Source organism: Lates calcarifer, linkage group LG11 (assembly GCF_001640805.2).
Source record: "Lates calcarifer isolate ASB-BC8 linkage group LG11, TLL_Latcal_v3, whole genome shotgun sequence".
Taxonomy (NCBI): Eukaryota; Metazoa; Chordata; class Actinopteri; family Centropomidae; genus Lates; species Lates calcarifer.
This window is the reverse complement of record NC_066843.1, coordinates 19,483,763-19,555,851: the sequence shown is the minus strand read 5'-3', so window position 1 is coordinate 19,555,851 and position 72,089 is coordinate 19,483,763. Positions and strand designations below refer to the sequence as shown.

Here is a 72,089-nt window from a genome sequence, read left to right as displayed (position 1 = left end):
AAGAACAAACCATGTCCAAAATCCCAACACACACACACACACACACACACATATACACAAACACACACAAATGCACATGTTCTACTTGTCAGGACACTTTGTCTAAGAACAATTCAGCTTTAATCTACAGCCTTATCTTTACAAGGTCCTCTGTTAAACACAAGAAATGGTAACATCAGTTATCAGTTATCTGTGATCACACAGACACACTTTGTACAACTGCACTGTGCATGGCAGCATGCATTGTGGTTACGTGAACACAAACTGCACCACTCTGCATTTGACATCAGATATACCATGTCCAGCCACTTCAGAGGAGCCTGAGGGGGATTCCACTGGGGGGTTGGGGGGGAATACAGTATTTCTGCCTGACTCTGCAGAGAAGAGCCTAAAGGTCAAAGGATGAGGGGACATGCAGCAGTGTGTGTTTGTCTATGTATGTGTGTAAGAGGCAGGAGTTGTTACACAACACAGCAATCAGCAATCTTATATTAAAGTGATGAAATTTAAAAAACTTTTTCCCCTTTTTTCTTACAACAATGCAGATATATATATGACAAATACATCTAAATGCCATTAGAATTCCTCAGAAACATTTTATATATATACATGTTTGCAGTTTCAGCCCTTACTTAGGTGGGATCAAAGGTCACTCTCCCAGTTTTAGGGATGTCAAAGGTCTAAGAGGTCACAGTTCAGCTAGTATGATTTCTATATGTTTCTATATGTTTCTCTATGACACTACATGTTAGTCTGTCAAGATTTAAATCATGGATTAAGGGAGTGGTGAGGTTACAAGACTACCTGTTGCTGTGAGTTTCAACAGTCTCAGTTAGTCTCAATAGATCCTCTGACAGACAGTGTTAACAGTACATAACAAATGCCAAATGTAACAGATGTCTTTTTTTTCACTAGTCCCTAACAGACATGCAGATGTGTACTCAGTTAATCATCCATCCGCTCCTTGCCTATATTCTTATACCACAGGGCGTGGGCGGTGGGGCTGGAGCCAATCCCAGCTGACATCAGGCGAGAGGCGGGCTACACTGTGGACAGGTTGTCAGTCTATCACAGGGGCAACATCTAAAGACAAACAACCATTCACACACACATTCACACCTATAGGCAATTTTAGAGTCACCAGTTTTAGACTGTGGGAGGAAGTCCATGTTGGCAAGGGGAGGACATGCAAACTTCACAGAGGAGGACCTGGCCAAACTAAGGTTTGAACCCAGAACCATCTTACTGTGAAGCAACAATGTTAACAACTGCACCACTGTGCCGCCTTAATGGATAAATGTACAAACTCAGAATCTAAACGCTGAAAATGGCGGCAGTAAGTCATCAAACAACCTATGCATAAACCTGGAATCTTTTGGAGCAGCTTACCCATTTGTTAAAGATCAAAAAATACAACCCCTACCATCATATCAGAAGCTGAAACACTGTTGCAGCAGTGGTTAGGAGATATAGGAAGAGCCATACTTCCAATAACAGAACGCACAGTGGCACCATCCAAAAAACGACACCATGCACAAATATCTATTTACACAACCTTGCACTGAAAAACAGACAGACTTAAGATCTAGCACAGGGGATTACCTGTGGAAATTTGTGTTTCAGAGCCCTGTTGGCAGCACATTCTTTGGTCAGATGAAACCAAAATAAAGTTGCAGTCCAACATGTTGGGCGTTGACCTAGCTTGGACTACCACAGTGACTGCATAGTGCCATGAAACATGGAGGAGGGAGTGAGCTGATATGAGGCTGTATTTAGTTGAGCTGACATTTATGTGTTTCTCTTCAGTGTTTTTCTGTAGCTCTCTACAGTTTTTCTGTCAAACCATCAATCTGCCTAATATATTACATTTGTTGTCTCTAGTGTAAATTTGTTAAAAAGTTTACAATAGATCCAGAATTACCAAGCCATTTAACTAAGTGTAATCATCTGTCAGGTCGTTCACAAAAAATGACTAAACTAAACCTATACTGAAATGCAAAACTGTCTCCTTAAGTACAGCAAATGAGCTATGTGTCTGTTCAGAAAACTTGAATGGACTGCAGTTTGCATAATTAAAATGACTTTTACAGCTAAAAGACCCTGTAGCCAAGACTGTTTGGCAGGAACAGCTGAATCAGGTCATCTTGTTTCATGTTGGCATATTCAGTCAGATTAGTGGGTGACTTTCACCAGTTTAATAAGCTGAAATTCCTAAATCACTAACACATATGTTGGTCATTTGCTAGAGGAAATATTCAGATCATGTATTACTTCAGTAAAAGTACAAATATCACAATTTAAAATTACTCTGTAATAAGTACAAACCCTGCTAACAAAATCCTGTTTACTGTGAGTGAAGGTACAGTAGAAGCTAAATGTACTTAAAGTTAAGAGGTTCTTGTGCTTTTTTTGTTTGTTTGTTTTTGTCATTTTGTTATGTTGTAGTCTCATGCTAAAATAAATAAATAATAATGCTAAAATCATTTTTCCCTCATCAATCTACACTCAGTATGATATACTAACAAAGCTCAAAGTTTTTGCCTTGTCATTATGAGGTATAACGTTACATGATGTGAACTGTATATTACATTATTTGATTGTTATTACTGATGAGATGAAGCTGGTTTCAACTACCTTTTGTACAATTAAGTAGTTCATTCCAGTGCTTCTAAGGCAAACTGTCAAGCTGCTTCCAAAGGTCAAAGGATAAATCTAAGGGCTCATGATATGCTTACTGGGGTAGAAAAACACTCCCTCTAAACATATTTATATATGTATATTTATACTTTAGATTTTTAAGAACATACAATTATACACAGTTATATAGACATACAATTATATCTGTTTGGACCTTGAACAATTATTCAAATACACCATCTCTTTGATGAAACAGCTGAGAACTTACAGATGTCTGAGACATCACAAGCAAAAAACACTGAGAATCACTGGTTTAATTTTATTCAGTGTTTCTACGAAAAATCTTAGTCTGAAAAGTAACTATACTGTTGCCCATAAAGTTGGAATACTTTTTTCACACATTCCTTTTTTATTCCTATTTATACACATCAGTAATCACCTTTGACCAGGTGCAATGATTACATACCCAGTCCCAGTTACCAATTTTGTTTTGAGAAGATATACACTTTATCTATCAAGAATAAATCACATTGTCACAATCATTTCATGAGAAGAGGTAAATTTTACATTTTATACATACATACATTTTATTCCAACTTTATGGGCAACAGTGTAGTAGTGTAAACTATAAAATAAATGTAGAGGAGCAAAGATTTTTGAAAGGTTTTTCAAGATTTTCCTTTGGAATGTATAAGACCTGACATGACATCTGACAGAGACAGACTGAATCCAGACAGACTAAAATAGAGGAGAGGAACAGTTCTGAGAGTACAACATTTGAATTTTAGAATTTTCAGTTTTAGAGTTTTAATCCTACAATCACACCTTACTGCACTCTAACATGTCAGTAGAAAAGGTGCAGTGTATTAGTCATTCCCTGTGATGTTTAGCTGAGCGTGTCTCATTAGCTGTCTTTGAAAAGAGAACAGATCTCGTTTGTGTTACAGCAGCAGGAATGAAAAATGATATACAGCATAACAGCACCATCATGTGGCCTTATATTAGCAGCTACCACAGCTTTACTGAGTCACCTGTGGAAAACAGAGATGTTATTATGTTCTTGTAAACAGCATGTTTAGACATATTCTATTAGTACATACAGAAACATTGTAAATTACAGGACGTGGATGGAAGTTTTTAAAACTGTGTAACACTAGACTAGACAAAAGCAGTTTTATATTTTATGACTATCTATCATTTTAGCTTTGTCCTTGTTGAACACCATGGACATACTCACACGCAGCACCATTAGATAATCTGAGCTACATCAACCTGACTGCATCAAGAGATTAAGATTAAAAGGGATTAAGATTTGTGAGTCAACGTCATGCAGATTTCACATTGTGAACCTTAATCACAGCGTACAGTGATGCAGCACCCAGTCTCAGTTTAGCTCTGGCACATTATGACCCGGCCCAGAGGTCGGTGGTGTACAGTAGCTTTTCATCAATTGTTTTTATGTATTTGTATTGTTTTTTTTATTGGAAGAAAATGAAGTATATGAAAAGAAACCCCTCAGAAAATAAAAAATCTTTTTCCTTCCAAGGTATTCCCATGCTCACTCGATACACATTAGGACAACTTCAGGCAACGTCTAACATCTATTATATCTAACCAACCCTCTAACATCCAAATCCTTAACATTAGTTACAGATACATTATTTTAGACAGAAAAGAAACAAGAACAATAAGTATATACACTGATCAGTCACAACATTAAAACCACTGATGGATGAAATCAATAACATTGATCATCTTGTTACAATACAGTGTTCTACTGGGAAACACATACCACCCACCTAAACATTATCACAGACCAAGCACACACCCCCATGGCAACAACACTCCCCAATGGCAGGGGCCTCACCCAGCAGAACAGTGCTTCCACCACACCACAAAAACTTCTCAAAAATGTCCTGAGGAAAATGATGAAGAGTGCAAGGTGTTGACCTGGCCTCCAAACTTCCCAGATCCTAATCTGATTCAGCATCTGTGGGCTGGGCTGGAACAGGTCCGATCCATGGAGACCCCACAACCCACAGGATACTGGATCAGATTAGGATCTGGGGAATTTAGGTGGGTGGTATGTGTCAAAGTAGCATTCAGATGAATGTCAGGACCCAAGGTTTCCAAGCGGTAACAAGATGATCAGTGTTATTCACTTCACCTGTCAGTAGTTTTAATGTTGCTGTACATATATATATATATATATATATATATATATATATATATACAGAATATACAGTATAACTAGTGGAGTGTGTTGCAGTGTTTTAACTGAGCTTCATTCTTCATTACTGACCTTGTAAATGTAAGTCATAACACATAAAACAATATAATCACTGATAGCTACTGCTGCCAGATATTACTGAATAGATACACTGACTTTATGACTGCTCTCTACTTGTGCTGCCACAATGGCTGCCATTTAAAACAGGTTACATAGTCTCACTTTAATGATGTCTGTCAGTTGTTACAGAACTGTAGAGGTTTGAACACTTGAGACTGAATTTCAAGATCTGTAATAAAAAAAACCAAAACGATCAGTTCATTTGTGCTGAAATTCAAAGGTCATTTGTTAAAAAATCGACTCTAAAACATTCAGAAGTTGAAAAATTGAACCCATTTGTGTCCTTTGAATGATCAAGTCATGCAGTTGTTAAACATTGCTTAAGTAAGTATACGCTTTATACCCTCATTAGTAATTCTTAATGATTAGTATCATGACATGATCTATCAGGAGGAGTATAAATACAATGGTAGACAAAACTCTTTGTGCCCTTATCTTACAGTGTTACCAATATTTCAGTACCATTCCCCATGTGTGCTCTTTTAATATCCGTATATTCATTTCGGTTCTTACTGACCTGGATCTAACCTGGACCATGTTGTATTTAGTGGGATCTCGCTGTATCGCTGTGTTGTTGCAGCCAATCACATAATGTGGAACTTTGTTGTAGTAAAAAAAAAAAAAAAAAAAAAAAAAAAGGGCGGGGGCGAGAGGGAGGGGAGGGGAGGGGAGGGGAAAGCGGAACCCGGATGCTGATGCTGACCGATGAAGAGAGAATCAGGAGGAGGAGTGCGAGAGGTGGGGAAACAGAGAAAGAGAAACGTAACGGAGTGGAGGAGCGATGGGCACTCCTGTGGATGCGGGCAACTTCTGACGACCTGAGAGATTATTGTCTCCGAGGCGAAGTTTTTTTTTCCAGTGTCTTCTTTTTAAGTTGTTGTTATTTGTGCGCTCAGCAACAGCCTGGCGCCAGCTGAGGGAGGAGATGCGGTGATATCATGAGCATAGCCGACCAGGGGCAGAGAGACAGAGAGACAGAGAGGAAGAGAGAGAGTGAGGGAGAGGGAGGGAGGAAGAGGGAGCACAGGGAGGAGAGGCGGGGAGTCGGCTACCACCAAGCCAGCTGAAGATGCTTGTTGTTTCTAGAAACAGGATTAATCACCGGGCCGAGCGCTGATCTTCCTCCGGCACACCGAGCGCACCTCTCCCGCCCCCCTCCCGCTGCAGCTGTCCTGACCGAGGGCGCGTTTCGCCTGTCTGGCCCGGTCTGCCCGAAGCTGTTTGCCGTTTTGATGCTCTCCCCCCTCTTCCTCTATTTCCTGATGCAGGGCCGGGGAGGGGGTGAGCCAAAGTGTGCACCGGATATTGGAAAACCCATTCTTCTTGCTGATGCTGTTGTGATAATAGATTATTATCTGGACAACGCCGCATATGCACAGAAAGGCAGATCCTGACCAAACGGGGCCCGGCTTGAGGAAAAAATAACACAGGGGAATGTATGAGCTTGGGAGAATTCTGAAAACACTTTTGGACGGTAGCAGTAGCGAGGAGGGGGGTCCCTGATATCGATCAGAGAATGGATTCAATCAGGGCATTCTGACTTGGGATATTTGAGACTCTGCTCTTACAGAAATCAATCCGTGGCAAATGTAGCCTTCCTGTCCAGGTCTGAAGGAGAATTTTCTTTTCTGCTCCACTTTTGGCCAGCTGCATAAGCTATATAGGATCAATCAGCTTTAAACTACTGTTATTTATAGCAGGGGTGGGTTTTGATGTGACACAATTGTGGACATCTCCCATCACTGGCACCGGTCAAACCTCACGCGCCCCTCTCTTGCTAATCTTTTCTACCTTCCCTCTGAATGATGCTGCTGTAGTAAAAGAGGCACGAGCCGATTCTGGAAAAATACTTTATTCTAGGCCTTATAGCAACGGACCAGACCGCATGACAAACAAGTGCATGGGAGTAGCCTGCAGGGCCCGGCTTTAGATCACGACCAGTCCTCCGCACCTCCTCTCCGCCGCCGTACAGCCGCCTGTGATGTGCGTTACGGCATTACGCACGGAGCAGGACCGAGCGCTATCTTGATCTGCCTTATATCAGGAATAGAATTTCATCTCGGGAAGGATGAGCAGCAAGGAGCTGACGGTGGGCCAGTCCAGCCAGTACGTGGGGCCGTACAGGCTGGAGAAGACCCTCGGGAAGGGACAGACAGGTAGGAACCTCCTAGATTACCTCGGGTCTTGCTGCAAGTCAAACAGGACGTCTGCGAGGTGCATCAGCTGATCCCAGGGTGTTACACCCAGATTCATAATCACTTTAAAATTCCTGTGAAAGTCAGAGCTCATGGTTTAATCCTCATTCTTTGTGTATGTCCTCTTATCTTCAGTGGTTTTATTCTGCTGTAACCTTCTTAAAGAGTCTCCTGAAATTCATTACAGGGATTTTTTTTTTGTTTGGAGGGAGAGGACATCACAGCAGGCCTCTCAACAAATATTCCGATCAGTCTTTTTTCTTTGAGCTGAGTTTGGTCAGTGTTTTTGACAATGTCAGTAAAGCCTTTTGAATTATTTATGACATCCCTTCCTTCCAGTTTTCACACTGCATGATGATTTCTGATATTCAAACATTTGCTTCCTCTCTCTCTCTCTCTCTCTCTCTGCCTCTGCAGGACTGGTGAAGTTGGGTGTCCACTGTATAACAGGGCAGAAGGTGGCCATTAAGATTGTCAACAGAGAGAAACTCTCCGAATCAGTCCTAATGAAGGTCCAGCACTTTACACTTGATTTACCGATTTTTGCATCTTTTCTATCTGTCTGCGTGCTGTATCTACTGTGCCTGTGACTGTAATTATGGCGGCTACAAAGCATAAATCATGTAAGCTCGCACTCTCCAACCTACAGAAATAGAGTCTTTATTTTTGTCAAGAAAAGCCCGTCAGTGTGTTGTAACTTGGAGCTGCTGAGTGTGTGGGCACTGCTTCTGTATGTTGAACAATAGAGATGATTTCAGTCTGCTAATTAAGCCCTCTGATGAAAGCTACTGCAGCTGAAACACACTGGGCTGAAGTAAAATTGAGATAGCTTTTAGCTTTTTTGGTTTCTAACGTGGCTGATTACTTGAAGCCGTGCAGTCTGCCTTTTTAAAATGCAGCAAGCTGTGCAGGGATAAAGGGCAGTGCTGTGGTATCATATGTTTTAGTATATACAAATATCTCAGTATTTTGTCCAGTCCCATCAAAACCTGGGCTCAGAGCTTCTGGTGTGGGTAGCTTAAACCACAAACTGTTCCAGCCATGTTTTCATGTGCGTTTTTGTCCATGTAGATAAAATTTAGGTTTCTTTCTTTGACCAGATAACAGATAAAAGTGGCAAGTGCAAAAATACCCAGCCACTACCCTGCCACTGGTCTCCTGTCATTTACAGTAGTGCTCATTTGTACTGCTTTGGAAAGTTGCCCATTACCCACTGCCAGCTTACGCATACTTAACCACAAGGAACTGAACTAGGCTAGCTTTTTAATGTTGGGACTCCAAATGTGGCTCTGCATTATTTTTTTTATTTTTTATTTTTTTGCTACATGATCCCACAGATATCTACAACATAATAAATCAGATAAATGTATATCTGTCATAACTTTAAACCAGCATTATTTTTTTTTTTTTTATTGGGTTTTTTTCTATTGCTAATTGTTGTTGTTTTGGGTTTTTTTTTTTTGGCCACCTGGGGGCAGCACAACAAACTTTGAATACGACATTAGCGTAATGTCACCTTTTAAAGTTAATAGACATAAAATAACACCTTAGCTTGGTGTTAGTCTTTGCTTAGCATACAGTTGCCCATTTATACATCAAGCACACAAAGCAACATTAGCATTCATTTGGGGATGGTTTTCTGGCCACCTAGAAAATTTCAGTCTGACAACGTCTGACATTTGATGCCAGGCAGGTAGTGTACACTGGGCTTATCAGAGCTTTTTCACTGAAATCACTTGGAAACCATGTTGACGTGAGTGGTGATACTAAGGAGGCAGTAAAGTTGTAGGCAGTGAAACTAAAAAGATGCTCAAATTTGCAGCAAGGGAAACTGCAGAGTTACTGATAGTTTTCTGTTGGTAGTACAATTCTATTCAGTTCATTGTTTAAATAAATATGGATTAGTGCAACCTTACGTTTAGTAGCCAAAGGTTGCAACATGACCTGCACTTAAACTTTATTTCTTGCACTTAAGCTTGTTTCTGTCTTGAAGTTAACTCTAAAATCATTTAACACGGTCTCCGTCTGCTCCACATTTTATCTAACTCTGCCTTCATGCTTCCTCCCTCTCTCTGTCTTACATCATATTTACCTTACTCCTCCTTCTTACATTTCCATAATTTTAACCACCGTGCTCCTCTTTTCGCTCTCCCTCTCTCTTAACCTCTCTCCACATCTCTCCCTCCCTCTGTCTATCCAGGTGGAGAGAGAAATAGCTATTCTTAAACTAATAGAGCACCCTCACGTTCTGAAGCTGCATGATGTCTATGAGAATAACAAATACCTGTGAGTATCTCTTTATCTTTCTCCTTTCCGCTGCCTTTTTTTCAGTCTTCCCTTTCTGCCTCTGGATCTCTGCCAGAGCAGAAACAACCTTGAATGTGAAAGGGAAAAAAGGTTCTGTAAGACAGAACTGAGATAAATAACCATATGACATTAAAGATATACAAGGTTATGAGTGTGTGTTTAAATGTGTATGAGTTTATAGACAGGGTGTCAGTGAATTATCAGCATGAATGTGCATAGCAGGTTTTTTTTCTGTTACCAAGGATCCGTGCTTTTCCTCACCTGTTTTTTTTCTGTCTGACCTCTCTGTCCTTCTGTCTTTCAGGTACCTGGTGTTGGAGCATGTGTCTGGTGGAGAGTTATTTGACTACCTGGTGAAGAAGGGCAGACTGACCCCCAAGGAGGCCAGGAAGTTCTTCAGACAAATCATCTCCGCCCTCGACTTCTGCCACAGTCACTCCATATGGTGTGTGAGAAAGCTATAGGACACTTTCCCTCTCTAAGATCCTCAGATTCTCTGCTACCATTTAATGTCATCAGTGTTTATATTGAGAAAGAGTTTAGTCAGTCACACTAAGACTTTGAAAGCTTCTTCAGTACAGTACAGGTACCAATACAGCTATATAAAAATATCCCAGTACAGGTAAAAGTTCTGCATTTAAAATCCAGCACAAATAAAAGTACAGTTGTATTATCAACATGTTCTACTTACAGTCAAAAGTAATTGTAAAAATAAAAATATTGGATAATTTTACATATTTTTGACTTGAATTTTACTGTTTAAATTTCAACTAATAGACATCTGAGATGTGACAAGGGGTCCAGACTAGACAATGCTTTATTTAAGGGGCAACAAACCAAAGAAGTTCCACTGGTTTAATTTTTAACAATGCATTAGCATCATTAGCAAGTCTTATTTTATTTAATGTAAAATCTACAAGTACAATATTTCCCTCTAAAATATAGTGTAGTAGAAGTATAGTAGAAGAGTAAAATACCTTAAAACTGTACTAAAGTACAACATTTGAGTACATGTACATAACTACTGGGGTTTAGTATAATTTTATGTATATTCAAAGACAGTCTGAGGGTTAACCCTCAGACTGTCTTTCCACATCTCATGTTTGTCTGTTGGGGCTATAAAATTCTTTTACCCTGAAGAGCACACATGCTGTTCATTCACTGTTCATCAGTAATCATATAAACACATAAAAATGAAATTATCACCAAACATTTTCAGATCAGAGTTTCCCCCGACACCTGCATGATTCTGCAGTATTTAACCAAGTTTTCCCTTAGAACCATGACACACACAGCTGTTTCCTGTTCAATATCACTATGCTTTAATAAACAATACATGTCCATTTTGGTATGAATGTTTACATGTCATGTCGAAGTCAACCAGATGTACCCAAATAATAAATAAGCCTAGTTTAGCTTTAGTTGTGTTTATGGTCTGGAAAAAAGTCTAAAATACTTTCACTGAGCATGTTTGTGCATGTGTGTGTGTGTAGTCACAGAGACCTGAAGCCAGAGAATCTTCTCCTGGACGAGAAGAATAACATCAGGATAGCTGACTTTGGCATGGCCTCGCTACAAGTCGGAGACAGCCTGCTGGAAACCAGTTGTGGGTGAGTACAAGGTTCAGTGGGTCTTTTGGGTTGAAACTTGCTCGTACCTATATGTGTGATACACTATTAACATTGTGTGTACGACATTAGGAACATCCTTGCAATGTCCTATTGTACTTCTTTTTACATAATCAATGGCTTTGTTCATGAGAAGCTTAAATATTTTAAAACCGTCTGCCCATCAGCAGGAACATGGATTTAACAGATAAAATTAGTAAGGGATTGTAGCGCTCACCTGGATTCACCTATTCAGTCTACTCCATGGATAAAATAGCAGGTGCTCTTGTTTTTTGTACACTGAGGATAGAGCATCTTTTACATAAATCAGTGCTCTATGCACACATGAATTCGGTGCTTCCTGTATCTGTGTGTATGTTAGTATCAGGTTAAATCATTTAATAATTTTCCTCCTCTTCCTTTACAGATCCCCACATTATGCTTGCCCAGAGGTCATCAGGGTGAGTTACTTCTCATTCTGTGTGTATGTGTGTGTGTGTGTGTGTGTGTGTGTGTATGTTTGTATTCCTAATGCTACCCTGTCCTTGTGTTTATGTATCAGGGGGAGAAGTATGATGGTCGCAGGGCAGATGTTTGGAGTTGTGGAGTCATCCTCTTTGCTCTTCTTGTGGTAAGATCATTGTTTTATTCTGTTCTATTCTGTATTTCGGTATTTAGTTCCTTGTCTTTTTCTCTTTTCATTTTGATTCCCACCATTCATGTCATGTAGAACATGCGGGCCTCACAACACATGACCTCACACTTCTGATTGACAGGTGTTAGCAGTAATATGCCAACAAGTGGAGTAATGCACCTGCACAAAACATGGCAGAAAAAGATTGTTTGTGCACATGGATGCAAAAAACACATTCATGAAATTTTAAACATAGACAAACTGCAGTTTGGTGAGAAACATAACACAAAAACATAGGTATCTTTGTCAAAAGAAAACTCGACAGGGTAACTTTAAAGGAATAGTTTGACAAAGGAAACAAAATCTGCCTACCGGCAAAAGCGCACTTAACACTCAACGCTTAACAGGTTATTCAGATTATTATCTATACTATATTCCACTACTGCAAATAGATCCCCATACATGCTATGCACTGGTCCACACTGTTGAATTATTCCCTTAACTATACTGGATGTGAGAGGTTTTATTGAACACAGAAAACATACAGTATACAGTCCTATACTCATTTCCATGTCTCATTATTTTCCTTCCGTGTCTCTCCATCTTTTCCTATCACTTCACAGGGTGCCTTGCCCTTTGACCATGACAACCTGCGGCAGCTTCTAGAAAAAGTGAAGAGCGGAGTGTTCCACATGCCCCACTTTATACCTCCTGACTGCCAAGCTTTGCTTAAGGGAATGATAGAAGTCAACCCTGACAAGAGACTCACGGTGAGGAGGGGAAGATCATGGGGAGGGAGGAGTGAGAGGGACAGGGGAGAGTGAAAAAACAGTAGCTACTGCTGTTGCACTTTGAATGTTGGTGTTTGTTACTCCTCATTTCTGTGAACAGCTGGCTGTAGTGATAGTGATTGTATATTTAACTGTAGCAAAGTGTTTAAGATTACCCAGCCAAAGCATAATTTTGGAGTCAAAGAGCAAGTGGTTCTTTCTGGTGGAATGTTTTTGCACCATCATCGATGGTATCAATAATAGAGCTCTACTGTTTAAGCCAATGAGATTCATGTCTCTACAATTAATAGTGTCAATACAATGAAGTGCACTGATGAGATATGGTGTGTTCAGTATACAGTCATGGGGGACATTGGCAAAAATCAATGTCTAGCAAAAATCTTTAATGTCTTTAATGTTTCATCACATGTCAGTACCTGGGAGAAGTAACATGACTCAGCAAGTCAAACACTTAAGTCTCACTAAAGTCTATTTATTGCATTTGTATGTTTGTGTACATCTCACAGAGGACACAGAAAAGCAGCCAGCATATCCATAATTGTGGCTATGATAAACCTAACTTACCATTTGCTAAACACCATCCACTGAGCAGCTACTGTCCAGTCATAGCATAGCAGCAGGTCTGTAAAACTTCAGATCTCTCCACATGTTGAAGTGGTGTACATGGGGCTATAGTAAGACCGAAACTCATACATATAAAGTTTAGAAGGTGCTATCTCTTTTTTTTTTAAGCCTTTACAAAACTAAAAAAAAAAACACAAGAGAAAATATGTAACAAATAGATTAAACAGAGAGTGTATCTGCCATAAAGTAGCTGCAAATGTTAGCATGTCTGCCTATAGTAGTAAAGTAGTAAACAAGCATTACTTTAAGGGTCAAGAAACCTGGAAGAACAAACATTAGTCTGTAAGGTTACAGATGAAAAGCCCAGTTCACATTAGCATGCCCATGGTCTTGAGCTGAAGTCTGTTAACCCCTTGAATAGTGTTTCCCATTGTGCTGGCTCTGGACATTAGCAGCTCTCTACTGCTCTTTATTGGATTTCAGGAAGTTTTCACTCCAGCAACCCCAACTAACTTGGCCCAAGATAGCATTATGTTCACATTAGTGAGTCAACATCCTGAAAGCTTTTCTCTTGTATTGTTAAAAGTGAAAATATACTCTTCAAATAGTATATATAAGTATATAAGCTAAGCAGTCACAGGTTGGTTGCCATCTAGAAATGAGAGTTTTGCCTTTGTATGCCTCTGTTTGAAATAAAGGACTGATTGTTTTCTGAAATGATAGAGAATTCTGAGAGGTAAATGTGCCTTTGTTGTCACTGAAAAGCTTGAGAGGCGTAGCAGCAGGACTAAGGAAGGTGAGGCTTAGCAAATGGTCGTTGCTGCTCACAGTGCACCACATCGGTTTCTACAGCACATGAAGCATGGCTTTGTTTCAAGGTGTGACAGAAATCAATCCTGACATAAGACCCTACAGAGGGAGGACAAAGGAAAGAAAATGTGAAATGTAATGTCAAGAATAGGGCACAAGGATGGGCTTAAAGGCAGGAGTTGGGTCAGCCGTGACAGTTCTGCCCTGAGCTTTTATTTCCGTCCTCAAAGGCATGGAAACCAAGATGTAAGGAGGATGAAAGATAACACTATATGCATCTAGGTACCACATGAATGTATGGATCAAGCTGCTTCATCAGTGGCTAAAAAGACAGACAGGTGGAGGCACTGAGGGTGACTGACAGGGACGTCTCTTCCTTTTCACCTAAATGCCAACTTTCCATACTGAAAGCACGGCTTGTGAAGAGACTGATAGTTCAGAGAGAGAGATAGAGGGGAGGGTGTGAATGAATGAATAAATGAATGACTGAATGAAAGGACTGCTAGGAGAAATTCCAATGCATTCCGATTATAAAGGGAAGCTGGGAGAAAGCGGGCATGTGGGGTGGAAATGAATTCATGGTTATGAGGCAGAAGGGACAGAGACAAGTGTGATGATGTGGTTAGCATGGTGCTGTACAATAAAGAGAAGAAAGAAAAAGTCTGGTCAGTTAGTCATCAGTCACTAAAACAGAGCAGATTTAATCAAAGCTGTGGGTTTGTCTGATGAGCTGTTGATTAATGGAGCCTGAAACCAGGTCAGACTGTCTCTCTCTGTCTCTGCCTGTCTGTTATTCGCCTCCATGGAAACCACCCACCATGCAAGGAGACAGATTTCAGTATATCTGTAGTTAGCAGTCCGACATCTTCAGTTTTGCTCTTTTTGGTCATAGTTGTATCAGTTAGGAAACAGGAATTTTGGAGTGTCTCCTCTGTGCAGCATACAGTACGAGTTAACAAATGCAGAGCTCTGACAGCATGCAGCTGCAAGCTAGTTTCCTCTCTGCAGATGTACTAATATAGTGTTCATGGCAGGCCCACTTCTGACTTTTTACATGCTTGCAGAACTGCAGCTGCTTCATTACTCCACCCCCAAGAGATACTGTGCTGTGATGCGATGGGTACCACTGTACGCACTCCTAGAGAGTATGTAATGTACAAGGGGACTTAGGACTTCTGTAGGAAAACTATAGGGTCATGAAAAGTAGAAAGAAAGGTCTACTGCTAGTGGTTCTGTGAGGCTGTATTCACACCAATGCTTTGAGGCAAAGGCTAATGTCAGCATGTGACCATGCTCGCAGTGACATTGGTAACATGCTGACGTGAAGTAGGTATTATGAATACCATGTTCACCATCTTGGTCAGCACACTAGCATTTGTGAATTAGCATGTAAAATACAGGTGAGGGTGAAAGGAATGTGATAATTATTGAAGGTATTTGGTCATAAACCAAAGTATTGGACAAGTTAAAACTTTGACCTTTGATTCACACATTCTGAAATTCATTTGTTACTTTTCACTGGGAAAAAGAGCAGCTACATTTAGCATTATGTGTGTAGCTGTAATGCTAACTCACTATCTTTAGCCCTCCATATTGAAAAAATTATGTTTGAGTCAGGACTGTTTTTTCACACTGAACTTAGTGTTCACTTGTATAGTAGTTGTACAGTGTTCAATTGTAGAGTAGATGCTACATCTTTGTTGATGCATCATTGCAGAGTTAAAACTGGGGAGACATGTTTTGATATCAAGCAGTGCATTAATGTCCTGTCTTTTTTTTTTTTTGATTACAGCTAGAAGCAATACAGAAACACGCCTGGTACCAGTAAGTTCCAGTCATTTTTATTACTTTTTTCTTACTTTGTCTGCATTTCTCTGTTCCTTTCTTCACCCAACCCAACAACATGCAGCTTGTTATTTTTCATATTCATGCCAAAATGATCCAGCTACCTACATTGATAGTTCCAAAGCAAGAGTAAAAATCTTTATTTCCTTGTTAATTTCAGCCAAGTGGTCCCCTGTTATAACAAACTCTACACCAGACTAACATTACAGTAATCCTAATATATAAGCTATAATACTTATGATAATGATCTTGAAAATATGGTACAGAAGTTACACAGCAGTACTAGGCTACCTGATCCATCTCTCTATCACACCCATGTGTGAAGAAAGCCTTTATGAGTTACTTTCAGCCAACATCATCAAACCAACATCCATTGTTATTCTTCCTTTGCTGGGAATTTCACTTTAACTTCTCCCTCAGTGGATATTAAAGCTGTGTAGTGTTGGATCACATTGGCTCTAAATGCTTGATGTAAACTTTGAGATGTTTCTAATGATTCTTACTAAATACACTAACGTTCTCCACTCAGGGGTGGTCGTAATGAGCCTTGCCCAGAGCAGCCGCCTCCTCGTCGTGTGTGTTTGAAGAGGATCCTGTCCTTAACAGAGCTGGACCCTGACGTGCTGGAAAGCATGTACTCTTTAGGGTGCTTCAGAGACCGAGTCAAACTCACACAGGACCTTACAAGTGAGGAGTGAGTAAATATAACCCATCAAACCTTTCCCCTTTAAATGTTGATAAGAAAATATGCTGTGATATAGGGCAATGAGACTTCAGTCATCAATGTAGCAGATTTATAAATCTGATATAGATTTCCTAAATGGAAGACTGTACCCACTTTATATAGACAAAACAGGCATGTCAAGTCTCACTAAGGCCGTTATAGTTTGCAAATACACGTGTGCTTATATGCATGCTGAAAAAAAACTAGGACATAATTGTGTGTATGTTTAATTCATTTCTTTCTCTCATTTTTTTTTGTCTTGTTGTGACCAGTCAATTACTTACATCATTAATCTGCCTGGGATGGCAACAAGAAGAGCAACAATATCAACAATGCCTCTTTTATTACTCCCTCTCTTTCCACCCATCCCTTAGCTGTGACTCACCATTCACAATGCAACAGCAGTTGTAGTACATCTTGTTCAACAGACAAGCTAGCAGATGTGAAGCATCTAGATTAAGACTACACTGATAATGTTTTATTATCAATGACGTGTATGTGAAGATATTGCTCGTAGTGATGACCACAGAGATTTATGCCAACTCTGTAGTTCCCTCTGCTTCTATGAAGAGTTTTAGCATCCTCAGCTTATTATTTTGTTTTTCAGCGCGCAGCTTTACTGTTTTGACTGTGCCTCACCACTTTCATCAACCCCTTCACCAGCTGCAGCAGGCAGCTGTTTTCTCTTTCATCCCATCCCACTGTATGTTACCTGTCCAGCACCAAACATCAGACAGACAAGTCTCATTCTTATCCAGTTTACAAACCATGAGTGGACATCTTGTCCTGCACCTTAGCTTGTTGTTGAACAAGCCAACAAACAAAGATTCACTGGGGAGAAGTGCACTGCTAACATCACTTTGAAGGCTAGTTAGCTAATTAGCTGCTCAGCTGCAGCACATTAAACAGCATGTTAACTTATCTGCAAATGTCACTTGGGCCTGGTTAGATGCTCGGGTGCTCATTACTCTTTAGAATAACTGCTAAGAACAAACAGTCTGACCGTGGCTTATAGTTACAGCACAAGTTTGTTTGCTTTGTCAATTACCTACAATATAACAGTCAACTGTCAGTCAAACACTACTCCTGCTGGCTAAGATGGAAATTAGCATTTGTGATATTTACCATACATACAGTAATTGTCAGGAAACCTGAAAAGCCTCTTTTTCGTGCCTTCAAAACTTGATTGATTTCTGTGTCTCTGTGCATCTCTTTGTGCAGGGAGAACCAGGAGAAGATGATCTACTACCTCCTGTTGGATAGGAAGGAGCGATACCCCAGCTTGTGAGGATGAGGATCTGCCACCCAGAAATGACATTGGTGGGAGCAGACAAAAGCTTTATTATGAAAACAAATGTCTTTATTATGAAAACAAATGAAAACAAATTGTAAAACTGTGCTTTTACAATTTAAAATTTCACCAAGAATTCTTGAAAACATTTTTAAGATGTAAAAATTTTTCCTTTTCCCATTTTCCATTCTTTTTTTAAACTAATATTTCTCTCCTTCAAGACCCACCCAGGAAGCGCGTGGACTCGCCCATGTTGACGCGTCACGGCCGCTGTCGTCCAGAGAGGAAGAGCCTGGAAGTCCTCAGTGTCACAGAACAGGGGTCTCCCACCCCACCTCGCAGGGCCCTGGACACTAATGCACACAGCCAGAGGTATGAACCAACACTGATGTATCATGACATTGTTAAGCTCACTGAAATTGTTGACAGTAGCCAAATTGACATCATGATTACACATCAGACTAATTATCTGAACCTTAAGATTAGAAACTAACAAACCATCTTTTGATTGTTGCACCCCCATTCACCTTTATGGCTCTTGTTGCTTGTCGCTGTCTCCGAAAGGTCTCGTTCAGTCAGTGGAGCGTCCACAGGTCTGTCCTCCAGTCCTGTCATCAGTCCCAGGGTGAGAACTTTGCTCTACTCTATTTTACACTGCTTTGTTCAACTGTACTTCACTACATTATGATTCCAAACTCAGAGCTCTTCTTTCCTCTACTCTGGTCTTCTTTAAATTCATTTACCTGCGTGCACCACAGTGAAGGAAGCATTTCAGTCACATTCAGTCACGCCAGAAACTGTTGTATTAATGCCATATTTAATGTGATCATGGATACTTTTATAACACTGATGGTTAAGAACTATTTGTTGCCTCTGACCTTGCTGCATCATGTTACATTACATTAACTAATTTGCCAATTTCCACTAAATTTTCAGTGTAGGAAGTAAGTACCAAGTACTAAATCTGTAAGGCAGAGTGCATGGAAATAAATTAAAGAAGTTTATAGTAAGTGCTAATGCTGATGTTAGGGTGTTAAAGTGTCAAGAGAGGAGGTGATCTCGGAAGAGATGAGGATGCCTTCTCTGCTCTGATAGCATGTGGTAGCTCATTCCACCATCTGGGAACCACAAATGAGAATACCTTGTGTGCAGGGGTGGCAGTGCCAGATGACTATCCTTGGAGGAATGTAGTGGCTGTATGAGTTCAAGTGGATGGATGCAGACTCAGAAGTTGCTTTGTAGCCAAGCATTAGTGATTTGAATTTGTTTTGGGTGACCATGAGCAGGCAGTGGAGGACAGTGAGCAGCAGAATGACATGTGCCCTTTTAGGCTGATCAGAGACCAGACGTACTTCCACATTTTGGACCATTAGAGGTGTGAGATAACTATGGCTTGTACTAAGAGTTGGGTGGGGTACTGACACAGGCAAGCTCAGATTTTTCTTGTGTTGTATAGTGTGAAGTGGCATGACCGGGAGACAGATGCATCACGGTCAGAGAAGGATAGCTGGTCATCAAACATGAAAGCCAGGTTTCTCGCAACCTTGGTTGGGGTGAGAGATGAATAGGCAGCTTTGATATTGTGATGGAGAGATTGATTGGCTGAGATGACTATGAGTTTAGCTGAAGGTCGTATTCCTTCAGTCACATGGATATTACTGAGAGACGAGCCAAGATCTGTGCTGTCTATGTAGCAGTGATGTGAGAAGCCACGCTAGCTAATAATTGGACCCAAAGACATGGTGTATTTTGCAAAAAGAAGGGGCCTCTGTACTAATCCTTGGGGTGGGAATGGGATGTTTGCCCTTGCAATGATCAACTGAAGGAGTGAGACAGGATTCAAACCAAGAAGGTGCTTTGCCTGAGATGCCCATATTGGGCAGGACACATAGCAGGATGCAGTGGTTCACTGTGTTTAAAGCTTCTGATAGGTCCAGCAAGATAAGAACCAAGGACTTAGCTGCAGCTCAGGCTGCCCTTAGGGTTTCTGTCATAGACACAGCTGTTTCAGTGGAGTGGCTGCTCTTAAAGCCAGACTGATGTGGATCAAGGAGGGCATTCTGTGAGAAGATTTCTTAGTCATGTATCCATAAGTACAATAAAGTAGGGTTGGGTCGTTTTCTCCAAAGACTCCAAAGCAAATGAAAATTTTAACGGCCTACACACCTGCACTACAGTTAACCTTCCATATGTCACAAGAGGTTTTGATGCTGATGATGCCTGCTTCCTCATGATAATCTGACCCATTTTAATCCCCCTGTGACACAGCAATTCTGTCCCAGTCTTAGAAATGTGATGTTCTGTACCTAAGGTCTCATAATCTGACAAAATGATTACACTTGTGAGAGTGGGGATTAGCACAAAGGGCTGAATTATTGTGCACATTCTTCTCTGTTCATTCAATTTTAGCATCTGTCGTTTAAAACTACATCTAATATTAACTTTTCAGCAACAAGGTGAACAGTGTTTCACATATATGTTTCATATATTGTACGGTATGGTGTACTTGCATTCTGTTTCACAAATTTTAATGATGATAAGGAGCACAGTATCTTCTTTTGCAGTTTATTAAGGGGACACTAAGTTACACCTGATTTTACCGTCACTGCTTTTACATGGTTTGATGCAAATATAGAATTCTGTAGATATTATTGTTCTTTTTGTTTGTTTTTTTTTTAAGTTAAATATAAAATAGTTAAATGGCTTATTCACTTTCTTGCTTGAGTTTGATGGGAAGATTGATACCACTCTGTACTGTAAATATGAAGCTACCCCCAGCAGCTGGTTAGCTTAGCCAAGCTCAAAGACAGGAAACAGTTTGCTTGGCTCTGTTCAAAGGTAACAAAATCTGCTTACCTGTATCTCTGAGGTTCACTAATTAACACATTATATCTTGTTTGTTTAATCAATGCACTGAAAGTATTGAAATGACACATTGTGGTTTTATGGTTTTTATGTGGCACAGATTAAACAAACAAGACATAACTTGATCATTAATAATTTGTGAATTTTAGAATTGCTGATAGGTAGATTTAGTTTGGACAAAGGCAGGCTAGCTTTCTCCCTCTGTCCTCACCACCTACAGTATAAGCTAACCAGCTGCTGCTGGTGGCTTCATATATACAGTACAAACAAGAGAGTGCTGTCAATCTTCTCATACCTCTCAGCAAGAAGCCAATTAGAGAATTTGCAAAAATGTCTAAGTTTTCCTTTAACAAAAAAGTTTTCCTTTAACAAAAAAAAAAAAAGTAATTAAAAAGGCCCTGGGCTTGCATTAGGACTGTAAAACTGAAACATATAACTTGCACTATTTTTTACACATACATGGGGTTGACATATTTATTGCAAAATATAATAAATGCTTCTTAATTCTTCCATCTGCGTGGATGAGAGGCCTCCACACTGTCTGCACATGGAGCACACAGACACACACACACACACGCACATGCACATGCATACAAACACTTGTCTTCTTTGTAATATAACCAAATGATAAGGTTGGTTAAAGGGTGCATTGATCCTACTAACAGGTATTATGTGTGTGTATCCAAAGCCTGGTGTATCTTATTTCTCTGTGCCACAGAGCTCCACTGGGTGAAATGTTCATCCATTATCATAAATATGGACACTTTATTTCAAGTCAACCCCATATCTTGGGTGCACCATATCTTAGCTAGTATAACAAATATGTATTCATCCACAGCTAAAAATAGTTCCAAATAAATGCAGCATTTATTCCTTTTTGAGTAATCTTTAAAAAAAAAAAAAAAAAAAAAGATTACAGAGCACAGTGTTGAGTTTTAAAAGATAATTTAACACAATGTTGGTTTTAGTCTTTCCTTTGTGATTTGTTGACAGTAAAAAAGCCAGCTCCAGCCTTATGCTTTTTTGTGCTATGCTGTGTGGTGTATTGTGTGGACTGACTTTGTCGGCCTGTCTTTCCTGTCTTTTCCTATTGAACATCATGGTATACGATAGTAAAAACATACGTATTATCAGCTACTTCGGTATATAAATAGCAATTCTGGCCAATCAATCAATCAATCAATAAACACAAAACCAAATTTCCTGTGATGTTTTTTTTCCTCAAATAACTCGGACTGTCACTGCGAGTCATGCCTCTCCATCATACTGTCACATTGTTGGCCATGCACATTCTCATTTCATGGACACACCATGCTGCCTCATACAAAAGACAGTGAAAGGGAGAAAAGCACATAACTATACCCAAGATTAGAGATCACCTAATTCTAATTCCATTTGGTATGTCTGATCGAGGCTTGTTGAAAAATTGTGTCCATGAATCATAATTCATGACCATTACTTTCTGTCCATTCCTCTATCCCTCCTTCTCCCCATATCTCTCTGTCTGTCCATCAGAGCCCGGTCTTCACTTTCAGCCCATCAGAAGTCACCTCCACTTCCTCCTCCAAAGACCCCAAACCAGGAAGTGCCACCACCTCTCGGCCTACCCGCCCGACGCCTGACCCAAAAACCCAGACCTTGCCCTCAAAGGGCCCCGCAGACCGGCCCCAGCTTCACTCCATGAAGTCCCTCCCTCTTCAGACTCCACGCTCCCCTTCCCCGTCTCCATCCCCGCTCCTCTCCCCCATCCCACGCTTCTTCAACTTCCCCTCTCCATCTGTCTTCAAGTCCAAGAATGTCCACTCGTCCTCTAACTCCTCTGCCACCCCTCCTCCTGTTTCGCAGGTCACGCCACAGGGCTCACCACTGCCCACTCCGCTGGGCACCCCTGTGCACCAAATCCAGCACCTTTCCTCCACCACCCCTCCCTCCTCTTCCTCGTCATCATCTTCTTCCAGAGCAGATGGAGCCGGTGGGGCCTCGCTGTCACTGACCCCACCCTCCAGCCCGGGCGGCAGTGGCGGGCTAGCCGCCTCAAGCTCTGCACACTGGAGAACAAGGCTCAACTCATTCAAGAACAATCTGCTGGGCTCACCGCGCTTTCATCGGCGTAAACTGCAAGGTGAGTGGAACTGAATCAAAGCTAAACGCAAAGTGAACGATGAATGAATTTGGCGTGATACATCTCCACTTATTTGTTCAGATAATGTTACATCCTAAGAATTAGTTTTCCAGCTGCATAATGAAGCAATATTTTTTTCTGAAAGTGTGAACTTGATGCTCCGCTAACAGTTTAAACAATTCGATTTATCCTACTCTGCATTTGTATCCAAGATAGAATCTATTGTTACCAAGAACCTTGCTCAGGCCCCAGCCTGCAGGCTGCGGCTGTGTTGAGTAATGTCAGTGATTCTGTGATAATTTGTAATTAGGGCAATTGAATTAGGGCCTGTCAACAAGATTCACTGCCTTCTTCCTTTTTTGTCCCTCTCATCTTTCTCTCTGTCTGTCTGTTTTTCTTTTTTTAGTCCCTACTTCAGAGGATATGTCCAGTTTGACTCCAGAGTCCAGTCCGGAGTAAGTACACACGTGTCTCAGTTTATCTCTCTCTATTTTCTATCGAAGTGCATTGCAGAATATCAAAACTTTGTTCAGTTTGCTGACAAACCAGTCTCACCAGCAAGGTGATTTAGTAGCTGTTCTGAAGCCTTTATGGTTTCAAGATCCAGAACAGAGATTTCAACCTACTGTTTCTAGGGCTGATATAGTCTTTCATCTACTGTCGTATTGACAGTGACTAACTGTTGTATTTTCATAGTTGGAATTTAAACATCCTGTTTTATTTTTATTTTTTTATATAAGACGTGTTTCTCAGTGTTTCTCAGTGTTTCTCAGTGTTTCTCAGTGTTTCCTCAGGAATATTGGGCTAACATTCATGAGGTGGCCAGAGACATTACTCTACATGAATGTTAATGTTGCTTTGTGTCTGGATGCTGGTTACTAACATTGTTTGCCAGCACAGTTTTCACTTATTAACAGGTTCAGTTACTGACTTTATGTTTTCATTTACTGGCAGAATAAGAGGCGTAGGCTTCAGTTTTTTTCCCTATGGCTCTGTGCTGTTTTATGTTAAGTTAAATCAAGCATAAAGTTAGAGCTCCTTGGCTTTTCTGTCCTGTGAGCAGGTTGTTTAACATAAATACTGCACAGCGATAGTTCACTCCAAACACTGACGTCAGCAAAATATTTGTCTGTTTGCAGACTGGCCAAGAGGTCCTGGTTTGGGAACTTCATCAGCCTGGAAAAAGAAGAGCAGATCTTTGTTTTGATCAGAGACAAGCCTCTTAGCTCTATCAAGGCTGATATCGTCCATGCCTTTCTCTCTGTGAGTACTATCAAGCTTAGATAAGCCTCAGTGACTACCAGCATTACTTTATTTGCCATTTTTGACATTAAGGCACAGATTTCTGAGCGTCATCCTTTTCTTTTGCCTCTTCAGATCCCATCCCTCAGCCACAGTGTGGTGTCTCAGAACAGTTTCCGGGCAGAGTACAAGTCCTCCGGTGGCCCCTCTGTCTTCCAGAAGCCTGTCAAGTTTCAAGTATTATTTCATTTTTACTATTTTCAGCCCTGACAGAAGTTTAGGTCAAATTCTAGTCAACACTTCAGCATTATATACAGTACGTGTTGATTCAGTAATGTGAATTGTGTAATTGTGATTTCTCAATTCTCCCAGGAACAGGAGGAAAATACACAGAAATTCTTATGAATTTTTTGGAACTTATTATACAGGTGCCCTTAAAAATGTTGGAATCTCATATTTACTTTAAATATTATAGAACAGTTTAGAGAGAAAACATATATTATTTTGTCTAAAGCATTTATGCCTGTATATCAACATTAATAATTCAATGTTTTCAAAATTTCTTTAAAAATAATTTCACCAACGAGTAGATAGATTCCAGAGGGTTTGTTTATTTGACAGAATTCAGAATACAGAAACTGTGATGCCACTACATGTAGAATTTGGAAAATTCCATCTTTGAGTGGTGATTTCAAATTCCCAAAATCCAGCACTTGGAGTCTGAGATAAATGGACTGAAAGAAACACACAAACTGCACCGCTTCTTTTTTCTGCAAACAGAAACGTATGCCATCAGATTACTCTGAAACTGCTGTAATCGCACACAGCCTTTAATGTGAAAATCCTTTGTATTGGTCCTTTTCTTCTGTAGGTGGACATTGCTTTCTCTGAGGGAGAGAGGGAGCGAGAGAGGGAACGAGCAGAGAGGGAAGGAAGAAGAGAGATGGGCATCTACAGCGTCACTTTCACTCTAATATCAGGTAGAGGAATTTGTTTAAAGGGATTTAGACAGAGAGAGACACAAAGCTGGAGATATGAAACATTCATAACCTAGACATAATGGAATAGAAATAAATGGATGTTATGGAAGAGGCCATACTGTTATAATCTCACTCCCGGAGCAGTTTTACACCTAAAAATAAACTGTAGGCTAAAATAAATAAGCATAATATTCATAGGGATGTGAAAAGACAAACGCATGGGTGTGACTTGCAGTTATTTCTTTCACTGTATCAGCATGAGAAATCACACACAAGTCTAAAATCACATGCTGATTTAACATAGCTTTTTATTAAGTCGACAATATCAGGCTATTAAAATACTCCCTTGAATGCATCTTGAATCTTTCTCTTGTGGGAAGAATGTGTATAAAAGTGTCTCCTCAACCAGTATTCAAAGTTTAGCTTTAGAAAACTGTTCCTTTGTGCTTTCCATGCAAGATGTGCAGCATGTTTGGAACAGCACAGTATCACACCTTATTTACTAACACACACAATCTGATGACCTCATTTACATTATAATCAATATTTTCAATATGATATAAATCATATGACTTTATACTGACAATTTAGCAAATAACTACTTGCATGTGAAAGCCTGTTCATCAGCATGTGACTCATTAGTGTCCCTCAGCTCTATGAACTGTTGTAATGTCTTTTAGCTCATTGTTTTGGTTTTCTGGCCCATACTGTTGTGGTCTCACCACTACCATGGCATTGTTGCAGCTGCCTGCAAGCTACCTTCTCAGCACCAAACAACAGACAGAGAAAGTTAGTGAATAGCTGTAGAACATATATACACACACTGATGTTAAATGAGATCAATAACAGAACTAAAAGGATTCATATTCATCACAAGGCCTCCTCTCCTCTCAGGTCCCAGTCGCAGATTCAAAAGAGTGGTGGAAACAATTCAGGCTCAGCTCCTGAGTACTCATGATCAGCCTTCTGTGCAGGCACTGGCTGGTGAGTAACACACTCACATACATGCGCACTACATGTGCCAGTAGTTGGGTTGTTTCACTTCCTCTCTCCCCGTATTTTACCTCTTGCCGCTCAGATGAGAAGAATGGTCAGCTCTCCCGCCAGCCCAGCACTCCATCCCGTCAGAACTCTCGGCGCTCTGAAAGTGGATCGGATCGGGAGCGGGGAGAGAGGGAGCGTGCAGCAGATGGGGGGAGTGGAAGTGGGAACAGCAGTAGCACTGTTTTACAAAGGCGAGGGTCAGGGAAAGACAAGACCAGACTCCTCTCGTCGTCCAATGGGACGCAGTCTCATCCCTGAAAAGAATGTTGTGGCGGAGAGGCCTTTCTCTCTTCCTTCCCTCTGTCCTTCCCACATTGGTTCCTTACCTGTTTCCTTACTTCCTGCCTTGCTTCCTACCATTACTCCCCAGCGATGGGATGGAGGAGGGGGGAGTTTTTCCTTGAAGCTGATCTAAGGATATGACGGAGAATTCCCCACAAATGGCTGATTTTAGCAGAAATTAATATTTGTGGGGGTGGCGGAGACAGGTTGAGCTGATCTCTAGTCAGCCTTCAAGGGTAACTTCACCCCAGAAGACGAGTGTAAAGACAGGATGTCCAGAAAGTCCCACCTTACAAGAGAAATACAGGAAAAGCTCACAGCCAGGGATCCACATAGTTCACCTACTCCGGCAAATCAAGAAAGCACATCACCTTCCCACCGACCAATCACAAGCAACACGTGGTTCAGACCCAACAGGAAACCTCCCATCACTCAGTCTGAATGGTACAGGAAGATACTGGACAATGACAAAAGCACCTCAAGGCATTCTCATTTATCATTTCCTGACCAGCCAACTGTCACCTGGATCAAGTCTCCTCAGCACCACCTGACCAGACACAGAGTCACATGACAAGAAACCTGCTCCCTTCTCTTCTCCTCACTTTCTAATTGAAGACAAATGTGTATTCTCAAGCAAAGCAACAAAATGATGAAGTCTTTTGAGAACGGAATGAGAAAAACAGAATGAGTCCCGATTTAGACTTGATTGTTAAAGTGGATTTTATCTATAGATTTTAGCTATTTTAATGCTGTACTTTAACATCCAAGGAGTCTAAGAGCAGAGAGAAATGATGGAGAATGGATCTGACGTGGTCTACATAATGTAGCCCGACAGCTAGGTGAATATCAAAATAAAATGGACACAACTTTTCCTTGAGTGTATAAGAAACATAAATCCCACAGTTAACTCTGAATTACACTGATAAAGCTATGATACCGTATTGCCTTTAACGGAGGAGAAAGAGTGGATAGCTAGTTAGATTTAGCCCCATTTTCAGGACACTAGTCATACCACAGGTAGAATCTCTCACAAGTAAATACCCCCACTGCAAGTGAAGGGGATGAATAGATAAAACAAGACAAATAGATAGACAAAACAGAGGATAGCTAGCAACAGGTGTCCATTTGGTAGCAAAGGAAGGATGAAAGCAGAAGCTAGCAAAAGCCTCTTAAGCTAACTTAGAGATGACAATGAAAGTCTTGTTTTGTGAAAAGATAGGTCAGGATTTAGTCTGTCCTCGTCTATCTGAATACAATGTTGCTACTGTATGCCGCATGAACAATGAAAGAGTAACTGTCTGAAGCGGTACCTTCCAAGAGCAACTACATATTGAAAGACAGTGAAGACAATGAACAGTCCTTGTTCTGTGCAAAAGTGCATTATAATTTTAAGTTGAAGCTTAAATGAGGCTACAGCTGTCTGAGTTAAACCCCTCCCCTGTACAGCAGTTGTCCTAGTCATGGTCCATCTTTAGCAACCAAAACTAGTGACAGCAGGCCTGTTAAACTTTGGGTTTCTTATGATATATACTCAGCTTTTTGTGTTCTTTCAGTACAGTACCATGTGTATAGCCATTAACTGTATATTTAAGACTGCCTTGAGGGTTCTTGTTTTAAAACTAATTAGTTGAAGTTTGAGTTTTCAACCAACTTATGGAGCTAACAATAGCTTAATTAGCTAGCTAGCTAGAGTTGATAAAATATGGCAGTGACAGTTGCCTTTTCAGAGAAAAATGGCATTATTTAGAAAATTACAAAAAAATCTACCACTGTTACAGTTTTTTGTAGTCTAGCTTTGTCCACAACGTTCCCTCTTTGTATTTCCCTGGATGGTGTTTCCTTGCTGAGTCGTGGCAGAGGATACTTAGACCAGCAACAAAACTAGATTTAATGTGATTAACAGTTTCGGGCTTGTATCGCAACTAGGAGGTTTACATGAATGTTTTTCTTCTGACTGTGCTGCTTGTTATTACATTCGAAGATATATGCAGATGAGGCACAAGACTCAGACTGCTAAAGCCTCATATTAACTTCAGCTAAACATTTTAATGCATCGTTGGACTGTTTGGTGTCTTAGCTTATGATATAGTCATGTAGGGAGGACATCACTTCAGGGCCAGTATAGTGAGGATGAATGATTACTGTGACCAACAGCCCCTTCAGTGTATAGATGGGCATACTATATTAAGAATGACTTGAAAAAATCTAAACCTATCCTCTAAGTGAGATGAAAATTAAAAGCCATGAAATTTCAGTACTTTAAATGAAATGTGGAACCAAAAAAAGAAGCTGGTCAAACAGGACAACCAAGTGTTTAATCCTTTTAGAATTGCAATTAGGCAACCAAAACCCATCCTATGTTCCTTTTTGTGTGACAATAGATGCAGAACGATGCAAAGTCCCAACAAAAGCCTCAGCCCTTTTCTGCCAGTGAAAGGAGAGGTGAAGGGAGGGAGATGAACAAATAATGTACTTTTCAAAAGAGGGAAAATGAGAAACGGGGCAGAGAAAAAAAGGACTCTGGTGTGTCTTTTGTCATAAGAACTCTGCGCACATGCCTGGTTGGGGGAAAAGGAAAAACCAAGCCACACATAAAAAGAATAAAATTTTTGCTTGTTTTGTTTTTTCTTTCCATTCCCTTTTCTTCTACTCTTCTCTGGTCTTGTTTGTTTGTGTGTGTGTGTGTGTGTGTGTGTGTGTGTGTGTGTGTGTGTGTGTGTGTGTGTGTGTGTTTTTATGTTTTTCTGTGTGCCACCAGCAAAACAGGAGGCGGCGCTAACCACGTGAATGTCAAAAACTTTTTTGAAATTATTAGAGTGTAAACATATTTTTGTTCCATATATTTATTGAAAATGTATTTATATTTCTTTTTATTTATTTGCCATGTATTTGTTGAAACGTGTGATTTTTTTATGAATGGAACAGCAGGAGATGGGTGAATACAGTGAAATGTCACTTTTAAGATGTCTCACACTGCAGAGCACACCGGCTTTCCCTGCCAACCACCGGCAGGTCAAAACTTTACATTTATCCAATTGGCACTGAATTTTTCAACTTTCATTTTCTCTAAATGACGTACACTATCCTTTTGACTTTGGGATTCTCTCATTATTCATTTAGTTCAGTCGTTCCTTCAAAATTTTGATTTGTCCATTTTCCGTTCCAGCTGCACTTTGTGTTTAGAGCTGACAAGCAAATGTTAGCACTGACTGAAAACACAAATGTATTTCCTGTCACTTTCATTCCTTATTGATACATTCTGTGTTAATTCATGCAAACCAACATCCCACTGACACCATTACTCATTCCTATTTAACTTTCAATAGTCTCAGCCACTTTCTGTTCTTAGTCTTTGCCTTAGACTCACAAATTCTTGAAAAGCTGGAAAATGTGATTAGGTTATGTACCTAAACACAAGCTATCTAACTATCCAAATGCAAACTGAACTTTTTCACACTAGCAAGCCTGATAGCATGTACCATTAGGTGAAGTTTTGGCATGGAATCATTTTTTTTTATCTTTGGGGGAAACCATTTGGCTGTTCTTCTTGACAGTTTTGTGCTTTTTAGTGGCACAGCACCCTTGATAGACATAATCAAGGAAAATGTTCAGTCTGTGCTGGGTTTTAACTTTAGATGCACTTGTGTGGTTTTTTTTTTTTTACCCCCTCTCATGTAATTAGAGGCCTTCTGTTCCCATCTGGCACTTGAAGAGGGCCCCTTAGGAGAATCCAACAGTGAGGTGTGCACATCAGAAAGGTCAGAGGTCAGGAAGGTTTAATGGTACACACACACACACACACACATATACACGAAAGAGAGTGTTATGTCATGGTCCTTTTTTTAACACAAGGTCAGAGTTGTGTTCACCTACATTCACTTTTAGAAAGAAAGAAAGAAAGCTAAGTTAAAGGGTAGAAATGGGAAGAACATAGAAGAAGTAAAAAAAGGCTGCTCCATAGTTTTCTTTACACTGAGCAAATTCTGCATCAAAACCCATTGAAAGACACAACGGGACCCTCAGTACATTTGTGGCTGAGAGGCTCCCCTGCTCGCTAAACTCTCCTATTGGAAGAAATCTCACCCCTCCCTTATTCCTCTTTTATTCCGCTATCCACCCATTCACCTTACATTTGCTACTCCCCCATTCTTCCTCTTTGTATCTCTTGAATCCTGCCCCACGCCCCTCCTTGTCCCAACTGCACATATCTTACCCCCTTATATAATCAACACTTCCCTCCCCTTGTATACATTTTATACACTGTATACTTCAACGCAGACGCTGTATACATTTGTATACACTGTATGCCTGTCTCTGTCTCCATTGTATGCCATTCATATCTATGTAGCATTCACTATCTTTTATCAACATTGTAGTCACCGTACCACTCTTCTTCTCATCATTATTGCTCAATCTTCCTCTGCAGATAGAATTGTACAACTATAATCTCTGTCTCCCGCCCATATTCTCCTCCACCCGTGCCCTGTCGCAGCCCATTCATGACCGCCGCCTCATCTTTTGGCCCTCCACTCCACACAGTAAAGAAAGTTTTTTTTTTTCACTCTGGAGTAATTCATGATGTCAGAAAAAAACTTGAGGGAGGAGGAGGAGGTGTGTGGGGGTGGGTGGGTCGAGAAAACAGCTAACACAATTAATGATGACAACAACGACAAAGAAATGTCTGTAGTATAATTACAAAAAAGGAAAAGTGCACTATTATGACAATGATTATTATTGCCTGTGAGAAATACTGACCAATAAACAACAATGGAAATATAAACAGGTGTTTGTGTTCAGTTTCACAGTACATTCATAAATGTGTTCATGTTCAGTAATGACCTTTGCTTGGAATGATAGCAAAATCACTATTATAGGTCAGTGAGCCAATCAGTGTGGAACAGATTATTATCTAAATGTAGAATTTGTAATGACCTTGTCGCTGCCCACAAGCAAACAATGAGCTCAACTCAGTAGGGAGTGTGGGATGGCGATACTAACTTCCCCCCCCTGAGCAAAACTCAAGAGTCTACAGATGGATGCTGGGTTTCAGGTGGGGCTTTTGAAATGCTGAAAGCAGCAGAGGCAGCAAGCAACAGCATAGCTTTTGAGTAAGTGATGTGGCAGCAGGTGGTTCAACAACTTTTTTAGTGCTAGATGAGAAGATCAATACCACTCACTCACCACTATAAGAAAAATGAAGTTGCCACAAGCAGCCCGTTAACTCAGCGTTAGCACGGACACTGAAACAGCTAGCTTTGTCCAAAGGATGCAAATTTCACCTATAAGCACTTCTAACGTTTACTGAATGACATGTTATATCTTGTTAGGTTAATCTGTACAACAACCAAATTGTAAAAATTACATGTTGTGGTTTTTCAGGGGGTTTTGGGGTCCCTGCCAGCTGACAAAAACTCCAGGAAGTCTCTGTGCCAAGAGATGTATTAGAGAAACAATGTATTGTATAACATGTTAATTAATGAACTTTAGAGTTGCTTATGATCTGGGACAGCTGCTTGGCATTTCCAGTCTTTATTCTAAGCTAGGCTAAGTGCCAGAGACATGAAATTGGCACTATATCTTCTCATATTAATCTCGACAAAAAACTTGTTTTTCTTAAAATGACAATTCGTTGCAGTGTACAGTGAAATATATATCTAACGACCCCCAGTGCACCACAATCTCCTGGGAAAGAAGCTTTTAAAACTTTCACATTATTTGCATTATTACTTTTCTCATATTCAATCATTTAAACTATTGAATTCAATATTCTGTATTATATTCTGTACTTATAGATAAACAATTGCATGGATCTTACACTGTATGATACAACTTTAGTGTTTCTTGGGAAAATTAGGTGGGAAGGGGTAATTATAAGGAGATAAAGTGCTGTGCGTCAGGCCTACATCATAGTGGCAATTTCCAAGTGCAAAGGATAATTAGTGATCCAGCTTTTGCTTCCGTGTGTTTACTTTTAATTCAACTTTTTATTTCTGTTTTACTAATTTGAGAAATATTTGGATCAGGCGGTGAGGCCAGCAGAGAGAGTGACGTCATTTTCTCTGTGCTTTCTGCGCTGAGGGAATGAAAGCAGTGAGCTCTCACTCTGACTCTGAAACGAATACACTGTCTGTAAGATGTTTCTGTAGAGAGAGAGGCAGCTACTAAAACACAGCTCAATGAAACTAACTGTATATTTTCTATCATTTAAATCGCGATACAGCTGCGATACAGCTAATAAACACATACAGCGGGGAGATGACTTACTGCCACCACCTTACTTGCTTAATTACTTTACTGGACAAAAAAGTTAGCATATCTAATCTAACAATATCTTATTATCATATCTTATTGCCTAGTATCCACAGCTACAGCATATAAGTTAAAGTAAACGCCTACATTTACACACCCATCGTTCTGCCCCCTGGCTTTTCAGCTGATTGTGTGAGTGCCTCATCCTCTCATACTCAAACCATCTTTGCTCGCTGATATAGGCAGTGATTGTCCTGCTGGTGGGTAGAGGAAGGACTCGCTTTCACCGAGAGCTAGCTGTTGCAGGCCGGTGAGGAAGGGAGGGGTTCAAACAGACGGTTCTCTATCTGCCTCCTCATCGCGAATACTTCTCGAAAGACACATTAGGTAAGAAAATTAACTCTATTAGAACTGCCGCTCCAGGTTTTCTCAATTAAATGGATTTCCTCCTTCATTTTACTCGAGTCCTGTGTATCGCGCGGGGTGGGAGATGGTGCTGAGCATGAATGGACCACTGTGTTGAATTGGAGTGATATTACAATAGGCTAAACAGAGTGTGTACACAGAAGTACACTGGACTTTCACTGAAGTACATGTGTGCGTTGGAGTATCTGGTTTGGTTTTGTTGTTTTGGTAGCCGGAGGTGTTTCTGTCCACCCTCACAGGGACGAGGTAGTGATGGAGATCAACATAGTTGTGACGCACTGTAACTATTTTCTTTGAGGAAACTGGTTTGGGCACAGTCACATAGACACCACAGTCCGAGTGGTGTCGACGTTTGATGTTGAATGTAATTGTTACTTACAGCAACCCGAGCTGAAGCGCCCAACAGCGTCTTCTCTACGGAAAAACCGTGTAGCCTGTACATATTTACAGGAAAACTCTGTGTAACGTTAGCTTGTTTCATAGCAGCCTGTACAATCAAACATTTCTCGAACATAAACGGCATTCATCACGAGGAGCATGCCAGATAAGCTAACTATGGCACAGCATACATTGAGAAAGAAATATGAGTGTTTGTTTTGTTTTGCCATCGTTCATCAGGAAGAGAAAACAAACAGCCAAACAAAAACTCCACTGAGAGCCATAGTGTCGGGTGTTAAGCTCACGAATAAATCGCGTCCACAGTGTATTTATTAACAATAGCATGCGGACAATTTAATTTACATTACACCAAGCTTCAGTTAGTATGAGCGTAGTAGCCTGTGTGTGAATCCCGTGCACGCGCGAGTCTTCCCGCCGTCCTTGTGTCCACGCGCTGTGGCTGAATGAGCTGCCTTTCTGCTTTGGCAGGTTAAACCTGTTTACCAACTCCGTCTTAATTTAGAATCAAACACCAATTTGTAGCTTTACTAAAGTATACTACACAACTTTACGTTGTTCGCAGTACCTTACCTTTAAATTATTGTTGCATTAATTTATGTTACAGCTTGAGAGACAAGTTAGAAAGTTTTTTATTTTGCAACACACTGAATATTTTTTCACCCTGGTAAGTGAAGACAGCGGTAAGTGTTGTTAAACTGCCTTCTGGGTTTTAACATATCTCCAGATATCTATTTTTAGTAGAATGTAATGGTGAGAGGCAGAAACTGGAACTAGATTTGAATGAGATATGTCATGATACTGAGAGGAGCAGCAGAGAGCAGGGTATTGAGAAGCAGACAAAAAACTAATAGAATATGGATATGTTGCAACTGGACAAGATTTTTCAAACCCTTGTATTTAGAATCAGAACATTGTCAGCAGTATTTACCATAAACAGGCTAATCCTTTCCTACCCAAGTGAGAGCACTGGGTTCAGTAAAACATTTCTTAGCCAACAGTGAAGTAAAGTTGTTTCAGCCAGTCACTGCTTCGTGACGACATACTAGTCCTGGTTAGAATTAGGTTTGAGTTAAGAATAAAGGCAAGGGTTAAGATAAAGGTAAGGTGTACTTAATATGCCCACACTTTTCCTCTAACCTTCATTCTCTGCATTTCATTCATGCACTCACACACAAACAGTGAAGTTTGAAGTGAGAAATATGCACCAGCTGGTAGAGGATAAGTGATGACAGAGGTCTGCACACATAGACACACATACACAGACACTGGCAAAAGACCCCATTTATATGTTGACCTACTTTCCATAGGTTGTGTGATTGTTACTGTATACTTGTCATGTAATCATCCACTATGTACCAGAGGCCTAGTTCATTGGTAACAGCTGTGCATTACCGTGCCTTTTAACAATGCAGAAGTAAAGGAATTCAAATAAGCCAAGCCAGCAGCCACTTTGTGTCAGATCTCTATTGGCTCAGGTTGGTGTAGCCCCAACTTCTGCCAGTCTGCTGTGGAAATTCTGCTGAATTCTTAATGTTCCAGTCTAGACTTAAAAGATGCAAAACCATATACTGCTGAAAATAACATGGATGTTGTACATGTGATATCAACTGTAAACTTGTTAAGTGATGTTTTCAAACTGGGATTTGGAAGTACACTTGCCAGGAGCTTTGTCATCTGAGTATGGAAGGCTGGTTCTGGAAAAAAAACACCCCAGGAAGGCCAAGTATTAAAAGCACTCTAAGATTAAGTCAGAGGATAAAAGTGATACACACAAGTCTTAAAAAGCATTTAGTTCAGTTTCCTCCAAAAGAGGCCTCAGACAGTAAATTAAATATTTTCTTTTTCCAACCATAGGCAGTAAAGTTAGTCATAAGTGTTTTTGTATGTGGCTGTGGGCTGTCAGGAGATGGTACTATGGATACGCCTGTGTTAGAGATATAATAATAAATAATTAAAGACCATATCATCCCGACTGATTTTTCTATCATGCTTTGATACTTTGGCCAGTATGACTGTGAATAGGCTATTAAATTGCATTCTATGAGGTAGTGAAAAGGTGCTAAAAAGTGTTTGATTTAACTTGGTTAACCTGCAGAAACCCTTACACATATCTGAAATTTCACTGGAGACACGAATGCTGTTTTAACTGCATCCTGCTTTTAACTTGCATACTTTCCTGTTAATGTACTTTGCCTAAGGGTGAGCGGTAGCAATGGTTACTATTCACATCATGTCCCATCTCCCTTTGTATCTTGCTCACTTGGTCAGGTAGGAGGCTACAGGATGATTTATTATTATTTTTTATTTGGCAAATAAAAAATGTTGCAACCACCCCCAAATTATCTTGTAATGTTGGTTGAGGTCCTGAGTCCGTCTGTACAGTTTTTAGTTTTTGCCATTAGAAAGATGGTGTGAGGTCTTACTAATTAACACTGACAATGGCTCTGTTCTGTTCAAGTGTTCCAGTAAGCAGTGACGGTGAGTCAGCACACACAAACTTGAACCCTGAAACTGAAGCAACTAAATGGAATGCAGCCATCGTCCATTTTTATTAACACCTGTCCCTTCCACACTCTTTTAGCACTGCTGTGGAGAACTTAGAATATCATGTAAATTATGAAAATAATAACTTGGGAGAAAGGTAATCAATATGTTGACAGTTTACAACTGGGATGTTAGCAATGGCTTCAGTGGCTTTTGAAATGTGTTATATTTTTAACTTAGGAAGCAAAATATTTTGCTTACGAAAACAAGATATAAACTGGATTGTTGGTTTTTGGTTGGCAGAAACAGAACTCACAGCTGCTGACCTGTTGATGGTATAACTTGTATGAACCAGAAGTTATGCCGATAAAATGGATGTACATTTACATAGTTTTAAAGAAGAGATTAATCAAATCCTCTGGCCACACTTACCTACTTACAAATCAGTGACTTGCATTTTCCTTGCTGCATTCGCTGCAAGTATGATGCCAGAGCTTGTATATCATACTTATTAAATAATTCATAATGTCAAACAAAGGCTCTTGGTTGCTCAGGCATGGCACTAGGATATTCTATTGTATATTAACTGCAGGCAGCACTATGTTTCCTGAGCTGAAGCACATCTCTCTATTCATGGATTAAATCAACGCTGCAAAGAAGAATGACTTTCCATCAGCTGGACCATTACCTCTGCACCATGCATTACTTCCTTAATTTAAGAATATATTTAATTCAAGTATCAGAATTACTTTCACAGGAATTGCAGGAATATGACATGGCAACCCTGATAAACCATTTGTCACTCAGCAATGTAAGGACATATTGACACAGTGTAGGACATAGGCCATTCTTGAAAAATTAGTTGACATTTTCTAATAGGCAGCATGGCTAATACTAATACAATTTTGTGGTGCACATTGCACCAAATTTTTCCCAGATACATGCTAGACATGATTTCTATCTACACCAGTCTAAATTACAACAATCATGAGCTTGTTTTCAACATTTGCTTCAAGTGGTTTACTAACTAAACACAGCATGCTAGGAGCCGTTTTTACTCAGTATTCTTGGTGCTGCAGCAGGATTTGGTGAGACAACAGCATTCCACTGACACACTAAATTACTCAAGTGCTGTCACACATAACATTCATACAAGAGAGATGGCAAACACACTGAACCGCTTGCAGTTGCTGGCTTACAAAACTAGCTGTTGTTGACAGTTATGAAACTAATTTAAAACCTGTTATTCACAGCAGGTAATTAAATCTTGTTTAAAATGAATCATAAATTATATTTATATAATTATCTAATGAATTCAACTTTGGTCCATTCCTGTTTCCATAGCGATGGCAGAAGCCCACCAGGCAGTGGCATTCCAGTTCACCATAACTCCAGAGGGCATTGATCTGCAGCTTTCCTATCAGGCCCTGAACCAGATCTACCTGTCTGGAGTACGATCATGGAAGAAACGAGTCAGCCGCATAAGGGTGAGCATGATAGGAAATCCCTGCCTGTCCAGTACGCAATGTGTGTGTGTGTGTGTGTGTGTGTGTGTGTGTGTGTGTGTGTGTGTGTGTGTGTGTGTGCACATGTGCAGTGCTTCTCCTCATATTTTACATTTATGCTGTTATCATTTAGTATTGGCACTATATTGGCATGTACCACTTGCCTAAACCTGTGTGTGTGTGAGATAACTTGGAGGAGGTGTGTAGGGATGTAGTGTATGTGTGAGGTATGAGGAAGCTGAATGCAGATGGACTAATTACAGGCTGTAAATTCCCATCTGTATAGTTAGGAATGATGAGCCTTTCCTAACATGTACTGACATGCATATTTTCCTCCTGCTGAGGCAACACAGCTGTTAACGTGCTTGTGCAGTTGTGTGTTGTTGTAGTGGTACTCAAACAAGCCTCTCAAATCTCTTTACTAGTCATGCCAGTCCTGCTGATGAGTCCATGCAAGGGAAAGTCTGTGTGAGGCCAAGCATTTTGCAAACCCACAAAAATGTATTTTTTTTTCTTTTTTTTGAAGTAATGTCTTGAACAAGAAGTGTAAAAGAAGCATCAGTTTTTCAGCTGTTCACACTTAACAGGAATCTAGTTGTTTCTCTTTGTTTTCTGCAGTTTTGCCTCAGTGTAAAAGAGGTGAAAATGTTTCACTAAAAACAATGCTTTTTGTTTCTTCTTCCGTGGTAACAGAACAGGGTTATTAAAGGAGTATACCCTGCCAGCCCTTCCTCCTGGCTCTTTGTCGTCATAGCAATCCTGGCCACCATGTACATGCGCTCAGATCCCAGCATGGGGCTCATCGCTAAGATACAGCAACACCTGCCACTCAGGTACACAGACACACAGACACACTTTTTTGCATATAAAATTGATGATCTATGAATTTAATGTCGTTGTGCTCTGGCACAAATTGCTCACACCTCATTCAGCTCACAATCAGCTGGATACAAAAATTTTAATGTCTACAGCAGTATCTGGGCATTGCCATGTGGTAACATTTTAAGCCCAGTTTGTTTAGAGGATAATTGATAGTTTTTTGTTTGTAGGTAGAAATACTGACTTTAAGTTCTATTCATTATGAGCTAAAATTGTGTAATACCTGAAAATAGAGCTATACCAATAAAATCACCAGATGGATATTAGCTGATATTAGCTCACTGCATCTCACTATTTGTGTACATGTCAGCCAATAAGAGACAAGAAATGTCTACCAGAGAGCAATGACAAGTTGATTATTATGCTTTAAAATGCCCAGCTGGTTCACAAAAAATCTGAGGGATATACATGTCCATTAGCCCATAATATTGTTATCGCATTTTCAGAAACTTTTGTTGTCGATATCGGTGTCGATATCAGAATCAGCCTCAAAAATCCAGTATTAATGCAAACAAACAGGCATTAATATCATATAAAACTGATGAGTCACTATGTAGCAAAGTAGGTGTGGTGTCTGCATTTTACCTTTCCCCTACTTCCATCCCAGTCTATTCACTGACTGTTACTTTAAATATTTGAAACACTGTTGACTCACTGAATACCTCATACACACACCTGGCACATTTCACCCTGATAATATGAGAAACGAGTGATTATAAATTTGTTTTTCTTGTAATTATATACAGTATCATGCTGAATCATGTCACTTACAATACATTTTACATACATGTGTGTGATGTAGAAAAAAAAGGCAGAGGGGGGTAATGGAGACTGATGGTGGCCTTTCTGAATTTGCTGCTTGCTGAAAATGACAGCTCCAAATAAAGGGTAGTCAAACAACAAGAACTCAACTAAACATGCTCAGACAGCTCAGAGTGCATTACAGCTTTTATGCCATGGCCACTTTACCACAGGATTAAGAGACTGTTAATTGTAACCTGTCATGGCCATGTCCGTTTCACTACTGAGTCAAGCGGCTGCTGTATTTTTGTACAGTTTGATATACCAATATGTTTTATTTCCTAATATTATATGTATTATATTATTGCCTATATATATTCTAAATTATTTTCTAATATTCTACATGTTACATTTTCTTGTATTTTCTAGATTGTAGTGCTAACAGACACCTCACAGCCATTCAGAAACAAGTGTTTGCTATGGCAGTGATATAGGAAATTGCATTCTATATAATTCTCAGTTATTATGTTGTATATCAGTATTAGCGTCTAGAAATTCTGTTATTATGTTATTTATTTGTTATATGTTTCAGTGAAAAACCTTGCCTCCTCATTGCCATGTTTTTGTTCATTTCAATGCTTCTTTACTATCAGTTTATTTTATTTGTTTAATTTTGTCTTGCTGTTAATATTGTTCATACCACATATTATCAAACCCTGTTTTTTACATTCAGGTTTCTTTTTTATGCTTTCTATGATTCTTAAAAAAAAAAAAAAAAATCATAAATTCATGTCCTCATTGACCCAGCAGATGTTGCTATTGCACTTTTGTAAGGTTTACTTGAGTTTCCTCACCATGAGATGTGACATGAGAAATGTGGAGTTGATATAGACACTAATTTCTTGCTAAATAGATCCATTATTTAAGATAATTCACATGAATTTGTGATCATTTCCAGATTACTCACTGCATTTGCAGTTAAGTGGTCTTGGTCTCATCACTGTGTACAGTGTCCATTATCTGCCCTCTGCTGGTTGTAATGATGCATAAGTTTGGACAGATTACAGTCCATTTTAAAGCTGATATTCCTTGGTTGGCATTGCTTAAGTTAAGGTCTACTCATTTAGCATGTACAAGCATTATATAAACATTTAATAAATGGTTTGTAACACACTGTGGTAGTCCTCTAATACTGTTTTCCCCTTACCTCTGTCCAGTCTCCACGTTTCCCTCAGTGCCCAGGGTCAGACCATGTTGTCAGCGCTGGTCTTCAGTACACTGCTGTGGTTCTCCCTCATACTCGCTCTCAGGTTCTGCCTCAAGCTGTTGCTCTCCTACCACCAATGGATATTCGAGCAGCACGGCCGAATTTCCAACACGACTAAAGTCTGGGTGGTAAGACATACTTCTACTTGATATCACAGCTCCCTCCCATCAGCGCTCTTCAGAGATTGAGCACAAAATTGCTACTTTCATGTAATTTTGTTCACTGATAGTGAACACATTAAATATCACAACAAACACAGGAAACTTTACAAAAGGCAGTGGCTGTGGCTCAGGAGGTGGAACAGTTTGTCCACTAATCAGAAACGGTTCAATCCCCGGCTCCTCCAGTCAGCATGCCAAAGTGTCATTGGGCAAGATACTGAACCCCAAACTGCCCCTGATGGCGTACCATTTACTATAATTCCTGTAGCCTAAGGTTCATGTCATTGTAAACCAATAAAATATGTTAATTGTTGAGTTTTATACTGTCACAAATCTCTTTCTCTCATTGTTTCTCATAGACTCTGTTAAGGTTATTATCAAGCAGGAAGCCTCTGCTGTACAGCTATCAGACCTCTCTTCCTCACCTGCCTGTGCCTGCCATCAAAGACACACTGAGCAGGGTGAGTATACATGCATGACCGCACCTGTAAAATACCTAGACATATATTCATTTTGTATCCAATTTGCAGCTTTGCTCAGCTTATCTTCTCTATGTGTGAATCAATATCTATACTGTTCATATATTCATCTAAATGAGATAATGAAATAACCCATCACCCTAGACCACAGAACCAAGTTTTGTCTGACTCTCTGTCTCAGTACCTGGAGTCAGTGCGCCCTCTGTTGACTGATCCAAAGTTTAAACGGATGACTGAACTGGCCAATCAGTTTGAGTCTAACTTGGGAAACCGTCTCCAGCGCTACTTGAAACTCAAAGCTCTGTGGGCCACAAACTATGTAAGTGTACTTATTCATACGTGTACACACCAATGTGCACACTCTGACATACAGATACCCTCGTACACCGTTGTTAAGCCATTTCACTCATGTCAGTCTCTAGCCACCAGCAGAATGAGAATCATAACAAGTCTGCGAAGTTGTAAGACGCGGAGCCCTTTGTCCAAACCAAAATATCCAGACTGCCAACTACCAATTATTAATATACATGTACCCAATGTTACAGTAATAACAGAGCTACTGAAGGAAGTTTCCCAGTTTAATATGTTTAGTATTAGCATAACTGCAGGTATTTAGGGACAGACGGTTTGGACTGGCATCTGCTCTGGATTGCATCATTGTGCAAATGTGGCATTCCTCCTCAAGCTTTAGTGCCTGCACTTGTGCACAAATTGAGCATATTTAAATATTTTGCGTTTCTCCAGTTATTTGCTTCCTTCCTTTTTTTGTTTATGTTGTAACTATAACCAAAAACTTAAATCATCCTGCATTTTATGATATTGGTGTGAATTGTTTGTACTGATCACAGACTTCTTATAAGGGCTCACAGCCTCTGAGGCCCTGCTGCTGCTTTATCGGTGACTCATATTCAACAAACAGTTCTGGAAAGCTTTGATATTTTCCGTTGTAAACACACAGTATCTAGTAGCTCTTTGTGGTTAAAACAAACAAAAAAGTTATTTGTTTTGAATGAACAGCAGAATTAATGTGTAATAATAATAATGAGATAATGTCCTGTTTTGGTTACAGGTGAGCGACTGGTGGGAGGAATACATCTACTTGAGAAGCCGAAGTCCTATCATGGTCAACAGTAACTACTATGGCATGGTAACCAGCTGTTGTACACATACACATGTTTGACACATAAACACAATCAACATAGAATACGACTGCTAAATCTTTGAAATGATTCATATCATTTTTTAGCAGAAAACTTTGGAGATAAAGTTTAGCTAGAATGGATGGAAGTGTCTCTCCTCATTAGCTCTGCTCTCGTCTTTCCTTCCTTAAGTGGTCCTTAAGATCCTCTCTTGACCTTCTGCCCTCTCTTATTGTCTATTCTAGTTTATAATTAGAAAACAGAATTATTAAACAGTTTGCTTGTCTTCTCTTTGTTCTCATGTCTTCAATAGCATAAATCTTGAGTTGCTTATTTTGTTTATATTCTAATGTCCTGTGTGTGCGCCTGTCTAGGACTTTCTGTATGTGACTCCAACCCCGGTGCAGGCTGCCAGAGCAGGCAACACTATTACTGCCCTGCTCCTCTACCGCCGCAAAGTGAACCGGGAGGAACTCAAACCAGTAAGACTGCATGTGCATCCAAGTGTTGTTGGATTGATGGGTTGAATGTTATGAAGGATATCATGTTTGCAAGGGGTCTGGAGCAAGACAGTGCTGCCATGATATTTATCAGCAGGGAAACATGCTTTCAGGAATTTCCTGAAATGTGCAAGTGATTTTGAACAATGAGTGCTCAGTTTAATCTGGAAGTGACCTGATCTGTTGAGGCAGTGGGTTAAAGAGTTAAAGGAAGCATTTAAAGCCTGTGATCCCACACTCTCTCCCTCTCTCTCTCACAAACACACACACACATACTTGACTTACATCAATTGTGAGGACACTTTTTGACATCTTTCCCTACCCCTTGCCCTGATAAATGATGGGACCAAATGTCCTCACAACAGTTGTTTCAAACTAAAATTTGTCCACAGAACATTCATACACACACACATAATATTCTTACATATACAAGATCTTGATTGTTTCACAGATTTCCCATTGCTGAATAATGGTAGATGTACTATTCTATAAATATACATTTAGTCACTAAAACTACAGACAAAAAGATAAGAGTTATGGTTGTATTATGCTGTACATTCATTCAGTTTATTCCTCATCCAGCATGTTGGTGAATTACTGTGGCAACAAACACATTTTTGCAAATAATTTTTATACCCTGAGTATTTAGACAGCAGAGAGAAGGAAGTTTTTTAGAAAACATGAATTAATTAACAGAAATTGCAGAGAACAATCTCGCCATTAATTTCTGAACTGTCACCATCACTGATCCAAATTCAGCAGCGCTGATTTTAGCCATGCTAGTGGCATGAATCTGCATATAATTTACTGTATACCTCTTACTTTAGTTTCTTTGCAACATGCTTTACTGGCTTAAATGCCAAAAAATGTATGTTCCTGAAGATTCCATGAAAAATAACAAGATTGGGTAATTACTAAAAACTGATAAAAAACATATGATGGTAGGTTGCAGAGTCAAAATAATCCTTGAGGCATTTTATATACCATTAGTGAACTAAAAAACTAAATGCTTGTATATGCACATAAAATAGACCATATCTTCATTGTCACTGCACATTTACACTGTACAACAAAATTATGTACATGTATAACTTTCTCCCCTGAAACCAGGATTTAAATGAGAAAAAGGATTATACAGTAAATATTAATAATAAATGTATGTGTCTCTGTGTGTCAGAGTCGTGTTCCAGGTACTGTCATCCCTCTGTGTGCCGCTCAGTGTGAGAGGATGTTCAACACAACGCGCACTCCAGGAACTGAGACCGGTAACACACACACACAGCTACACACACTTTATTGCTGCAGATGTACACTATACCATAGTTTATTGTTTAGTAGATATTAGAATTCTGTCAGCTGATGTTCGTACACTGAGCTAGTCCTCCACAAATAAACAAGTAATGTCCCATCTTTTATAAAAAGTAAATAAAGTAGAAAATAATAAGAAACCAAAAAATCAGCACACACATTAATAGCCTCATCATTAATATGCTAACTTAACTTGCAAAGCCCTAATAAAGCATTCCAGTATTAGAACAGATGATGGTATTAACTTCTGAGTTAATACAGTGGAATAATCTTCCTTTCCTCCACAGATGTGCTGCAGCACTGGCAGGACAGTGAGTTTGTGGCAGTGTACCACAAGGGACGCTATTTCCGCCTGTGGGTGTACCGGGCAGGCCGACTGCTGTCTCCCAGGGAGATTGAATACCAGGTCCAGAGGATCCTTGATGACCCCTCACCCCCACAACCTGGAGAGGAAAAACTGGGGGCTCTTACTGCTGGAGACAGGTAGGGTAAATGTGGTGGGCGTACGCTTCAGTGTGGTCAATACTGGAATGTATTTGTTAATCCTGTATTGTGTGTCTTACCTGTAGCTCTTAACAATTTGTAGTTTGCATGGCTTACTCTTGGGTAAAAAGTTGAGCCCACGGCGCCCATGCACATCAAAAACTTCTTAAAACATTCAACAAATTGAACAAATCGTTCGAAATGATCGACTGATGACTCAGTATAAGAATGAGGGCAGAAATGTTCTCCATTGATAAAGAGACCGTTTGGCAAATTTTGCATGAGAAGTTGTCCCAAAACTTCTGACTCAAAAGGAAAAGCAGTTTCATCCCTGTTCACTTGGTCTAGCACCATGTGACTTCTTCCTTTTTCCTGAGATCAAATCTGTGCTCAAAGGAACACGTTTTGAGTCTGTCAGAAGATATGCATTGTCAGTTATGAGAAGGTTCTTATAGCACACGGCTGCAACCTAGCATGATGTGAAAAAGTAAAGGGGCATGCACTGTAAATCATCATGCACTATTTAGTTATAAACAAGTCATCCAAAAAAGACAGGAAACCATATCAATGAGCTACATAATATAAAAATAATTAAAAAAAAAAACTACCTTATCAGTGCCAGTTTCTGTCAAAAATCTATATTTAGACACAGATGATGTTGTGTGTGGTGTACTCCAGCCAGTTGGTGGCACTAGAGTACACAGACCACATCTATTACACACACATCCATCTGTTATGTATTATTGCACACTGCTGGTGCTTTATTCAATGTCTCCTCGCTCTGTGTGATTTTGTGTAAAACCATGCTCAGGGTGACCCAGTACATTATCCTTTTCCCTCTTTTGTCTCAAGCCAGCTACAGATTTGAAGCACATAATCAAATCTGAGCCAAAACTCTTTGATGTCTTAAGAAATGTGCAGTCTTTGTGCACTCTAAATGAATGCAGGAAGAGGACTTTAGAAGTCAAAATGCCATTTGAAATTTGAATCTTTTTTGAAGGTTCAACATAAGAAAGAAGAATCACATCTTAAGTCCAAACTCTACATGCTTTACATCACTGCTAGTTTATAAAGCATACTCTGTATCATACATAACACTGTAGATTGATGTATTGATGACTATATATTTTGCTTTCATGCTTGTTTGAGATTTTACATTTACTTAACAATATTGTGCAAAAGACATGGCAGTCATTAATTACTTTCCATCCACATATTTGATGATGGAAAAGTGTCACATAACATAAAAATGTTACACTTGGCTAAAATTTAAAAAAAGAGTAGTATTTAGTAATTTCAGATATACAATTAAATATATATTTAATTATATATAATTAAATTTTGAACATTTGCAGGATCTGCTTCTTTTTCTCCTCTTTTGTTTTAAATGTAAGCATCGGCCAGAATGATGCCGTCTGCCTTTACATTAATGTTACACTCAGATACTGTTACAGTGACAAATCCAGGATAAGACGTTATTGTCATTGTAGTTAAACAACAAAACTTGACTGGTTGCTCTCAGAGAGACCGGCAGCAATAAAAAAATATAAATAAAGATATACAAATACAAGTACAAGATAGTGCAGTGTGATTAAGTATTTCAGAGTAAAAACATAACAGTCTAACAGGCATATCGCACAAAAGTAAATAGTAGAATTGTATTTCAAGTCCTGAATGAGAGAGCTAGCAGCAGGGGAGTGGTTTGTTTGTTGTTTTACCAAACAGGATATCTTCCCCACTGTAGTGTTGTCGTTGGCGAACTTCACTGTGGTGTTAGAGAGGTGGATGGCTATGTGTCCTTAGATCAGCCCTGTGGGACAGGGTCGTGTGAAGTGCAACTGAGATTACATCATCCGTAGATCTGTTTCCACAGTAGGCAAACTGGCAACTTAAAACATTATGGTTTAAATAGACATTAAGCATTAACATTAATCCTTATATTGCTGCTTTGTAATAAATAAAGCTTGAGAGCTTGTGACTGGATGACAGCTTGGTGTTATAGTTTTTAAGAAGACAGCCAAAAAAGGGGAAGGAATATTTTGCTATGGCATCCATTCTTTGATTGATTAGCTATCATAAGCAATAATTAAGTCTCTACAAGTTGAAAGTGACACTTTCAATGTCCGTTTTGCTGCATAAAAATAGGGAAAGGTAAGAAAGGAAGGACACAAAGACAGACAGAAAACAGAATAATGAAGAGAAATAGAAGAAGGAAGTGAAGGTAAGGAAAGTGGACCTGAAAAGAATGGATTTTCTTTGAGGTTTGACATTTTGATAGGGTAAGCTGTTAAAACCTCATAAGGAGAATGCATTTGTGTGTGTTTTAGGTGTTCTTGTTTGTTCGCCTTAGTGTGATTGTGCCTGGACAGGAAAGATAACAAAGCAGTCGAACCAACTGCCTGAGCATTCTGAAAGCATTATGTTGTGTTATGTTGTTTTTCTTCACATGTTAACATCTGTAATGGACATGTACAAATTTACATTTGAATACAGCACAAAGACAAGATATATGTTCAAACTGATAAACTTAATAGTTTTTTGAAAATATACACACCCTCTGATTGTGATGCCAGCAACACCTTGGAAAAAAGTCGGGCCTGGAGCGTGTTTACCACTGTGTACATCACCTTTTCTTCTGACAACACTCAGTAAGCATCTGGGAACTGACGACACTAATTGGTTTTGAAAGAGACAGAGGGCTGGTTGAGACAGACACGGCTGATTAAAACTCGTATATCTGGTGGAAATGCTACAGGCATCTGGCATATTAGTCATAGCTCAGTTATCTCTCTTTTAACTTGTCATAACATCTGTAGTTTTCTTGGTGTTGGGGTTTGTACTTTGTGCTGCATCAAGCTGAAAATATGAGAATCTTGTCTCTGAGAGATATCTGTTTCTTCAGACAGCACAGTGCTGGTGCTTACTCGGTGTCTAGACAGAACGAGATAACATGGCCCATGCTGTTTTGTTATGCCCTAAGATGCTATTTTTTGACCCAAGGATGAGATAATATATACCCTGACTTGGATGTCGTGCGACTCAGTCTTGAGCTCTAAGGTGCCTTTTGGTTACTTTTAGCCCCTAAATATCCACAATATAACTAGCACTAGCACTAGATGAAAAGTTCACCAAAATCACCATTTTGTGGCTGCGGTACCAAAGTTGTTGCAATTTATCCTATGGGGAACATGATTGTATGTAGCAATTTCATAGCAATCCATCCAATAGTTCTCAAGACATGTTATTAGAATCCAAATATTTCTATATTAAGGTGGCGCTAGATCAAAAGTCCATCCTGTAGTTATTAGATATTTCAGTTTGAAATCAGATGTAGTGTTGCAACCATGTAATTGTAACATTTAAAGTCTACCACCGAAAATATGACTAAGAGAGGAAGCAGTGTTGTAACCAGCTCCTTGTTGGAGAAATGCCAAATAAATCTTGGCTGTAGTCATCTTAATCATAGAATCCATCTGCAGTTTCCTCTTCCTTGAACTCTCTGTGCTCTTAAGACCCCACCCTCTGCTCTCTTGGGTAATTTAGAAATGGCTTGTCTCTTTTTAACATCATTTGTGATCAGTTACAGATCTCTGTGTACATGTTAGCAGTGTATAGGGATCGATGATAATGATGATAATGATCATGAGCCTGTAATGTCTCACAATTTATATGTCCCCATATAAATTTTTTTTTTCCCCCATTTATATCCCCATATGTAGGATTCCTTGGTCTCAAATGAGGAAGCAGTACTTCAGCTCCGGTGTCAACAAGAGATCACTGGATGCCATTGAGAGGGCAGCCTTCTTTGTAACCTTGGACAATGAAGAGCAAGGCATGAGGGGAGAGGACCCAGCAGGGAACCTGGACCGCTACGCAAAGTCCCTGCTCCATGGGAAATGTTATGACAGGTGAGGAGGAGAGAAAGTACATGGATGCTTGGAAATCGCTAGGGGCCTTGAGATCACAACCAGAGCTACCTTGTCTTGAACTCTGGATTTCAACATTGTATTCCAGGATGAAATAGATGGCATGTTTAATGGCCTACCTACAAACTAGAAGTAATGATGGCCACAATGACAGACAGGATGAAGACAGGACAGACAGAGTAAATGGACTATATTTATATAGAGCTTTTCTAGTCCTTTCGACCACTCAAAGCACTTCATACTACAGATCACATTCACACACCAATGACACGCATCGGAGGCAATGTGGGGTTCAGTATCTTGCCCAAGGATACTTCAGCAGACTGGAGGAGCTGGGAATCGAACCACCGATCTTCTGATTGGTGGGCAACTGCTCTACCTCCTGAGCCACAGCCGCCACAGAGAAAGATATAATTCCTCTCAATTCATGTATGGTTAGTGGTATCTCAGATTACACAAATAATCCAGTGCCACCTTAAACTCTGTGTATTCCTAATACAACTGTAAAGAGTTTCATCAGAATTACAGGTAGCACCGTGATTAAAATAAAGCGGACAGGAGGAAAAATGTATATCTTATATGTCTTCAACAAGGTTTGATATCAATTCTCTAAAATTCTAAAATATTTGAATACTAAGTGCACTGTTCGTAGCACTAAACATCATATATTAAAGGTCAAGAAGAACTGAAAGTTTGTACTAAACCTTTCGTCAGATTCTTAAAGGAATTGTTAGACATTTTGGAAATATATTTCCTGAAATGCTTGTTTAATCTTTTTCTTTTCAACCCATAGATAATTGCTCCTGCTGCACTTCTGCTGCTTTTCCATCTCACAGTTTTAGCACTACTCGCCTCTACTTGACTCGTAGAGGCGTTGTTCAGGTGGCTGGTTGTTGGTGTGTAAAAATGGAAGTTGTAGTGTTGTAGTGTTGCAGTCACGGATGCAGGGATTGATTACTTCAAAGTGGCTCCAGAGAGTGACTGTTCTACTCCGTTTCGGTCGTTTTCCATTACAATTGAGTACCACCTCAACGTGAGTGGGGTCATCATAGCAAGGCAGCCCAAAACTCCCGTGACATCATTTGTATGGGACACAAACACAAATAGTAAAAACACACAGTCGCTGTTGCCAGGTTTTAAGAATTGGGGGGTTTGATTCTTGTGAAGGAGTCGCTCTCATGACTGATCTAGTGATGTCACTACCAGGCCAATCAGTGGCCTGCAGTCTGTTGACATCACATTTTCGGTTCGACTCAGCTCGCTTGGAACCCCAGCCAAGTAGGTACTAAAAAAGTACCTGATACCAGGTACTACCACCTGATGGAAAGTCGAGTCGAGTCAAGTAGAGCTGAGTAGGTGCTAGTGGAAAAGCAGCATAAGTAGCTTACACCATTAGTAGTGTACAGGGCTTGACATTGACTTTTTTGCTCACCAGCTACTGTGGCTAGTGGTTTTCCAGAGTTACTAGCTAATCAGCATAGCCACTCACTAGCCATAAGTTTGTAGTTGGGAGGTTGTGTTTTATGTCATTAAAGTTGACTGTGTTGCAAATGACCAACATGAAGGTTACATTTCTCCTCTCCTGTGTTCTTGTGTGTCTTGGCACACGGCGCTAGAAAAGCTCCTTCAACATCAACCCTGTTGATTATTATACAACCCCACCTCCTTGCTCTCCTGGTTTGTTTACACCTGTTAAATGGTGTAAACAAATTTAAGACATCATAGGATTCTCTGTCCCCTCTCCTTCAGTTCTACTTGCCCTCAATCTATCATCCTCTGACACTCTCTCCTTCCAGCTAATCCCTACGACCCTCTTTAACACTTGGCAGCAGCAGCAGCAGCAATCTGTGTCAACAGTTCAGTATAATAACCCTGTGTTCTGCATTTACATCCTTGAATGTTAACACACATTGGCTTCAATGTGTTAATGGTTGCTGTTCTTTGTGAAGGCCTAATTGACTAAAACATGTGACGGAATTGCATTTATCAGTCACTTTTTTTTATTTGGCCAGTGGCCAATGGCCAGTGTATGTATAAAATGAAGACTATAAGGCATTCATAAAGATGACTACATTTTCTCTTTCAGTTTACAACTTTCAAAATAAACACACACAGCAACCACTACCACCACGTCTCATGTAACTGCCAAACCTTGATTTATTGTTTCAAATATGAGCATCTAAAATTGATCTTTTAATGTGAGGCATTAAAAGCTGGCTTCCCTGCCAACTTTCTTTGTTCCAAAAATCTGCACAGCAGAGTCACACGTAGTTGTGATGATGGTTATTGACAGAGGTTCATTAGAGTTACACAACCCATAGCAGCCAGTGAAGCTCTCTTTTTAAATTCTCTTACTTTTTAAAGTTTTGTAATGTTACAGTAGATTGTAACAGTATGGTGGGCATACTGTATTGTATTAGCTCTAAGTAATACCACCACTACGAGATATACATCAGCGATTGATAGATAAACATTTCATCACTTTCCTAACTGTCATTCAAATACAAGATAATGTGCATTCTCTCACATTTTGCTCTTTCTTTATCTTTCCTATCTTATCTCTCAGGTGGTTTGATAAATCATTCTCCATTGTGATCTACAAGAATGGGAAGAGTGGACTGAATGCAGAGCACTCCTGGGCTGATGCACCGACTGTGGCTCACCTTTGGGAGGTGTGTTTGTGTATGTCTCTCTGTGTTCCAGCGCTCGTATTTTGTTTCAGAAATGTACATTTTTTTTTGCTTATTAGCGGTATCCATTATAGTTTGTCACTCGAAGCTCAGGGACTTCCACTGTGAGAGTCCCTTTTCTCAGAAATTGCTGTGGAGAAAAACAGAAAATTATACTAAAAGAAAAAGCAGCACAGATAATGAAGACATCAAACTACTCACACTACACTGTTGCTACTGCTGTTACATACAGTACCAGCTAGAGTAAGTCAGCTGCATGTTAATGTGGTTAAAACTGAGATCCCACCAGGTATCTGGTTGTTGGAGCACATTTGAAAGCTGCATTGAAAAAGACTGCATAACAGTGGCCTGGCAAAGGCAATGTCACAGTCAATATATCCTACAGTATATGACATATGATATATTGGCAGGATTCTGCCAATGGCATCAAAGTTTGCCATTCCAACAATGAAAAATATAGATTAATGATATACTGATTATCTCAGGACCACAGTATAAAACGAAACATCAAAGTGTATTGGTATATCATTTAATATGTAATGTAATGTATGTCTACGGGGCAATGGAAAGAAGGTGTAAAGTTTGATGACTAATCTTCCTTTTTCAAGAAGCCTTCATGTACAATGCAGCTTGTGTCTGCTGCTGATGCCGTAGGTGATAGTGCTATGATGGAAAGTTGACCACTTATAGCGTGGGCTCATTTTCCAGGTGCCATGTGGGCCTGTGGGAGTGCTAACTGGGCAATGACACTTCACACCCACTGGGGTAAATAAGCACCTTTGTTTAGATAGGAGTGGAATTTCTGACCAATCTTCAACTTGATTAGGCGAGTACCAGCTACTTCTTAACTCAGTCATTCATTTCGTTGTCAGTGGGTTACCATGAAAAGAGGCACACATAGGTAATGCGTGCATTAACTGAGCCCATCCATAGGCCAGTGTGTTCATCTGTTTTGAGTTTCTCACAATGTCGAGAACTAGGTCAGCCACCGCAAAGGGCCCTTATACTTTTGCTCAAAAGGCAGTTGTATTATATTATTCATAGTAGATAGTACATATCATATTAGATAATACAATTATAGCATTATATACATTCTGATGTATAATGTATATAATTATATAGATTATGTAATATATAATTATTAAATGGAAACCAGAGCTCTGCCTCCCTCTGTGGGTCAGTAGGAATGCAAAACAAATGGTGAGTTATCTCAAAACTATATATATATATACACACACCACACCACACACACACACACACAATGACTGTGGAAGGATGGGGGTGACTTCTCGGTCACAGGCATGATGGTGCTGGATTTGAAGCATGTTGAGACAACAACCTGACTCGAGGTGTTGAAGATGTTTTTGAGGACAGCTCTTCTGCACAGTCTTTAAACACGTAACCAGATATGTTGTCCAGGCTGTCAGCTGAGCCGAGGAGGCATTAATCATGAAAAGTGATTAAAATACTGAGTGGGAATGCCAAAGTTAGGGGAAAAAAACACTCTTCGCTGTCTTGATCTAAAAAAAATAAAAAACAAATAAAATAGAATGGAGTAATTTTGTGTGTGTATTTGTAGTGTGTGTTGTGTATTATTGTATGAGCATGTCTCTCCCCTTTTACAGTACACCTTGGCTACAGATGCTTTCCAGCTTGGCTACACAGAGGACGGCCACTGTAAAGGCGAGGTGGACCGCTCACTACCCCATCCTCAGAGGCTTCTCTGGGACATCCCATCAGAGGTACATACACCCTGTGAAAAGTATATGTATGTGTGTTTGTGTGTCTATTGAAATGCAGTGTGCTCACTCACTAACTATCCCTATATTTTCAACACTGAACACCATCAATGCAGTTGTGCAGATCATATCATACATTGTTATGAACATGCCTGAATGTTTTCACTCTGTCACTTGTACCTGGCTGGTACAAGCAGGCACAAGTCCTGCAACCATGCAGTGTTATTGCCGTTGTCTTGATCCACTTCAAAATGACCAACCAAAATGTTTGTTAATGTTTAGAGTTGTTCCCTGAATTGTTGCCTAATTAAGTAAATGCTATTCTGTGTGCTATGTAGCAGTAGTGATTGTTTTGGTATCAGAGGCTACACACTCTTTGTTCCTCCTCATGTCAAAGTGGCCATTGCATTGAATAACTCCCATCAGCCTCTCTGGGGTTTTTCCTAATTTCCCTGTCTGCTGTGCTCAAGTCTCAGCCTCTCTTCTGTGTCTCTGTACTTTCCATAACCAGTGATCACTCACAGAGGGTTACTTCAGGACACAGCACTCACTTCATCAGTCACATCACAATATATATATTTTTTTCTGCGTCACGATATGTACTGTCACGTTTTTATCTGAATCGTGATGCATTGTGCCACGGTGCATCACACCCCGAGCAAACACAGGGTCAGCTGATATTTATATGTAAATGTTACCAGCCTCCTCTAGAATAATCTTGCAATAAAAATAAAAAATAGACTGGGGCTCCTCATTTTTACTTTCATTTAAACCATTTCCAAACTTAATTGAAATAAAAGCATTTCAGCTTAGGTTTAAAGTTTATCAGTCATCGTCATGATGCACATAAATTACTTTCACTTTTGGACTGACTCAGCCTTTGACATCCTGATGGTGCTAAAGTAAAAATAATTCTATTCTTCATGGACTTTTGCAAGCAGTGATAACAAATACAGGACACTGCTTCCATTGTTTCTGTAACTCTCAAGTGAGTAGGTGGTGCGTTTAGAACAGGTAAAAATGCCAGAAATTATGTAGAAAACAAAACCATCTCATACTTGGGCTGAATGATTGAGGGAGAATTCTTTCAAATCAATATTGTAAGTGATCTCCTCTGATACATTCCACCTCATTTATAAGACCAAGAACTCTATCCATACCAGAGTTATATCACAATCATTACAATCAAACCTTATATTACTTCTATAGTTATATTATAGTTCTATTCAGATGCTAGAGGAGGGCTAGCCTCCCTGCCAGCAAAGCCACTGTTGACAGATAGCGCCCTATACAACAAACTTTGTCTCTGCATTTAACATTAAACTGTTACTTTGTCAAGAAAATAACCTGAAGAGGAACTATACAGACTGGACTCTTTCAGATCCACAGACCTAACCAGGGTCTTCTACTCCTTATTTATCTTTCCCTACACCAGATCCCTGGCCATAAATTATGTCACATTGCAGTGGTATCCAGACCAGAACAGTGGCCAAATTTCTCCTTAGCTTTTAAACTATATGAAATAATTGTCTGACCATTTTATAAAGTAAACCATTTTATTGATCAAATGCTTACAAGTAATTCAGCGAAAATCTGAATTTTTTACAATATTGCTAAACTAAGACGAGTTATATCTTGTCTTGTACAATATCTTAATTGATCATGATGGAAGGCAAATATGCAATATGTGTGCAGTTATTCCAGATTAATAATTTAGAGTTTAGTAAGAGGCCATATTTCGCTCTAACTGAGACAAAGAAAGTGAGGACAATGAATCATGATTGGCAAATGGGTTTGAAATATTGATGATTAATGCCTCATGTTGCAGAACCCCAACATAGCAGGACAGGAGGAAATTGGGCATTGTTGAGAAAAATAAAGTTAGCCAGCTTATCTCAGTCACATTCACTTAGCCAAAAGGGAAAGGTTATATAAGAAGAAAGGGAAGATCACAGTATGTGAAAGCATATGGGTTAGTAAACTGACAGGGAAATCGGAGCGAGGTGGAAAGAAATAATACATAAGAGTGGAGAAAATGCACTCTTATGTATTATTGCCCTGAAAACGCTACCCCCAAACAATTCATCAAATTTTCCCCTGTAACAGGATTATTTTATTGGCTAAACATTAATAAATGACCAAAGAGTTAGTCTTTCATCAGAGAGAGACTTAAAGTTAATTAGGGACATAAGAAAGCAACACCACTGTGAGGTGGTTTCCTGTCGCAAAAGTCCCATGGTTCTCACTTGTGACCAGTTCCAGTTTCAAAGAAAGGGCTCTGCTCAGGGGAAAAGTGGGGATTTTCCCCATGTCCTTTGTCTTAGCTGACAGACTGTCTGAGTAGGTGGTTGGTTTCGTATTTGAAAAAGCTCTTGGGAAAAAAAAGAGATAAATATTTATGAACAGTGTTCACTACAGTTTGTATACTCCCTTGGTCATGTACTGCATGTAACTGTTTTAAACATATGTTCATCTCTGTGCATTTTTATATTTTACATCGGTAAAACTTTCCATCAGCCTCCACTGTATGTTGTTTTTATTTTTAATTAGCAAATGTTGGCATGCTGACATGCTAATCCAAGAAGATGTCCATGGTAAACATTATTCCTGCTAAACATCAGCATGTTAGCATTGTCAGTGAATGTTAGCATGCTGAGTTTAGCATTTAGCTAACTCACTTAGCTGCTAGCATGACTGTAGAGTCATACAGTCTTACTAAAATCACAGCTAGCTGACTTACTCCCAGTCTAAAAAACTGACGAGGGAGGTTCTGCTTTTGTATGTGAAAACAGAAAGAGCAAGTATGAAACGAAAGGAAGTGAAGTAAAACTGATTACTTTCTCTTTTGTTCTTCCCCCTTTCATATTTAATGACTGCTTTTCTCATCTGTCTCTGAATGTGTCTAACTGGGAAATGCATGTAAAGTCTACCTGAAACTATCAACAGGTGTACCAGGCTACTTTATAGTCACTATGTGATTTTTGTGTGTGGGATGTAGAGGAAGTAATCACCAGTTTATAATTCAAGCAGATATTAGAAATTACTAATACTTCATAGTCACTATGAGTATACTCAACACCGTGGCATAAGAAACCTAACAAGCAACACAACAATGCACAAGTATAAATGCTCACAATGGTGTAGGCCACTTGCATAGGCTACGGTCTGCATCGATCCTATGCAGAAATATAAACCAAGTTTAATGAGGAAGTCCAGAGCACAGTTTTCTCTCAGTTCTCACTGTCTGATTTGAAAAATTAGGTATGCATTTTCAGGAACAGGAGCACACCCTGTGTTTGTCAGGCTGTTGTGTCAGTTGTAACACAGCAGGTTAATTAATGAGTATGTGTTTAAGTCTCCTTCTAATGTCTGTGCAGGATATGTGAATTATGAGATATCAAAACCACATGAGTGTACCACAGAAGGTTCACTGAAAAGGGAGTGAACTTGGCTCAGTCACTTTATATCGGCTCATATTTCTCATAGCTGCTGTGTTGCTGTAATTACACTGTGTATTTTAGTAAGTTAAATATTTAACCACAGATATACACACAAAAGCAGACTCAGCAGCTCATTTCAGGGTGTGTGCGGTAAACCTGTCCAATCCTGGAGAGCTGAATGAGTGGGTGCTTGCTGAAACTGTTTTTCCTGTTTCTTTTACTATTTCCTGTCTAGTCTTTTGATTGCAGAATATCCTTTGATCTGTCCAACAAACAAGCATGTTAAAACCATTTTCAATTCAATTCAATTCAATTCAATTCAATTTTATTTATATAGCGCCATATCACAACAACAGTCATCTCAAGGCACTTTTCATATAGAGCAGGTCTAGACCGTACTCTTTAAAATAGGTATTTACAGAGAGAGACCCAACAAATCCCACCATGAGCAAGCACTAGGCAACAGTGGCAAAGAAAAACGTCCTTTTAAGAGGCAGAAACCTCGAGCAGAACTGGACTCAGGGTGGGCGGCCATCTGCCTCGACCGGTTGGGTTAAGAAGGAGAGAGAGGGGGAGAGGGGGGGAGAGGGGGTAGAGAATAGCGAAAGAAGAACATAGCATAACACAGGTTCCATATCAGATGTAAGATGAGGCCAGTAATACAGCAGTAGTAATGATAGTAGTGATAATTAAAGTATTAACTACTAACACAGCAATACAACTAATAGCAGTGTAAGTAATTTCTAATTCTAGCAGCAGGTGTTGAGTGGAGTTGTAGGAGCAGCAGGAGACTTGTCATCATCCATCAGACTCTACAGCTCCAGAGGCAGAAATACCTGCAGAAAGAGACAGAGGAGGAGAGAGAGACGGGAAAGCACAATACTACAGGAAAGGGGACATATTGAGTTAGTAACATGTAACATGGGATATGAATCCATATTGAGTGGAGAGAGGGAGGGAGAGTATATTTTGTATATTTAAGTTCAATGCTTCTTTCTGAATGTAGTGGTCAAACTAAACAATACTGTAGAGGAGGCAAAATATTATTCTCTGTATTATTCTCTGTGTATGTGTGTGACATGATTTTGTCGGCCAGTTTTTTTTTTAATACTAGAAGTTGGGGTGGAGCTACCTGACATCAGACCAGGATCATGCTGATGCATCTGATGCCTCTTCACAATCTCTCAAATAACCAGTCAGATTTTTTAAGTTTCTGACAAATTCAGAACCAGATGAAAAAAGTATGGGAAATAAGTGATTTAACTATTTGAGAGGGCCTCGTTTTTGTAGAATTCCCGCCCTTTGAAGTGTAGGTGGCAGAGGGTACTAAAAAGCAAAGTAGATACTTAAATTAAAGGAGGAACAAAGCATGAATTAACCTTTTATTTTAGAAAACGCTTAGAGATACTAGACAAAGATTGAGTTTAACTTTGTAATATTTAGGAAGCACTGAATGCACTGATTTTTTTAACTAAGAAATTAATAGGCAAGACATGCTAACAGCCCTGTGAAGGTGCACTTGAGCACAGTGGTGCTTTGAGCTAAATGCTAAAATCAGCATGCTAACATGTTCAAAATGGCAGTACTGACTTGCTGATGTTATGATGTTAAATAGGTAATAATTATAATATTTTTCTATATTTACCATCTTAGGTCACTGCATTGCAGAGCTGGTGTCCGGCAAGCAAAACAAAAGAACTTATAATACAAACAAAACCAAGGAGGACCAGTAACATCCTCCCTGTCATGCTAAATAACCAGCCTGTAGAAGAGGTGTAACATTTGAAGTACCAATCATCAATCAGACATTAACTTTTAATATGAACTCAGAGAGCATTTTTAAGAGAGCTAATCAACATTTTTTTTTTTTTTTTTTTTTTATTAGGAAGTTGAGGAGCTTTGGTGTTAGCCAACACTTGAAATGGCATACAGGAACCTGGTTGAAAGCACCTTATCATTTAACATAACAGCTTAGTATGGCAACCTGAATACAAAGAGCAAAAACTTTTATTGTGTTCGATGAGAAGCAAAAGACAAATTTCCAATTTAATCTAATCTAATTTTAGCTTTGGATGCTATCATGTGCTAATCAGCAGTAAAAACAAAGTGCACACACTGATTGAGCAACCACCCCCAGAGCCACAGCGCAAGCTTGGCTAAAAATGATTAACTGAAAAATGATTCTTGAACCAACAAACAAGAATTTAATGAATATTAAACTAAAATTTGACAGTGAAATTACTGTACACAGCTGCATCCATCCTGCACTGTTGTTGGAAGAGTGTGGTTTCATAGTACATTTGCTGTTGTATACACACAAATTGCCAAGGTGGATCGTATTTAGTTGAAAGGCCCAACGCTAATTTACCTCTGCTTTAACGTACAAAAATGTGTCTCAGAGGGGTCAATGTTGCAGTAACACTGACCTCTAAACAGCTCATTTTGAAGATTTGTGGATATTCTGAACTTTTTTAAGGACAGATGAACAGAAGACCTTTGCAGTTGCCCACTTTGATTAGGGCCATGTACTGCTCTTGTACATTTGTTGTTTCTTATCAAAAAGGCTGTCTTGTAATTGACTGTGACATGTGACATGTGGAACAGCTGTCTTTAAAAAAAAAAAAAAAAAAAAAATTGCCCTTGGCCTTTAGAACAAAAGCTTTCATCTACTTTCAATGGAAGTCCAGTGGCCATCTTTGTTCCAGTTTTGAAGTCTCTATTTCTCTATTTACCTTTCTCTCTGTCAGGTTCAGGCTCAAGTACACAGTTCCCTGGCTGTTGCCCAGGCACTGGCAGATGATGTGGACTGCCATGTGTTCCCCTTCAGCGAGTTTGGAAAAGGACGGATCAAGAAGCTTCGCATCAGCCCTGATGCATTCATACAGATTGGCTTACAGCTGGCATACTACAGGGTAAGACTCATAAAAAAAATATAACGGCACTAATGTATATTTTCTTGGTAGTTTTTCAGTCAAGCGTTAGTAAAGAGAGTTAGTTTGTTACGGTGCAGGTAACACAGGAGATGAGACCCAAAATGACCTTGGATTTAATTTGCACAGAGAAACACCAGTCTCAGTGAAAGTAAAACAACTTTTCATTGTCATTATTCATTATTGTCCCCCACTAATTTATTTGATTATTCCCTGTGGATCTGAAGTATAGATGGTTGATTGTGAGGTCAAATGTGCACATTCATCCAATCCTGACAGTGATGCTTTGTGGATGAATGTAGAAGGTATAGAACAGCAGTGGAGAAACTAGCATTAACATAATCTGACTTACTGACCCAGGGGAAATTAAGCTCTCACCACACTGACTGAATGATTTTTCACGCTGTTATAATATTACACTGTGAGAAAGACTCAAGATCTGTTTTGCACTCACTAACAGCTGTCACATATTACTTTCAACTTAGTGTATACAAGTTGTTTCCTCCTGTTGGATCACTTTTGTTTGATTACAATATAACAAGTTCTGGACTTTGAGACTGGACTGTGGACTGATTGGTTGAGTGAACTTAGATTTTATATGGTTGTAGTATTTATTGCCCAGTCTCAGGTCCACACAACACAGTAGCTGCCTTAGCTGACTGTTGAATCAAATGCCAAAATCCTTAAGATGCAGTTCTACTATTGGTTGCTATGAAAGTACAGATTTTATCTAAGTCAGTTGAAAAAACTCATCTGAAAACACAAAGCCACATTTGTCACAAGAAGCCATGCCTCAATTATTAATTACACATTTGTGATAATGAAGAAGGATGCTGGATATCCCGAAGCAAAGTATTCCTTTACTGTAAGGCTAAAGTGAGATGTGGAAATGCATGAAGGAAGACATTCATTATAGAAAAATGCAATAAAGCCTCCACTGTAACTGATCTAAGTATTCCATTATTTTCATCTAATATCCAGAATCCAAATGTCTTCTCAGAAACCAGACACACTCAGGTCATGTTTTCTAGTGTTTGTAGGGTAGATGAAAGTAACTGTACTGGCTGTTGAGATGTCAGTCCATGTTGTTGTTAGAATCTACTGAGTTACAAGCACACAATCTAACAGTTAAAGGGAATTAATTGTTGATTGAGATAACTATATCCATGTACAAGACAGTACCTTTTGGTCATAATCAGCTAGGATAATTGGATAGTTGACTTCCATGGCTCCTGAACCATGCCTTTTTAGTTTATATGTGAATCATCACAGCAGCTACCCTGGACTTTTGTGGTACTCTTCTTTTTTTTGTTGTTTTTACATTAGAGGCATGTCATTAAACCCCTTTTTCCTGGACAGTCTGTCTGTTTGTGTTCCTGTTCACAAACAGCTGTTCCTCTCCACTCTCCCTCTCTTCCTCCAGGATCGTGGTGGTTTCTGTTTGACCTATGAGGCATCAATGACGCGTCTTTTCAGGGAGGGCAGGACAGAGACTGTGCGATCCTGCTCCAACGAAAGCTGTGCCTTTGTCAAAGCTCTAGAGGGTGGAGAGGTACTGATACATTTTTTAATTCTGCTCTCTTTTAAGTGTTTAAAATAAAAGCTCACACAAAGTATTAAACTCCTAATAGAATAGAATAGAATAGGCTTTATTGTCACTGTACAGTTAAGTACAACAAATTTGTGGGTGCTCCACGAGGACAAACAGATATTAGAAGAAAGGTATATACAATTAGAAATACAAAATGTACACGAAAAATACGGCGGTGTTGATGACCCTCTGCACAGCTTTCCTGTCCTCAGCCTGTGTACCACACACTCAGGCCGTATGTTAGTACACTCTCCACAGAGGAGTGATAGAAGGCCAGCAGCAGCTTCTTGTCCAGATTGTTTTTCCTGAGCACACGCAGGAAATGCAGCCACTGCTGAGCCTTCTTCACGAGGGCCTTGGTGTTGGGAGTCCTGGAGAGATCGGCCGAGATGTGGGTGCCCAGAAACCTGAAGGTGGTGACGGTTTCCAGGTTCTCCATTTATGAGGAGGGGGGTGTGGTCTTGTCGGGCGTACAGCAGGGAGCTCGGCATGCAGCCCTGAGGGGAGCCAGTGCTGAGTGTCTATTTTGTGGCGTATTTCTGTGATTTATAGGGGATTTTATTTCAGGGATTCAGTGAAAGTGTGATGTGTGATTTGGTTTGACAGGCAGAGGAACAATGCAGGTGTCTCTTCAAACTGGCTTCCGAGAGGCACCAGAACCTTTATCGAATGGCTATGACTGGAGCTGGAATTGACAGACACCTCTTCTGCCTGTATGTGGTGTCCAAATACCTGGGGGTGGAGTCACCATTTCTTAAAGAGGTAATATTTTGGTTGTGTTTGCTGTCAGTGTTGAATTGTAATTTTAGTCTTCTCTGATTTTCTGTACTGTACACAGAATTTTGTATATAACACCAGTTAAGTGAGGATTAACAGAAACAGCACCTGTTTTTTCTGCTTTGGTTTTCAGCCACATTGATTCATGGTCTCAATATGAACAGATTTTGGGCTCAATGTTGAGGCTGTACGTAGGTTCAGAGGTGCTTTTAGGTAAATGCTAATTTTAGCATGCTAACATGCTCACAGTGACAATGCTAACATGTTTTTTAGCAGGTATGTTCATCACTGTAGTTTAGCATGTTAGCATGCTAAAATTTGCTACTTAGCCCAAAACACAAACTACATCTACTGAAGGTGATGGGAATGTTACAGTGTTTCCCCCCTACCATTGTCTTGGCAGGGCAGCCCTCCCCAAGAAAAGCAAAGAAAAAAAATGCCAAAATTAAAAGATCATTTAGGTTCACATTTCTCTCCCCACTCCATGTTTTATGTGCGTCTCCACATTCGCTGAGGAGACAGGTAGACAACTCACCTTTAAGTGTAAGAGAAGCAATGACAAGTGTTGTAAGTCTCTGTACATCATAGATGGACAGATGTTGATCCCAAACGTCTGAAAGTCAGACCAAATTATCTGTAATTTTTACAAAAAGAGAGATGTTTGCAGTGTAATTATTTATACTGGCTGGGTTGTAAAAGTTGTCAGCAGGGGCTTCACCCCTCTCTCTTTCTCTCTTTCCTGCTCACATTCCAGGTTTTGTCAGAGCCTTGGCGTCTCTCCACCAGTCAGACTCCAGTTCAGCAGATAGAGCTGTTTGACCTGAAGAACCATCCTGACTACATATCCCTGGGCGGAGGGTTTGGACCTGTGAGTAACATGTACTTTCCTCTAGCTGTAATAGCAAATATAGATGGCAAGAATAAACTGGGGTCAGGTTTTTCAACTGATTAGTACAGCCTTGATATTGTTTGACTTTGAGGCTTTAATACTAATCTCATGACCTCTGTGGTCACATTAGGTTGCTGATGATGGTTATGGAGTTTCGTACATCATTGTGGGTGAGGACATGATCAACTTCCATGTGTCATCCAAATACTCCTGCAGTGAGACTGTAAGTAAAACCTCTGTTACTTTCATCAGTGTCTAGAAAAGGTATTGATCATTAAACTAAAGCACATCTGGAATGGCATCACATTGAGATATTAATGAGGAATTATAATCTCACCAGAGGATGTGTAACAGCAATGGCAGAGAACTGCCATTTTGAATCGACAATGACTAATAAATTTGAATTATAAAGGGAGGAGTCCTCTGTAGAAAACTGTGACTAAAATTTTTTTATACTCCAGATGGCATGGTGGTGCAGTGGTTAGGCACTGTCGCCTCACAGCAAGAAGGTTCCGGGTTTGAGCCAGGGCTTTTCTGTGTGGAGTTTGCATGTTCTCTCTGTGCCTGTGTGGGTTCTCTCTGGGTTCTCCAGCTTCTCCCACTGTCCAAAGACATGCAGGTTAATTGATGACTCTCAAATTGCCTGAAGGTGTGAATGTGAATGGCTGTTTGTCTATATACGTCAGCCCTGCGATGGACTGATGATCCGTACAGGGTGTACCCTGCCTTTCGCCCCCCCTGTGACCCTTAATGGATAAGCAATATAGATAATGGATGCGTGGATGTTCAACTCCAGTATCACAGGGATTTTAGAAGACTGAAGGGGCTTCACTACAGTTTTTTTAGCTATATTGATTCCAGCTGTAATGTATTAAGACTGACCTGACTTGTGTAGTGGTTCTAAAGAACTGTCTTTATCTCCTGTTTATTCAGACATAGAAACAAAAAGACCATTCAGTCAGTTCTTGCCTCTTACTCAATCCACCCTGGTATGTTTCCACTTAATTTACATGTTCTGCGGCAAACATGCAGTGAAGCTTTGGACTTAATCTGTAACTCCAAACATTTTCACAGACCACCAAATGTAAACTTCTTTGATTATGTAGTTTACTTATGGTCTTCATGTGTAAGTAAGTATGTAGGTTTCTACTGAAAATGACTCATATTCTGGCTCTTATTTGTATGTGCAAGCCCAATAAGCTTTAGTTGTACAGTAGATCAACCAGACACTCTAAGTTAGGGGTCATCAACTGCATTTGTCCAAGGCTAGAATTTTACATACAGACTTACAAGCAGACATTGTAGGGTCGCACTTTCAAATAAAAAGATGACATTTATTTTGTATTACTGTTTAATATTTACTCTTACAAAACAAAGGTACATTTTCTGTTATTTATTTGTGTATGTCAGTACGAGCCAACACCCCCAAAAAAAAACAGACATTAGACCTAACTGGAAAAGTTCTCAGACCAGAAGTTCACTGAGGAGTGATCTTTAAAATCTTTAATTCCAGAAGCACATTCCTGGCAGGAAATATTAATCAGCTTATTACCTACTATTATTCCACTGCTTCATCTGCCACAGCACCACTGGTTGAAGCCTGGAAATATTTGAAATAAATTGATTAGATAACCAATCACACTGGTTGGAGTGTTTGGGTATGATGTTCTGCTACCTCTGGTCCAGACTCCAGACTGCACGTCCTCAGGACAGAGAGAGAGCTGGGTAACGATGGGCTGAGCGAATTGAGTGTTGTGAGCTCTCCAGTGAAATTGGATTTTCCCCTTTTTAAATGGTAAAAACAAAATTGAAAACAAAACTGTCAGAAGAAAACAAATGTTAGATAGGCTAAATACCAGAATGCATTCATTACTAATGTGTGGGTGGGATGGGAAGCTTTGGTGGGCAGGATGTGGCCCATGGGCTGCCAGTTATGATAATGACACTGTATCAACCCTGTCTATCAGTGTAAACATGAACAATGTAAAAAAAAGAAAAATACCACTGTATCACTCTCTTTGGAAGGGCCTGCAGGATGATGCATTTAGCTTTATTATTCTGTCAAAATGCGAGTGAATTATTACACAATAACTGATATTGTTTTAGTTTTTTTAGTTCAGGGTTTTCGCAACAGCACTGTCTGGCTTTCCAAGTACAAAGCCGGTTTGCATGGCCTTCCATTCATCTGTAAACCACAAAGCACATGACAGCACAGCACAAACTGCATTGTGCTGTGCTTCGTTGTCTATTTTCAGTTCCCTTATTATATTCTTAGTTTTACTGTGGAATCCTGTGTTCATGAATGAAGCTAACACAGCTAAAGTCAGCAGCAATAAGCCAGCTTATTGCAGATATATCTCAGTAAGTAATGAGAAATTGCAGGACAGAAATACTAAAGTCAGTGTGATGATAGTCTGTTTTTTAAACTCTCTAAACTCTGTCAGTGTGGTTGGGCTAAAACTTTATCCACTTCTCTTACTCTCTCCACATCCTGTTTTCTCTCCCTCCGTGGTTTTGATTCTCTACCCGCATTATTTTTCTCTATTCCTCCTTTTCCCACTCTTATTTCTCCTCTCTGACTTTCTTCGTTTCAGGACTCCCACAGGTTTGGAGCTCAGATAAGTAAAGCTCTTCAAGACATCATGACTGTCCTTACTTCTGACACCAAAACCTCCTCGTCCTCCAAAGGAACAACTCAGCCTCAGCCCAAGAAGCTCCTCTGAATACAGCTGAAAGCATTTCAGCATGTGGATATTCCCCCTCAATAAATCTACACTGAGTGTAGAAATAATGAAGAAACCATGATGTACAACCTTAATGTCAAAGGCACAAAATTTTATGTGGCTGACTTAGGACAGAAAAGCATTTGTAGATCTGTCAATAATTAATTTAATGAATAAAAGTAAAGGGAGACTGCAGCCTAATTCAAGAGGCCATGTGCTCTTTGTTTATGTCACCATTATAAGACAAAACAGAAACATAGTTTATCTTAAAATGCTAGCATTAACATAGTGACAGGCTGCTTTTAGACAAAGAAAAAAGAAGTGCCCCCATTGTGAAGTGATGTTGTGCAACTCGCCCCCACTGAGTTTACAATTGTATTATTATTATTATTCACTGCTAAAATGACCTAAAATAGCAATTACAAACATGAGGCTAGCCCTCCATGTAGTAAGAGGTGGCAACGTGAATGTCAATACAATTGTTATTACAGACATAAATTATATAAATCATAATATAATTGACTCATTGGAAGAAGTGAAATGTGATTTTCAACGTGGGATTGGTAAAAGGGGAAATAAAAGGGATAAAAGCCTTCTGCCTCCTGAAGTAAGCACACTCACTGGGATATAGAAACAGCAGTAAGAATACTATTTTAAAGGTCAAAGGCAATGATCAGGATTTAGGTTTATAAATGTAAAATAATGCCGTCCACCTCTGGACCACTGGTACTTTTTGCCAAGAGCAGACAAATATTTCTCCCCACATTGTCTGATACTCCCACAATGCCTCATTACTGTTTCAAAGCTATGGCATTTAAGGACTGTGTGTGCCTGAAGTATCCATTCGCTAAAACAGCTTCAATGCAATTTTTAAACCAATGCAATTCCTAAGGGAAACTTTGTAACATATATTGTTTAATTGTTTTCTCATGATGTGTATTATTAAGAATGTACTACAGTTGGTCAGATAGCTGTTCTAGGCTTTGTCAAGATACGTTATCATGTGCAGTGAAGTCATGGTGAAACAAATAGAGTGACGGAGCTAATGGTTCATTCACTGTAACACAGGAAGCCAGTGTGTGTTATTCCTGTTTCCTACTCCTAAAACTAGCAGAATATTCTCATATCAATATCATTAGAAACTTCCAGTTTTGTTAGGGTGGTGTTAATCCTCCACTACATCTTTGCTCATGTTTTTTATCATCTCTTTTTAGAGAGACTGCTTGCTTAATATTTTGCTTAATGTTTTAACAACCTCCGACCACAGTGGCTTCTGTTTCTGTCTCAGGCTTCAGTGCCTCATTTCTTAAACCATTTAATGCCAGAGCGATCATTTGTTTTTCTAACTGCAAAAGAGTTGTAAAGACTGTTTCTACAGCTACACACTAACAACTTCTCTACCTCTGTCCATTCATTACTTTTTTTAAGAGTTTCTGTATATGCCTTGCATTATTTCTCACTTTGTTTTCCTTTTAATTCAATAGATCTATTTTACCTTAACAGTGAGTTTTGGTTTCAGGTAATAAAAAGAAATATTCATGTTCACAAGTATGTTTTGCAGAGTTGACAACTTATGTTATGATTAGATGGCCATGGATCCAATATGTCAATTACCCATGTCCTCTTCTGCCTTCCATATTTACTTAAGTAAATACTTTTGTAAACCTCTTCCAGGAAAACTACAGAGTCCCTTGGCCCCTTTCATCATTGCTTCTTATAGTTATGGTACATTTAAAATGACTCTGATCTAGCAAGTTGGACAGGATGTCGTTAAAAGTCTCATTAAAGCCTCCTCTGTTGTTCACTTCATGCTCTAGTCTGCCTGAAAAACAAAAGCAGTGAAACCCTTCTCAGTCTACTTCACTGTTCCACACATATTATCACTTAATATGTGATGGATTCAGTGTCCTCTGGCTTTCAATGGTTTGGACAATGAGCTTCTCACAAAAAAAGCTAGAATTTCACAGCAGGGTTACAATGTACTTTTAGGATTAAAGGTTAATGTTAATATTAGCACTGTCTTTTCTTATTCTTTGATTTTTGGGATACATTTTTATCTTCTATTTCTGATACAACTAGTGTTTTTACTCTTAGTTATAGTGGTGATGCTTGAAAGGTTTTGATGAATTTTTGGGTATTGTAGTTTTAAATTATATGATATCCCATGTTTACTGACTTTACACTCCAAATGATCTCTTTTTTTTTTTTCAGTTTGTTTTCATTTTAAAACTTAAAATTGTGGAGTTTGTGAAGAAGGCCTTTTAGAGATGATGATGGCAAGTTATTTATCAAAAAAATGCTTACTGACCTTACAGTGAATCTGCATCAGTATATTCATTTATTGGTTACATTAACAGCTAAATACACATTTTCACCGCTTAAGTTGTCTCTTGTGGGAATCTGTGAAAAATAAAATGCAAGTGAGGACTTGTGTCACTTTTATTACTTGACATTTGAAACACACAAAGTCTTGCTCAGTCAGGACATTCCGCAGAGCTGGCTGCCAGACCAAACTGAGCCACTGGCCTTATGAAGAGGTGGTGAAGAACCTGGCTGAGCTCCAGAGAGGGGAGAAACCTCTAAGAATGGACTCTATAGTGGGACTCTGAGGTAAATACCATGGTCTGAAAGGTTCTGTTTTACAGAGGATTTAGTTTCAAGTTTTGTTTTGACACGTGTGTTCTACTAACATTTCTGTAGTATTTCACCAGACTGCTGCTGAAAGGTTTTTCAGAATAAAATGATGCCTTTACAGACTTTAACAAACATGTTTGTTGGACAAGCTGTGGGCATCTAGTATAAATTATTTTCATGGTTCTTGATCCACACATGGAAAGTGGAGGGGAGGCATAAATAGCAAATATTTCTCCAGCTAATGTCGAAGTTGACGGTTGCCAGATCATAGCCAAGTATTCCCCAAATCTTCTGCAGTCTCCTCTTGTTTAGATTTTGCTTCTGTTTCTTCATTTGTCTTTTATGTTTAAAGGCCATAATTTTGAGAATGTGGTCCATAACTTTTCTGCAGTGTAAACCTCATTAATCTGTCAACCTGTGGTGTACATATTCACTCTAAGCCAAGATGCTTTTTTCTTTATTTTAATTTCATCTTCAGTGCTACTCATATTCTGTCTTCATTATGCTGTTGAGCATAGTCATTTATTGTTCACCTAATGTCATAAAGCCACATGCTTTTAATAGTAAGGGAGTTATTTGACTATCAGATTTAAATCCCCTAATATTACGAACCCCTTACTTTTTGTTGAGAACTCTTATCAGCTCTGACATAAACTCTGGTGCTGAGCCCCAGTACTCCAGCTTCCTCCCACAGTCCAAAGACATGCAGACTAGATTAACTGGTGACTCACAATTTCCCGCAGATGTGAATGTGAGTGTGAATGGTTGCTTGTGTGCATATGCTGGCGCTGTGATTGACTGGCGATCATTACAGACTGTACCCCGCCTCTCACCCAATTACAGCTGGAATAGGCTCCAGTGGCCCACACACACACACACACACACGACCATATGGACAACACTAGACATAGAGCTCAAAATACACATCATCTCTTTTTGAACAAATTGTTCTCTTCTTTCCCTCCACATTCTTCGCCACGCCTTGCCACACTGCCAGAGAGAGACCGTCACAGTGGCTAGACTTAATCCATTAGTCCATAGATGAAGTGATCTTACTGTTTACATCATTGTTAATGAAATTAGGGGGAAAAAGTCCACCAGTTAGATAATTTCAGTTTAGACTGACTCTTTTTTTTTTTTTTTTTCCTGTGAGTGTTTTGTTTCCATTCCATTTTGGTCCACTCAACTTTCCATTCCAGGTCGCTTACTGCCAGTCCTGTGCTATGTTGTCCTTATTTAGCACTTTGCTGCTGTTCTACTGTTTCACTTTACTTTCTTCACTTTGGTTCAGTAAATGGCCAACCATTGGTACACTATGTGAATGTGTGTGTATGCACCAGTGCACTGAAGAGAACCAGCACTGTAAGAATGTGAAGGTGGATGGGTGAATGTGTCCTGCACATTATGACGCAGCCAGGTTAGGCAGTGAATGGTCACAGTCACTGTTAAACTAAGTACTGTACTTTGAACACCCTCTGTACCTTTAAGAGCAGGCTTAAAACTTTCCTCTTTGATAAAGTTTAGTTAGGGTTGGCTCAGGCTTGAACCATCCCTTAGTTATGCTGCTATAGGCCTAGACTGCCAGGGGACTTCCCATGATACAATAAGCTCCTCTCTCTCTCTCTCTTTCTCTCTCTCTCTCTCAGTATGGATTCATTTCCCATTAATACATGTTACTAACTCAACATCTTCTCTTTCCTGTAGTATTGTGCTCTTTCCTCTCTCTCTCTCCTCCTCTGTCTCTTTCTGCAGGTATTTCTGCCTCTGGAGCTGTAGAGTCTGATCTGTGATGACAAGTCTCCTGCTGCTCCTACAACTCCACTCAACACCTGCTGCTACAATTAGAAATTATTAGTACTGCTTCTAGTATTACTGCTACTATTGTAATTACTACTTTAATCGTCATTTCTATTATTGGCACTATTTTATTATTGATACCACTTTACATCTTTACATGTAATCTGCGTTATGCTATGTTCTCCTCTCCCTATTCTTTACCCTCTGTCTCTCCACCTTCCCCTCTCTCTCTCTCTCTTTCTCAACCCAACCAGTCAAGGCAGATGGCCGCCCAAACTGAGTCTGGTTCTGCTCCAGGTTTCTGCCTCTTAAAAGGACGTTTTTCCTCACCACTGTTGCCTAGTGCTGCTGCTGGGTCTCTCTCTTTAACTATAATAATCTAAAGAGTACAGTATAGACTTGCTGTATATTAAAAGTGCCTTGAGATGACTTCTGACCTGAATGAGGTGGTCAAAGGAGGTATATAAGACAAAGCATTTGTGACTGGAATTCAGTGTATATGTTAATGAACAGGCCTCACTTTGCTGTATAATGCTGCATTTTACAGTAAAGCTATTTGATTGCACCAAACTCTCCCAACAGGTTTTGAGCAGTTAGACATAAGACAAGATTCTGAGGATTGACTGGTCCGTCTGAAGAAAGTCCTATGTTCCCATGGTCCAGTGCTCCCGCTCAGTATTATGGGGGGTGGGGCGTAACAACACACACTGACCCTCCTATTGGGTTGGGGTAAAATTTGACCCCAACAAAACTGCTTACTGTCATGTATATGCATAAACATATATATACGTATATATAAACACATACATACACACATACACGCACAACATGAGAAAATGTGTGTATGTGTGTCATGGACATGCAATGAAAGTTCATAGAAAGATTTGAACAACTGACATTGTAGTTTCCAGGCCTCCCTCCTCCAGTTTTCCCTTTGTGTGTTGTGTGTGTGTATGGGTGGATTGCTTCCCTGCAGGGGCGTGGCCTAGCAATGGTTACCTGACACACCTGTCACCCATCTACTCATTCTCTGCCTGCTCATTTACCCTGGCTCTTGAACCACTCCTCGCCAGACTGTTCCTCAGAGTAATGTGGTAACTCTCCTGGCTGCTCAGAGCTTACTTGCTTCTTGAGTTTCTTGATTGATTGAGCCCAAACTAACCCTTGTCTTTCCTCCTCCTCCCCCCTTTGTTGACATTTTTCCTTCATATCGTTTTTATATTTACACCACAGTGTCAATTGTCACTTTGCTGCTGTTTAAATGTCACAAAAAAGTGAAAAACAAACAAACTTGTAAACAAAAATGCGAAAACAACATGTAGCCAACTTTCTTTTCAGGACTTTATAGTTATCTAAACCTTAAAGCTGTGTTTAACTGTCCTAAAAACATATTTTTCCTTTGTTTTTCCTTTTTCTTTCAAGAGCTTGAAGACAAGATGTGGGAACTTGTAGCACAAAATGTCTGAACTATATATAAAATATTCACACACACGTGAGCTGAATTTGTGACTGTATAGTTATGGCATCAGGTGTTTGTGAAAGCAGGCTGTGTTTCCCTGTGAATTGAACATTTTGATACTTTCACACTATTCATAGAGCACCTGAACCTGTTTTATGATCAAGAAAGACATGGAAATCTCACCTTCTACAATATTGGACCTTTATTAACTTATTTAGAAAACTGGACTTAGTCACATGTGTATCCTCGTGCTAACTGACTGCTATAGTAGATGTAAAAAGTAAAAACAGGTGTAAACGCTGGATCACAAGGTTGAAGTTATCATTATTCATGGTAATATCAATTTGCACATGTGAGTATTTTCTCTGAGTTCACATTCAGAACACAGGGTTATGAATATTTTCTATAAGTGACTATTTCAACACACAAGTTCATTTTGCCTACTAGTTCTCATGTGTTTTTGTTTTTCTGTGGCTCACAAGTGAAGTGAAAATTGACATGAGTTCAGATTTTGTCGTTCTTATATCATATTCTATACACTCTGCAAGCATTTTGCAACATATTTACCCTCATAGGATTTTGGTTTGATAGCCCTGTGGTATGTGCTGATGGAAAGAGCAGCACAATAGTGTGGGCAGAGTTACCGGTATGAATCAGAAATTTAAAAAAGCTGCACTGTCCCTCGGTTTGACTCCACCTGGGGACCTCCGTTGCAGGTCATGCCCCTCTCTCTTTTCTCTTGTTTCCTGTCTGACTCTACCACCAACTATCCATAAAAGGTGAACATGCCAAAATATAGAATACAATTTCAGGGGACTTCCCTGAGGGTTAACATGCTGGGTTATCTTCCTAAAAATAAGGCACTGTGTCTCTTTCAATTCAATTTAAAAAAAAAAATTTTAATTGCTTATTATCCACTTCAGTTTTCTTGTGCATCAAACATAACAACTAGTCTAAATATGAAAATATTTTTAACAGTATTTTTAGGTGTTTTGCTTTTATAAACTGCAGGGAGATAAGGGGAGAGAAAATAGGAATGACATGCAGTAAAGGTCCACAGCTTGACTTGAACTGGGGACACTGCAGTTATATGTTGGTATTTTAAACTAATAGACCACCACATTCTATATTAATATTACTACATGTCAGAGAAAAGTGGATCGCTGAAAAAATCTGGAGCACCA

At 39.6% G+C, this 72,089-nt stretch overlaps 2 protein-coding genes across 2 annotated transcripts; both read left to right on the top strand.

The window, feature by feature from the left end:
• The first annotated feature begins 5,677 nt into the window (after positions 1-5,677).
• Positions 5,678-29,750, top strand: brsk1b (BR serine/threonine kinase 1b). The gene is given in 21 exon segments (XM_018698510.2): positions 5,678-7,143; positions 7,600-7,694; positions 9,383-9,468; positions 9,794-9,934; positions 10,983-11,099; positions 11,524-11,557; positions 11,659-11,727; positions 12,354-12,500; positions 15,688-15,719; positions 16,270-16,434; positions 17,686-17,749; positions 17,751-17,784; positions 17,977-18,127; positions 18,320-18,380; positions 22,136-22,742; positions 23,149-23,197; positions 23,882-24,005; positions 24,120-24,221; positions 24,856-24,964; positions 25,859-25,948; positions 26,043-29,750. Coding segments are annotated over 21 exon segments (2,589 nt in total). The 5' UTR covers positions 5,678-7,055; the 3' UTR covers positions 26,267-29,750.
• A 3,011-nt stretch (positions 29,751-32,761) lies between these two features.
• On the top strand, positions 32,762-67,442 carry cpt1a2b (carnitine palmitoyltransferase 1A2b). The gene is made up of 19 exons (XM_018698511.2): positions 32,762-32,926; positions 37,193-37,335; positions 38,047-38,186; positions 40,191-40,368; positions 40,761-40,862; positions 41,062-41,199; positions 41,950-42,027; positions 42,394-42,501; positions 43,697-43,784; positions 44,115-44,310; positions 48,030-48,218; positions 50,803-50,908; positions 52,552-52,668; positions 58,853-59,017; positions 60,459-60,587; positions 61,233-61,388; positions 62,158-62,271; positions 62,423-62,515; positions 64,887-67,442. Exons 2-19 carry the CDS (start codon positions 37,195-37,197, stop codon positions 65,013-65,015), a joined length of 2,367 nt encoding a protein of 788 aa, XP_018554027.1. The 5' UTR covers positions 32,762-32,926; positions 37,193-37,194; the 3' UTR covers positions 65,016-67,442.
• Positions 67,443-72,089: the final 4,647 nt, after the last annotated feature.

Bases quoted from the DNA above. Each gene is read 5' to 3' on its own strand.
- cpt1a2b (XM_018698511.2), top strand. From the start codon at position 37,195: ATGGCAGAAGCCCACCAGGCAGTGGCATTCCAGTTCACCATAACTCCA. The intron at 38,187-40,190 runs GTACACAGACAC...ACCTCTGTCCAG, and splicing joins CAGCAACACCTGCCACTCAG to TCTCCACGTTTCCCTCAGTG. The intron at 44,311-48,029 runs GTAGGGTAAATG...CCCCATATGTAG, and splicing joins GCTCTTACTGCTGGAGACAG to GATTCCTTGGTCTCAAATGA.